At 42.3% G+C, this 55,607-nt stretch overlaps 2 protein-coding genes across 3 annotated transcripts in view; one reads left to right on the plus strand and one right to left on the minus strand.

Annotated features, from left to right (window-relative positions):
• Positions 1-7,658: 7,658 nt before the first annotated feature.
• Positions 7,659-41,669, minus strand: LMBRD2 (LMBR1 domain containing 2). Of its 2 annotated transcripts, XM_009903729.2 has the most exons (17): positions 41,449-41,669; positions 41,026-41,105; positions 38,189-38,284; positions 37,261-37,428; positions 36,121-36,331; positions 26,671-26,745; positions 26,226-26,339; positions 24,847-25,030; positions 23,835-24,016; positions 22,930-23,063; positions 22,222-22,327; positions 17,703-17,800; positions 15,885-15,988; positions 15,414-15,460; positions 12,175-12,277; positions 9,705-9,834; positions 7,659-7,785 (listed from the first exon to the last, which is right to left on the minus strand). In XM_009903729.2, the coding sequence occupies exons 1-17, from the start codon at positions 41,620-41,622 to the stop codon at positions 7,725-7,727; spliced, it is 2,067 nt and encodes a 688-aa protein (XP_009902031.1). In that variant the 5' UTR covers positions 41,623-41,669; the 3' UTR covers positions 7,659-7,724. The 2 variants fall into 2 exon arrangements, 1 of the variants encoding a protein (XP_009902031.1); XR_008463102.1 differs by lacking the exons at positions 7,659-7,785; positions 15,414-15,460 and having other exon boundaries at positions 9,718-9,834.
• Positions 41,670-47,945: 6,276 nt separating this feature from the next.
• SKP2 (S-phase kinase associated protein 2) overlaps positions 47,946-55,607 on the plus strand; it is a 9,690-nt gene continuing 2,028 nt past the window's right edge. The window contains exons 1-7 of the mRNA XM_054178251.1: positions 47,946-48,032; positions 48,867-49,129; positions 50,952-51,063; positions 51,316-51,459; positions 52,043-52,177; positions 52,489-52,587; positions 54,012-54,139. Coding sequence (XP_054034226.1) covers positions 48,025-48,032; positions 48,867-49,129; positions 50,952-51,063; positions 51,316-51,459; positions 52,043-52,177; positions 52,489-52,587; positions 54,012-54,139 — 889 coding nt within the window. The 5' untranslated portion in view covers positions 47,946-48,024. The remainder of the gene's footprint in view (positions 48,033-48,866; positions 49,130-50,951; positions 51,064-51,315; positions 51,460-52,042; positions 52,178-52,488; positions 52,588-54,011; positions 54,140-55,607) is intronic.

The raw sequence follows: 55,607 nt of genomic DNA on the forward strand, positions 1-55,607 counted from the left end.
GCTATTATAATTCACAAGAATGTCAAATATAACAGCATTATCCCCAAGAAATAACTGAAGTTGCATATTATTATTGCCTGCCAATTACAACTAAAACACACACATACACACACACACATAAGCATGCTGAGGAATACATTCCAGTGAAGTTTAATAGAAACAAAGAATACACCTGATTGGGCTCATCATGTGACTGAACTAGAAAACACCAAATATAATGCAACGTAATTAATGACAGCAATTAATGTATTAGAAAGGGATCTAGCTCGAGATGCTTTTTTGGTAGCGATACTGGATTTCTGTTAATGTAATCAAATGCTATTGGGGTGTCTTAGCTGTAGACTAGACTACTTAGTGGCACAGTCAGTGCTACAGAAATGCCATGACAGAACACATACTGCTGCAGGGGTTTTTTTCAATAATGAAGGTGCATGTATTTGTCTGTAATGGATAAACCAAGTTTCATTAAGAAGTCTCATAAAAAGATTTCCTTCATAAAGTGATCTCTATTTGTTAATGCAAATGCCCCTCAGACTGCAAGTAATGACATCAATAGTAAAAATTAGAACAAAATACCGTATTTTCACATAACATTTACAGTATCCCAAGATACATTTAATAAAATAGAAATTCTCATAATTGCAGAAAATCAAAGTAATCACATTTTTAATAGTTCATATGTAAAAAACCATTGTTATGGTTATGTTTTTAAAATAGCAAGAATAAATACTCAAAAGACAGCAGCTTTATGCCATTCCCATTAATATAGTTAATTACTATTTTACAAGTGCTTCATTGCAAAATAAAGGCAGACTATATACCATGACTTTTCCAGTAGTGTAAATTACAGTAGTATAAAGTTAGTTGTTTCTTATTATGTTACTGTACCTAAATAATAAAATGGTTGCCAAAAGTGCCACTATCAGGAAGGACTAGGAATTGTGTATCCTTTACCTTCCCTCATAGAAAGACTCCCTAATTCTTTACTACTTCACTAAGAGCTCCACTGTTCTTAAGTGCAGAGGACTTCTTTATCAATACAGGTACCAGAATATGTGTATTTTTAATGGCTGAAAATACAGAACTACAAACCCTGTCAGAGGAGCAAGTCTGACTAGAGCTTTTTGCTATCCATTCTGTTTAAGAAACCCAGCACTGATGCAGTATTAAAGTAGCTACTATTTTCACTTCCACTTTTCAATGTTTATTACATGGATTCTTTTAACTTGTTCAGGTCTTGGATGTGAAGACATTTGAACACTAGTACTTAACTTGAGCGCTCTTTTTTGGTTTTGTTTTGTTTTCCAGTTTTGGGGCTTTTTCGTGCTCACAGCTGAAGAGGAAACTGCAGAAATGGTGAAATGGAAGTATACTCCAATTGCTCAGGAATTCAGAAAGTGAAATATTAAAGAAATACATCACTGACATTCTTTAGCTACCAGTAAATACAACTAAATCCTGAAAACCTAATATGCCAGCATTCAGTTCCCAAAAGCAGAATTTGCAAAGCAGTTATATTTTAAATCATCTAAGCGAGAGCATCAAATGTGATGCCAGAATGCCATTAGCCTACAGTAGCATCACTGCACAAAAAGGCCTATGCCAGGGAATGGTAAGCTTTTGCCTTTAAAATCACAATCAAATTTCCACTGAAAATTTTATTTGCAGTCATTCCACTGATTTCTGAGGGGGAAAAACAGGCCCCAAGAAGGTTTGATCCAACTCTCTTAAGTCAGAAGGGGCTAGGTAAGGATTCAGCATTCAGAACAACATTCCTTCTGCAGTTTTCCCATCAGCATCAAATTAGATCCCATTTAAAGAGTTAAACAGAAAACTTGAACCTTATTTCATCCCAAGATTTTTATGAATAAACATTTGGGCAATTAAAGAAGATACAAATTTTAAAACCAGCAGTATCAAGACTACAATCATTAATGTGGATGGATGTCCAGTAACATACTTGTAACCCCTTACGCATAAGGCTGAATTCTGGATAATATTTCTAGGTGGACCTAAAATAAATTAAATGGGTGCTGACATAGCAGTGCTAAAGAGCAATCTGAATTTTAAAAAAGTCTCATTTTGTCAACTGATACAGCCATAAAAGATTTTGATCAAGCTTTTATAATAGACAAAATATCCCCCATAAATTGCATCAGCTTGACTACACGTGTGCATGACTGTTGTTCAGTATATTCCCCTAAGAACAAAACTGACAATTACTTCGTCTGCCAATTTATTAGTAGATTATTTCTATACAAATGGAGCATTTTTTATCCTTCATAGTAACAATTCAGTGTTTTAAAACCGGAGATCAATATATTACAAATATCACTACTGTTAGAACACGATGTACTAACTCACAGGAGGTAGTTAAGATTTCCATTAACAAGTACATCATAAAACAAAGACTACTTTAAAAAAAAATTAGTAGAATGCCTCATTCATGAAAATGTAGTAACCAGAATAACTCATTCCTAGCTGCTTCAAAAGGTAACTGTTTTTTAATCATGGAAAAGAACTTATGACAGAAACATGGTCTCTTTCTGTTTTCAACATAACTTTGCAATAAGCAGATAAGAAAACTCCTAACTGGTAAAGACTTAAGACAAACTGCAATAAAATATTTTAAATTAATAAAATTTCCAAAGATATAATGAATTTGACCACATCTTTCACCTTATGATTACATTAGAAAATTCATTCTACTAACTACAGTTTAAAAAGATATCTACACCAATGTAATTAACATGAAGCTTTTTCCACACTTTCAATAATTGGCATTTTTGAATGGCATTCAGTGAATAAACATTACTCTTTTTGTAACAGCTTATTGCAAAATACAGGCACCTTAAAACCAGACACATAATGCAACCAGGGCAGTTGGGACATGGAAAGTGTTTACCATTACCTAGTCATGCTATGCATTTCCCTTCTTTTGAAGAAGTACTATGTGATTTGAAGCTCTGCCTGAGGTGTGTGCATGTTTCAGCATTTAACTCAATTTTCTCATTACATTTCTTTTACAGTTTTTAAAAATACTAATGTGCCAAGATTTCCAGCTGTCACAATTCTAAGAATTTTCAGCAGACAGTGTAGCTTTGATAAATGTATTCTTGCTATTGCACGTAGGCTCATATGACAGCAAAACTCTAGTCCGCATTCAATTCCAACTATTTACACAATGTTAAAATAATTTCACAGAACAGTAGAGGTTGGAAGGGACCTTTGAAGATCATCTAGTCCAACTCTCCTGCTAGAGCAGGATCACCTGGAGTAAATCACAAAAGAACACATCCAAGCAGGTTTCAATGACTCAAGACAGACTCCACAACCTATCTGAGCAGCCTTGTCCAGTGCTTTACCACTCTCAAAGTGAAGAATTTTTTTGTTATGGTTGTGTGGAACCTCCTGTGTTCTAGTTCGTGTCCATGAATGGACACACTAAGAAGTGTCTGACACTCACCCTTTAGACATTTATGAGCGTTAGTGAGATGCCCCGCTCAGTCTCTTCTCTGGGCTAAACAGACCCAGCTTTCTCAGCCTTTCCTTACAAGGTAGATGCTCCAGTCACCTATCATCTTCGTGGCTCTGCTGGACTTTCTTCAGCAGTTCCACGTCCTTCTTGAACTGGGGAGCCCAGAATTGGACACAGTATTCCAGATGAGGCCTCACCAGGGCAGAGCAGAGGTAGAGGAGAACCTCCCTTGACCTGCTGGCCACAATCTTCTTAATGCATCCCTAGATACCATTGGCCTCCTAGCCACAAAGTCACATTGTTACTTCATGGGTAACTCATTTTCCACCAGGACTCCCAGATCCTTTTCCTCTGAGCTGTTCTCCAGGTCAGCTCACAACCTGTGCTGATACATGGGGTTGTTCTTGCCCAGATGCAGGACTGTACACTTGCCACTGTTGAATTTCATGAGGTTCAGGTCATGATGAATAGGCAGCACAGCCTCCTGGTGTATCAGCTGCTTGCTCCTCCCAGTTTTGTATCATCAGCAAATTCGTTCTGTCCCTTCATTCAGGTCATAGACTCTTAGGTTGAGCAGGACACAACGAGCCACAGGTCTCTCACTAGACCCTGTCCTGCTAACCATGACCCTCTAAGCTCAGTCCTTCAGCCAGCTCCCAATCCACCTCAGTGTCCCATCATTGAATACACACTTCTTTAAGCCTGGGTGTGAGGATGCTGTGGTAGACACTGTAAAAAGCCTTGCTGAAGTCAAGGTAGACTGCATCCACTGCCCTCCTCTCACGCATCTATCCAGTCATGCCCTCATAGAAGGCTATCAGATTAGTCAGACATTGGTGAATCAATGCTGACTACTCCTGGTAACTCTTTCTTTATATGCTTGAGATGGTCCCAAGAACAAACTATTTCATCAGCTTTCCAGGATGGAGGTGAGGCTAACCAGCCTGTAGTTACCTGGGTCCTCCTTGCCCTTTTTGAAGGCTGGACTGACACTGGCTTTCCTGCAGTTCCCAGGTATCTCTCGTCTTCTCCAAGACCTTTCAAAGATGATGGAGAGTGGCCTACCAGTAACTTCTGTCAGTTGTCTCAGCCCTCCTTGGTGAATCCCATTGAGGCCCATGGATTTGTGGATGTCCAGTTTATTTAATTGACCTATAACCCAATTCTCTTCAACTGAGGCAAAGATTTCCTTTCTCCTGACCTTCTAGTGCCGTATTGCACGTTATTTCTCAATTTCTCAAGTAGTTCCTTGAAAAAGCCAAAGTTAGTCCTTCTAGAGTCCAGGTTTGTGACCCTGCTTGTTGCTTTGGGCCTACTGACCTTCATCTCATGTTCACTACAGTCAAGGATGGCCCCAAGCTTCACGTCCTCAACCGGTTCCTCCCTGTTTGTCAGTACAAAGTGCAGCACAAAGTCCTCTCCTTGTTGGCTTCTCCACCACCTGTGTCAAGAACTTACTGTCAATGCACAGTAGGAGCCTCCTGGGCTGTGCATTCCTGACTGTGTGACCTTTTCAGCAAATGTCAGGGTAATTAAGCCCCCCACAAGAAACAGGGACTGAGATTGTGATGCTTCTTTCAGTTGTCTGTAGAAGGCCTCACCTTCCTCATCCTGATAAGGTAGCTATTACCTGTATTCGCCTGACTCTTCTTACCCACAAACTCTCACTTTGCTCTTCATCTGTCCCTGCACACAGCTCAATATATTCCAGTTGCTCCCTCAAGTAGAGCAACCCCAATCCTTTGGCTTGTTGGCCTGCCTTTCCTAAAAATACATAGCCATTCATGACCACATTCCAGTCATGAGACCTACCCCACCATGCCTCCATAACGGCAATTAGATCACAGCCCTTCAACTGCACACAGACCTCTAATTCCTTGTTTATCCCCCATGCTGCATGCTTTGGTGCACAGGAATTTCAGTGAGGGAGTTGAGCATGCAGTTTTCAGCCTAGAGAGGTAGGTGGATTCTGGTTCCCATCATGTCAGGTAGCTGAGGAACTTTTGTTAGTGATCTGATTGGCCAGGCTTATTCCCCAGATGGATGCAATGGACTGAGCATTGCCATTTTGGCCCTCACACCTCCAAGTTCTACAGTTTAAAGCCTGTTTAAGTTGGTCAGCTTGTTGCCAAAGAGGTCCCCTTGCCTCTAATAGGAAGTGAGTAAATCCATCTAACAGGTTTTAGTCAGGAAAAAGAAAAAATTAAAAAAAAGCCCTTGTCATAAACTCCAAACCCTTCATGACAACACTAGTCACACAGCCAGAGATTTATATGCTTGGTACACCTATTTCTGGCTTTTCCCAAGACTCCAACTGGTAAAATGCAGGAGAAAATAACTTGGCCCCTGTATTTTTCACTTCCTGCTCCACAGCACTCAGGTTACAGGCTGTGGTGTCAATCACACCCATGTGAACAAGTAACAACAGACAGCAATCCCTGCTTTTAACAAGTTGGGGCACACGCTCAGCAATATCCCGAACCTTAGGTCCTGGAGGGCAGCAGGCTTCCTGTGACTCCCTGTCAGTCTGGTAGATGGGTGCCTCAGTTACCCACTATGAGCACATGTTGTTTCTTTTTGTGATGCCCACTACACGCTGCTGGTACAGTTACTCCTTGTGGACCTTGCTCAGGGGTGTCCATAGTTGTTAATGCTTCCTATCTGTTACTGGCTGCAATGTTGGAGGATGGAGACTGTTGGAAAGCCCTGGTTTTGTAGGTTACCAGAGTCCAAGGCGGCTCATTCTTGGTGGTGCTTGTTACCAGAACATGATTCTGAAACTGTCTATCTCAGGCTTGGCTCCTCTAATACTACACAGTCTTTTAACCATTTCCTGCAATTTGGCTGCATCACATAACACATCAACCTGTGTACACCTTGTGTACATCCTGTACATCCTGTATCTGGATAGAAGCATCAGACATCTCAGGGCTGTGTGGAAGCAGTTCTCATAGTGTGAAGGTGAGTGCCCATGATTCTAGCACAGACAGTGCTTTCCTGACCTTTGGACCTACAAGCATCTTTCAGCACCCTTCCTGCATACCCCGCTGCATGAACTGCAACACAAAGCCCTGTGCCACACTCCATCTGCCTGCTCTGGGCACTGCACTCCTGGGAGGAGTTTAAATTGCCCATGGTTGCTCCTGGCAATGCCTAAATTGTGCCAGTTGCTCTCCCAAGAGCTGTTGGGCTCCAGGAACTCCTGTTCACCTCAGCCTAACACTAAACTGCAGTAGTGGCTGTTGTCACCTTTTATTATGTAGATAACATAAAATGTGGGAAAAGACAAAAATATAGCCTTTCTTGACCAACAGACTTGGCTCCAGAAGTTTATGCCAACAAATTTCTAAGAATCATAAAACATCAGGTTGGAAGGGACCTCAAAGATTATTTCTTGGCAAAAGCATGGTCTAGACAAGCTGGCCCAGCACCCTGTCCATTGCAAGGGACTCCACCACTTCCCCAGGGTGGTTACTCCAATGGATGGTTTTCTCATTGTGAAAAATTTGCCTTGTGTCTAACCAAAATCTCCCCAGGAGTAATTTGTATCCATTGCCCCTTTTCTGTTCTATGTAACTCCTTGTAAAGTGAGAGTCTCTATCTTCTTTGTAGCCATCTTCACAATCCTGGAATGTATATTTTATGATTTTATGAAGACCAGCTTGCCATTCAGTGTTGCTGCTTATACAGGGTCTGATTCAAAGACCACTAAAGCAAAAAGAATCCTTAATTTAATTTAGTAGAAAAATTATAGAAAGTGTTTACTATAGTAATTGATATAACTGCACTTTGGATGCATTAAAATGCTCTCACAGCATGTGTTGAAATACAAAAAAAATCCTCTTCCTAAACCTTAGAATGTTACAGTTCAACTTGAGCCCTAGGTACATTTATGAAGTTTACTCTCTAATAATAGTTTTCTTCTTTTGGTCATGACACAATAGCCCACACTGATGCACAACAAAATCTACAATAGAAGAAGCATATTCTTGTTGTAAGTAGTATCATAGTATCAGTCAGGGTTGGAAGGGACCACAAGGATCATCTAGTTCCAACCCCCCTGCCATGGGCAGGGACACCCCACACTAGATCAGTAAAGTTACCATACATTTCTAAAATAGTCGTTTCCTTCATATTTTTAACAAAAATTGTAATTTCTGATTCGGTGATCTATCATAATTACAGTATTTTTCCAGTAATGAGCAGGGAAGAGATTTTCACTGAATTTTCCTTAGCTTTGAGGAGTTTAGACATCATCAAATACTTGGCTTCGAGACATTGACAGGTATCTTCCACCAGGCTGGTACCTGCAGAATCAATTTTAAATATGAAAAAGTATCACAGAAAATAGAAAAATGAAGACCTAAGAAATCATGTAGGTCTCATTGCACTCCTATTCCTTAGCTCTCAGTGAATTACAGGATCTGTTTCCATGAGAATTTGCTAGGCAGTCATTAAATTAAATCTTATCTGTCCAAGAAAAACAGTGATTTAAGTACTGAGAGTCTTAAGAACTTTGTTTCCTGATGCAGTGGGAAGAACTCAGATGTGTTTGCTGAACAGAACTGCTGGGTCATTTATTAAAACAAAACAAAACAAAACAAAAAACCCAGATCCAAACTAAACCTGACTAAACAGCATACAAAAGTCTTTGGGTAATTAAGAGAACATTTCACTGGGTATTCCCAGGAGAAATATAGTAACACAAATATTGAAAACAAATGACTACGCACTTAGCGGGGGGGGTGGGGGAAATCACAACTTGTAGGTCAAATGCATTTTAAAAGCATAATAAATGCACAAATAAGTTCTACTGCAAGCACAATGTACTACTTCTCCACAGTACTTACTAAAACAGACACAAAACCATAACCTAGCGTCCCTAGTACTCACTGTTCTAGAATGCTTTAACAACTGCAGGAGCTAATTTGTTGTTTTTGTTTAACAGTTGTATTTTGTTTGGTTGGTTGGTTGGGTTTTGTTTGTTTTAAAATCAATGTTACACAAGCTATTTTTTTAAGTGTACTGAAATTATTCTTCATTTATTACCTCTATGAAACAAAATGCAGGTTGTTAAAGGTCAGCTCTGCAGCTCCAGATTTTCTTTTTAAAGAAAAGGTTCAGAATGTTCCACTCTGAAAAGTCCATCCATTTAAGTGCCAGAGGACTGCAGATACCATTACCTTGAAATATATTTGCTCCAAAAGAATTATATATCCATATTCCTGTTTTAGTATTTTGTGTTATCCCTTTCACATTGTAAAGAAGTCAACAGCTGACAAAATTCCTACCCTAGCTCCTCTTTAAACTCTAGTGCTTAAAAAGAACCAACTTTTGCAATGTGGTGACAGTAGATTAGACAAGTTAGTTGCTGATACCAGCTAATGTCACTGAACCAATCTGTAAAACCTGGCAGTGTCATTTAACAGCATTCATTTCTTGTTTCTGTACAGGCATTCGTTTTTTGTCATTACAGATAAATCAACTACAATAATTTATGTGTTTTTATTGGATTGAGTATGCTAGTTTTAGCTGAAAAATAATGTGAGTGGTAACCTTCTATGGGGAATTTAAAATAATTTGTAATTAAGTGGTCCTGTGTCATAACTACCTAGATTGAAAAAGCATAATAAAAATATATTCCTTGTTTCTTAAATATGAGCAGAACTAAGCCAGTTGTATAAAATACTCTGTTTCATCTACACAATCACAGAATTCTCTATTACAGAGCTACACTGTGGAGTCTAGGACTTTTTGTTCAATAAGTTCAGAACTAATTTACTCCAGCACTTCCAAGATCTGATCTGGGTGTATTCTTGCAACTACTAATCCTGGTATACTCAAGTGGGGCTTTTTTTGCAGCCCTTTATGATTGCTTTAATTAGGGAAATTGAGTGAGCTTTCTAAATTCTTGTAGGAAATTAGAGAAAACAGGTATATATATGCAGGTCATTCTCCATCTTTCTGCTTTGCATGCAGTATTTGTCAGATTATACCAAACACACAAAATTACACTCAAACCAAATCTTACTTCAGCATTTCTGAAAAACTGGTTTGAACCCAATTGAAACCTGAAGGTTTCTCAGTTTGAATGCCATGGGGTATGTGGAAGAAAGGAAAAGAGCTAATTCTCTTTATAAAAATATTTTTAAACCATCCGATACAGTCACATAGGTCAAAAGACATTAGCATATTTTAATTGTAAATAACACAGAACGTTCCTCACCTTCCTGAGTCCAGTTCAAGAGGGTCATCACTAATTGCGTCGGCGTTAAAATCCAAAGGTTCTGCATCCTGGAGGAGTTCTATTCTATCTCTTTCAGTCCTACCATTTGATCGGGTATACTTTGACAGTGCTGAAGAGGGAAAAGGAAGGAAAGATACTCATTTGTGCTGAACATCCTGCAGCATGTAGAGACATCAAACTTAAAACCCCAGAATAACAACTTGCTACTTACTACCTCACCCAAAAGGCAAGTGCAACAGTTAAGATTAGATTCAGTATTTAACCAAATTTAGGTATATGCTCAAAACTGTAGCATTTCATTCTAGTAACTCCACAGCAATGCAACTAGAACTTCTTTTTTTAAGGGAGCTCTCCCTTAAAAGAATCAAAGAAAACAAGTTACATGTAAACTTTACTTTCAAACAAATCAATCAGCATACAACATTTGACTGTGATTAAGCTATCTGGGGTTTTGTTGTCTTGGTTGTGAGTTTTTTTTTGGTTGGTTGGGGGTTTTTTTGTGTTTTGTTGGGTTTGTTTGTTTATGTTTGGGTTTTTATTTGGTGTGACTTGTTTTTAAAGAGGCAAATATAATGAATTAATGAAGTAATAGCTGTTTTGCAGCTCTCTCTGCCACCCTCACTATGCCAGTATCTACAGCTTGTTTTGATGTTGGAATACTACATATTCACATGGTTAACACAAATTTAATACAATTTCATCCAGTCTACCACTGAAAATCTGAGTTTCCAAATTTGTGAAGAAGAGGGGGAAATCTACCAAAGTTGTCTTGAGAGCATGTTAGAATAGAATAGAACAGAATAGAATTAACCAGGTTGGAAAAGCCCTTTGAGATCATCAAGTCCAACCCAACACCATCTAATTAACTAAACCATGGCACCAAGTGTCTCATCCAGTCTCTTCTTAAACACCTCCAATGATGGTGACTCCACCACCTGCTGGGGCAGCCCATTCAAATGGCAAATCACTCTTTCTGTGAAGAATGTCTTTCTAACATCCAGCCTAAACCTCCCCTGGTGCAGCTTGAGACTGTGTCCTCTTGTTCTGGTGCTGGTTGCCTGGGAGACCAACCTCCTCCTGGCTACAACCTCCCTTCAGGTAGTTGTAGACAGCAATAAGGTCTCCTCTGAACCTCCTCTTCTCCAGGCTAAGCAACCCCAGCTCCCTCAGCCTCTCCTCATAGGGCTTGTGCTCAAGGCCTCTCCCCAGCCTTGTTGCCCTTCTCTGGACACGTTCAAGTGTCTCAATTTCCTTCTTAAACTGAGGGGCCCAGAACTGGACACAGGACTCAAGGTGTGGCCTAACCAATGCTGAGTACAGGGGCACAATAACCTCCCTGCTCCTGCTGGCCACACGGTTCCTGATCCAGGACAGGATGCCATTGGCCTTCTTGGCTACGTGGGCACACTGCTGGCTCATTTTCAGCCTACTATCAACCAGTACCCCCAGGTCCCTTTCTGCCTGACTGCTCCCCACCTACTCTGACCCCAGCCTGTAGCACTGCATGGGGTTGTTGTGGCCAATGTGTAGAACCCAGCACTTAGATGTGTTAAATCTCATACTGTTGGATTCTGCCCATCTGTCCAGCCTGTCAAGGTCCCTCTGCAGAGCTCTCTTACCCTCGAACAGATCAACACCTGCCCTCAACCTTGGTGTCATCTGCAAATTTACTGATGATGGACTCAATGCCCTCATCCAGATCATCAATAAAGATATTAAAGAGGATGGGGCCCAGCACTGATCCCTGGGGGACACCACTAGTGCCTGGCTGCCAGCTGGATGTGGCACCATTCATCACCACTCTCTGGGCTCAGCCCTCCAGCCAGTTCTTAACCCAGCACAGAGTGCTGCTGTCCAAGCCATGGGCTGACAGCTTGGCCAGGAGTTTGCTGTAGGGGTTCAAAGAGTCCATCCACCTCTCCTTTTATCATTCTTTTCAGTTTCACTTCTTGCCAGCTTATGAGAGCACATCAAATAAATAAAAAGCATTTACAGTGTGCCAAATACTTTTCTGAAAGTTTAGAGCATCCACAAAATAGGTTTTGATAACAGACATTATTAATTAAGCATATAAGTTCTCATGTGATATGTTACTGGTTTAAAGTTTGGTGGCCATCTGATTATTCCAGTCTTAGAGATGTGATTCACAAGCAGAAGAGACAGATTTAAAAGTTCCAAGGCATATCTTAAATAAAGTCTTTGTTGACAACTTCTACTCTAGTAGAAATCTTTGTATGTCCCATAAGACCAAGTAATGAAGACTAGCCAGCATCTCCAACTAGTTAAAGTGTTAAAGATACCAACACTGTTTTCAGGTATCTTGAATGGTAAAAATGGCACAGCACATAATCTAAGACAAAAAAACTATTTGAAACTACTCACACAGCCAGTTTTCTACAGACCAGACATTGAAAACAAAACAACTATGTCCCAATTCCACAAAACTTACGCCTATTGGTATTGGTCTCTGAGAAGCTGGATTCTTTTTGGTCTGTGTGGACAACTCTGTTCCTAGTGGAATCATCTCTATTTCCATATCGTTCCTTCCATTCCTGGAAGAAAACAAAACAAAACACAAAAAAGGACCAAACACACAAGAGAAAAAAAAAAAAAAAAAGAAAAAAAAAAGGAAAAATTAGCCTATAAGGCATCAAGAAATATTCCAGATCCACAATTTAAAGTCAGTCAACCACATCAGAGTATGCAAGTAATAATTTGAAAAGGTTCCTGTTTGGTATCTTCATAAAGGAAAGTAATTTTTTTTTGTATGTTGGGTAGTTGGGGTGGGGTTTTTTTGTTCATTTTTTTGTCTGTGTTTTGCCTTTGTTTAGTTTTGTTTTAAATTCAAGATATACCCCTTCACTGAATGTCACCATAACTGTTCTTTAGAAAACAACAACTTGCAAAACACAAGCTACCTATTAAATCTGCACTCATTGTTCTCTGAACTGCTCTGAGTTGTGGTGAAAATGTTGGTATTTTTTGATTTCTACTTCCATCTAGTGGTAGAATGGAAAATTAATCAGATGCAGACAGCACACAAAGCCCCCACATTTGGACTGGCCATGTTTACTAGACTTGTCATTCTGTTCCATTCCATTTTGTTTCATATGTAAATAATTTAGCACAAAGTACAATGAAATATTAATGAATATCTCATGCTTTTGGTAGAGACAACTTAATGTTTCAATTTAATCTTTTCAAACAGTCCTAATAACTTTAGTACATTTCAAATTCACATCTAGATCCCAGACAGTCCCTTGAACTGGTATGCCCCACGTTACTATGCTAATCTGCCTTATGTTATAGTTCTAAGGTACTGAAGGATGAAACATTTAACCCTGATTCAGTAAAAGTCATCACTCTCAACAGCCCTGAAGTTTTAAGAACAGATGTGCTACAGTATAAAATGCAAACTCAAGAAACAAGTAACATCTGAAATGAAGTTTGTTGTTGCACAAAAATTACTGCTTAATGCAAGATGATTTCAGTGTATACTAAATACATCATTCCTTTGGTACTATTTTGTTTTGTACAGTAAGTTCAAGTTCTAAACTCATGTGATGGGGCAAGAGTATCAGAAGTCTATGCAATACTTGCTGCCATCTAAAATTAAAAGTATCGCTGCACTTGAAAAGTCAAGAGATTTCCATCCCAGTATTATCAGAGGAGGATAGAGGATAGAAAGGACCTTAGAGATCATGTACTCCAACCTCCAGCCCATGGCAGGGAGGTTGGAGTAGATGTGGAGCAGGAGTGTTTCAGCTAGACACTGCTGCTCAAGGCCTCACCCATCCTGGCCTTGAACAGTCCCAGGGAGAAGGCAACCACAACCTCCATGGACAGCTTATTCCAGAGTCCCACCATCCTCGTACTGAAGAGCTTCTTCCCAAGATCCAAGCTAAACCTACTCTCCCTCTGCTTAAAACCATTCCCTCTTGTCCTATTGCTATTATCTTGACTTTCTGTAGGCAATTTTTTTCCTTCTTTTATTCAGTCTTGCATGCATTTTTCATTTCATTGTGACTTCCCAGACTAAATTTCAAATGTTACGAATTAATGAAAAACTAAAGGTATAGTGGACTGAAGCTCCCTTAAATGAGGCTGCTTATTTTTTATTTGAATTGATTACCTTCATAAATTTTTCTATTTAGTATACACTCAATGTATGATTAGAATCAAATACTGTTTGTTACTCAGTGGTAACAGTATTTGTTTTGTCTTAACTGTAATTCCTTGCTGTGAGGAGACTGGGAATCAAAAAATCACCTATGCCAATAGAGCAGAGGAGTTTCCATTTCAGTGAATATGATGACAATGCAAATGAAGTTATTTCAAGCACAGTAGTATCAACATAAAGAGATTGATAATAAGCCACTTTAGATCATTCTATATCCTAGAAATCAGGACCCTTTTTAATGCTTAGAATACATAGAATACATAGAATACATAGAATAAACCAGGTTGGAAGAGACCTTCAAGATCATCGCGTCCAACCCATCAACCAATCCAACACCGCCCAAGCAACTAACCCACAGCACCAAGTACCCCGTCAAGTCTTCTCCTAAAAACCTCCAGTGATGGCGACTCCACCACCTCCCCAGGCAGCCCATTCCAATGGGCAATCACTCTTTCTGTATAGAACTTTTTTCTAACATCCAGCCTGAATCTCCCCTGGCGCAGCCTGAGACTGTGTCCTCTTGTTCTGGTACTGCTTGCCTGGGAGAAGAGACCAACATCCGTCTGTCTACAACCTCCCTTCAGGTAGTTGTAGAGAGTAATAAGGTCACCCCTGAGTCTCCTCTTCTCCAGGCTAAGCAACCCCAGCTCCCTCAGCCTCTCCTCGTAGGGCTTATGTTCCAAACCCCTCACCAACTTTGTTGCTCTTCTCTGGACTCGTTCCAGCAAGTCAACATCCTTCCTAAACTGAGGGGCCCAGAACTGGACACAGTACTCGAGGTGCGGCCTAACCAGTGCAGTGTACAGGGGCAGAATGACCTCCCTGCTCCTGCTGGCCACACTGTTCCTGATGCAGGCCAGGATGCCATTGGCCCTCTTAGCTGCCTGGGCACACTGCAGGCTCATGTTCAGTCTACCGTCGACCAGCACCCCCAGGTCCCTCTCAGCCTGACTGCTCTCCAGCCACTCTGACCCCAGCCTGTAGCTCTGCATGGGGTTGCTGTGGCCAATGTGCAGAACCCGGCACTTGGATGTGTTCAATCTCATGCCGTTGGACTCTGCCCATCTGCCCAGCCTGTCGAGGTCCCTCTGCAGAGCCTCTCTACCCTCCAGCAGATCAACTCCTGCGCCCAGCTTGGTGTCGTCAGCAAATTTACTGATGATGGACTCGATGCCCTCATCCAGATCATCAATAAAGATGTTAAAGAGCAAGGGGCCCAGTACTGATCCCTGGGGCACACCACTGGTGACTGGCTGCCAGCTGGATGTGGCACCACCTATTTAGCATATACTGTTCTTACAGCACACTGAGTAAATCAATGACCAAGTAGTATGACCAATACTTGAAAATTTTTCCAGCAAGACTGTTCTGCAAGACTAAACTGATTCCATCAACAATTTCGAACTTGTTTGTGAAACAGATGAGTAAGGGTGAATTAAATAGCAATGACAAATCCTGTATCACAGTGGAGTGTAATAATATTATAATTAGGTAAAACAATCTCATACCCTTCTTCTGTTTTCACCTTCTTCTTGCCTCTGTCGATTTCTTTTCTCTATAATAATTAAAAAAAAAAAAAGTTATCAGAGCTCCATACAGGAAAAATCATTACCAATATTTTTTTTCTCCCCACTAAAATAATTCATCATGTTCATATCTTGGGTCAAGGAATAATATCTGGGTACCAGATGGCAAAGGAATCCCTCTTAGAAATAGTTGGAAAAAATATGACATTACAAAGAAACTTGAGCATTATGAATCAAAATCTTGGTGAAGTGAGGCATAAAATATGAACCAAATAGTTTGTGTCCATATGTGCTATTTCACTTAAAATAGAATATTGCAGCAGTAGACTGCCTCAGTACAGTTTTTAAAATATTGATATGCTATATACCTTTTTGTGTGCCATATTTCAAGACAAGTTTAATGCAACAACATATGATATGCTGTAGACAACTATGATAGAGGACTTAATTTACCTCTTCTGATTAGCTCTTTTCCTTCATCAATCAAATCAGAGGTCATTTCACTATCCCCCATGAACTGCTGGAATCCCAAAAGATTCAAACAACGTGTTCCTAAACTGGTAAAAAACAGAACAAGAAGCAATTTCCTTCGTTAATTTGCAACATATAGTTTAGCTACATTGCAACATAAAACGTAGAACAAGTTACTCAGAAACTTATGGACAAGCCAAAAAGCATATAGAAGAAAAGGCAGACTATTATACTAGTTGAGAATATTCAGAACAGTGACATGTTCCTATATTCAACTGAAATTGATGTTATAATCCTATTTGAACAGAGAGATAAAGTTTATATCCTGCAAGTAGTGAAAATTATTTAAGACAAAACAAGTCCATGAAATATTAGAGGATTTGTATCTATGGTATCTCATTGACTCTTCTTTGCCAGAAGACAGCTGCTATAAAAATTCTATTATGATTCCTCTGGTTTTGAAACAGTAATAACATGGAAAAGCCACCTTCATCTAAGATTTCACTCAAGAGAAATTTGTGGCATATTCATATGCTGTTGGGACGCTGGCTGCCATTTTTGATATCCATTAGGCAGCAGTCAGTTATTATGATTACTCCATGTATGTTAAGCTAGTCCTGGAATGAGACAACATGAAACCACTTTCACCTTCTTAACTTCGCACCAGAGAACACAACTGCTTTTTTCATTACTGTTGTCCTTCTTCCAGGCAGGAGCATCTCTATGTTGAGAGTCAGCTTCATTGTATGTTTGCACTGAAAAGTATTTTTCTTACACTATCAGAACTTAACAACTGCTGAATTCAGCAAGGGAGACAACTTTCCTTGAAAGATTTTGATTAAGCATTTAGTTTTGCATGTATCTGAATTACCAAAGGGTATTAAAGTTCATGCAAAGCAACTTCAGTTTCTGTCCTTTAGTTTCTTTTCTTCCTTTTCACTGCTGTGTTCCAGACTCAGGCTTACCATGGACAAGAAGTCACAAACTGTTTTCCTGTTTTCTTGTCCTAGTTTTTGGGGTTTGGGGATTTTTTTTTTGCCTATACCACCAATTCTTTTTCACCTAACCTACAGGTAAGCAGGGAAAACCTAGGACTGTACATTTGGTGACTTACTGCTTATGAATACACAAAGGGTCTTAACAAGCATGAAAGGCATTTAACTACATTCTATATGACTCAGAACATACACATTGCTTCTGACTGAAAGGTAATGCAAAATTTAAGAAGTGAATTTAAATACAGCCAAGTTAAGGTCAGACCAAAAGTAGTGGTCAAACCCATACATTTTGGCATGTAAGTAAGTATAAAGCAAGCCATACAATAGTGTTTTCTGCAATTACTCTTCCAACCTCCAATGCATTGTGGCTTAGGGAAACAAGATCAAATGATTTAACCATCAGTTTTCAAATTAAACCCTGGTTTGTTATAAGCCTGTCAGAAAGTACATTACCTGTAATTTCTGATAATGCTTCTTAATTTATTAGAAAACACCTTCTTCACAGCAATCTCAAAAGCAGAATTTAAATGGTTATTAGGCTCCAAATTTTGAATACATAAGATCCCAAGATCTAGGAATTAACTTAATGTGGGAACCCCCCCCCCAACTCAGTTATGAATTAATACTACTAATATTTTTTAAATACACGTTTAAATTTCACATCTATAAATAGCAATTTATTGCTTTAGTTATTGCAATTGTATGAATTTGTCTCAACTCGATTCCTGGAACAGGAGAAGTGAATCTCTTCCCAACTAGTATTACTAAGAAGCACGGAAAATCTGTCTTACAAGTCACTTACCTGAAGTATGTGGCAATACAGAGAATGACAACAAGCATCGGGTAATAGATGTAGAATCCATCAGCAATGAAGGACAGCACTCTCATGGATCCCATTATCTGGAAAAAAATTGGCAAGGTCTGATCAGATACATTCTACACCTGTCTGTAAAGATTGTGGCCATCAACCTGTTTTCAGTCCACAACACAAGAACGTGCAGTTGTTTGCAGTTAATGAAACAGATTTCATACAGGCAGTTGACTGACAACAACCGCATACAAAGGACGCTTCTAGCAGGGCACGCACTTTTAGGCTTCCTAGACAACGGATCTTCTTATCTAAACCAGAGCTAATCTGAATCATGTGGATCTATTCTGAATGATGCTTCTGGACAACACTGAGAATCTACTTGCTAACAACAAAGATGTGAGCTGTAACTCATCCTACAGTAACTGAGTGTACAGCAAAGACACAGGTTTTCAGTGACAAGTTGGAACCACAGAATTACAGTATTGTTCTGGTTAGAAAAGACTTTAAAGGTCATTGAGTCCAACCACCAATCTAACACCAAAATGGCCAATAAACCATATTCTGAAGTGCCATACCACAGGATCACAGATTGTTAGGGTTGGGAAGAGACCTCTAGAGATAACAAGACCAAGCACCCCTATCAAAGCAGGATCGACAAAGGCACACCACACAGAATCACAGAACTGTCAGGGTTAGAAGGGACCTCAAGAATCATCTAGTTCCAACCCCACTGCCAAGGGCAGAGACACCTTCCATTACATCAGGCTGCCCAGAGCCACATCCAGCCTGGCCTTAAAAACCTCCAGGGATGAAGCTTCCACTCCCTCTCTGGGCAACTTCTTACAGTGTCTCACCACCCTTATGGTGAACAACTTCTTCCTGACATCCAATCTATATCTCCCCTCTTCTAACTTGGATCCATTCCCTCTAGTCCTGTCACTACCCAACACCCTTAAAAGTCCCTCAACAGCTTTCTTGTAGGCCCCCTTCAGATACTGGAAGGACACAGTAAGGCCTCCTCAGAGCCTTTTATCCTCCAAACTGAACAACCCCAACTCTTGCAGCCTGTTCTCACAGGAGAGGTGCTCCAGCCCTCTGATCATCCTTGTGGCCCTTTTCTCTACATGGTCCAGCACATCAATATCCTTCTCATAATAGGAACTCCAGAACTGGACACAGCAATTCAGGTGGGGTCTCCTGAGAGCAGAGTAGAGGAGAAGAATGACCTCTCTTGACCTGCTGGCCACACTTAGAATAGAATAGAATAAACTGGGTTGGAAGAGACCTTCAAGATCATCACGTCCAATCCCTCAACCAATCCAACCCACCTAAACAACTAACCCACGGCACCAAGCACCCCATCAAGTCTCTTCCTGAAAACCTCCAATGACGACGACTCCACCACCTCCCCAGGCAGCCCATTCCAATGGGCAATCACTCTCTCTGTATAGAACTTCCTCCTCACAGCCAACCTAAGCCTCCCCTGGCACAGCCTGAGACTGTGTCCTCTTGTTCTGGTACTGGCTGCCTGGGAGAAGAGACCAACATCTGTCTGTCTACAACCTCTCTTCAGGTAGTTGTAGAGAGTAATAAGGTCACCCCTGAGTCTCCTCTTCTCCAGGCTAAGCAACCCCAGCTCCCTCAGTCTCTCCTCGTAGGGCTTGTGTTCCAAACCCCTCACCAACTTCGTTGCCCTTCTCTGGACTCGTTCCTTTTCTTCAGGGCTGTTCTCAAGCCAATGTCTGCCCAGCCTATAGTAGTGCCTGGGACTGCCCCAACCCAAGATGCAGGACCTTGCACTTGGTCTTGTTGAACCTCATGAGGCTGTCATGGGGCCACCTCTCCAGCCTGCCAAGGTCCCTCAGGATGGCCTCCCTTGCTTCCACATCTGCTGCACCACACAACTCGGTGGTGTCAGCAAACCTGCTGAGGGTGCACTCAATGCCACTGTCCACACTGCCAACAAAGATGTTAAACAAAACTGGTCCCAGTACTGATTCCTGAGGGACTCCACTTGTCACCGGCCTCCACCTGGACATGGACCCATTGACAGCCACTTTGGGTGCAGCAATCAAGCCAGCTCTTTATCTACCCACAAGTCACAGTATCACAGTCTAACTAAGGTTGGAAGAGACCCCAAGGATCATCAAGTCCAACCTGTCCCAACAGACCTCACAACTAGACCATGGCACCAAGTGCCACCTCCAATCTCCCCTTGAACACCTCCAGGGACAGTGACTCCACCACCTCCCTGGGCAGCCCATTCCAATGACAAATGACTCGCTCAGTGAAGAACTTCTTCCTCACTTCGAGTCTAAACCTCCCCTGGTGCAGCCTGAGACTGTGTCCCCTTGTTCTGGTGTTGGTTGCCTGAGAGAAGAGACCAACCCCTTCCTGTCTATAACCACCTTTCAGGTAGTTGTAGAGGGCAATGAGGTCACCTCTGATCCTTCTCTTCTCCAGGCTAAACAATCCCAGCTCCCTCAGCCTCTCCTCATAGGGCTTGTGCTCAAGGCCTCTCCCCAGCCTTGTTGCCCTTCTCTGGACACATTCAAGTGTTTCAATGTCCTTCCTAAACTGAGGGGCCCAGAACTGGACACAGTACTCAAGGTGTGGCCTAACCAATGCGGAGTACAGGGGCACAATGACTTCCCTGCTCCTGCTGGCCACACTATTCCTAATACAGGCCAGGATGCCATTGGCCTTCTTGGCTACCTGGGCACACTGCTGGCTCATGTTTAGGCGGGTGTCAATCAGCACCCCCAGGTCCCTCTCTGTTTGGCAGCTCTCCAGCCACTCTGACCCCAGCCTGTAGCTCTGCATGGGGTTGCCGTGGACAAAGTGCAGCACCCGGCACTTGGACTTGTTAAATGCCATCCCATTGGACTCTGTCCATCTGTCCAGTCGGTCGAGGTCCCTCTGCAAGGTCCATCCATCAAATCCGTATTTACCAGCATGGAGACCAGGATGGCATGGGGGACAGTGTCAAAGGTTTTGCTCAGGTCCAGACAAATGGCGTTGCCTGCTCTCCCCTTGTCTATTAATAATGTGACCTTGTCAGAGAAAGCCACCAGGTTCTTCAGGCACAATGCCCTTGGTCAAGCCATGATGATTGTGCCAAATCACCTCTTCATTATTCTTCTGCCTCAGCAGTGCCTCCAGAAGGATCTGCTCCACAATCTTACCAGGTACAGAGGAGAGACTGACCGGCCCATAGTTCCCTGGATCATCTTTCTTTTCCTTTCTGGAAATGGGTGTAATGTTTCCCCTTTCCCAGTCAGTGGAGACCTCCCCAGACTGCCATGACTTTTGGAATATAATAGAGGCAGTTTAGGAACCCCATCCACCAGTTCCCTCAGCACCAATGGGTGTATCCTATCAGGTCCCATGGACTTGAACAGTCTCAAGTTCTTCAGATGGTCATGAACATGATCTTCACTCACAATGGGCAGTTCCTTCTTACAGCCCCTATCATTATCTTCTGTCACTCTGAGTGTGGCTGGAGCCCTTGCCAGTGAAAACTGAGGTAAAGAAGTCACTGAGATCCTCAGCCTTCTCCACATCACTTGTCACCAGTCCTCCCATTTCTTTTCTGAGGGGAGCTACACCTTCCCTAGTCTTCCTTTTGCCATTAATGTCCCTGTAGAAACTCTCACTGTTCCACTTGATCTCCCTGGCTAATTTAATTCTAACTGAGCTTCAGCTTTTCTAACCAGGTCTCCTGCTGCTTGGACAGCTTCCTTATTCACCCCACATTCTAGCTGACCTTTCCTCCACTCCTTGTACAATTTCTTTTTGTGTGACAGTGTGCCCAGGAGCTCCTTGCTCATCCAGGCAGGTCTCCTAACATTCTTTCTTGCCTTCCTCTTTGTTGGTATACTTTGCCCCTTGGCACAGATAAGGTGATCCTTGAACACTGACCAGATGTCCTGGGCCCCTATTCCCTCTAAGGCTTTGTCCCACAATACTTTGACTAGCAGATCCCTGAAGTGATCACAGCCTGCAGGCCTAAAGTCCAGGGTCATAAACTTGGAACACATCCTCCTAGGTGCTCTGAGGATCTTAAATTCTAGCGCATCATGGTCAGTGCAGCCAAGGCTGTCCCTGAGCCTCATATTGGTCACCAGCCCTTCCCTGTTAGTGAGAACAAGGTCCTGCATAGCAGCTTTTCTTGTTGGTTCCTCCAGCATTTGGAGGAGGAAATTGTCATCTATGCATTCCATGAACATCCTGGAGAGCTGGCGTCTGGCCGTGTTGTCCCTCCAGCAGATGTCAGGGTGATTGAAATGCCCCATGAGGACCAGGGCCTGTGAACATGAAGCCACTTCTATTTGCCTCTGGAGGGCCTTATCTGCTCGGTTCTGCTGGTCAGGTGGCCTGTAACAGACTCCTACAGTAACACCACCTTCTCCTCTCTTCCCTCTGAATCTTATAATAAGTAGTATTTTAAAATATTTTGCCTATACTCCAAAACATTCAGATGGCTCAAACCCACATTTTATTTACTTACAGATGTATAAGCAGTCGGCTGAGTGTTTTTGTGGGAGATTGTTGCATCCATATGGGTCAAGCCTAAAAAGTTCAAGCATAATGGTGGAGTAAGACGACAAAATAACCTGCAGAAATGCAAGAGGAAATAGTATTAAAAACACCTTATTGCACAAACAATATAAAGAAATTGGAAAAACATAGATTAATTAAGTTTGGACAGGGCTTCTAAAATCAAGTCCAACCATCAACCCAACACTACCACCACCACTAAACCATGTCTGAAGTCACCAAGCAGTCTGTTCCAATGCTTGGCCCCTCTTTCAGTAAAAAAAGAAAAAATTCATATATTCAGTCTATACCTCCCCCTGTGCAACTTCAGGCTGTTTCCTCTTGTTCTATCACTGGGTACCTGGCAGGAGAGACCAGCACTCACATCACTACTACCTCCTTTCATGAAGTTGTAGAGAGGAATAGAGCCTCCCCTCAGCCTCTTCTTCTCCAAATTAAGCAACCACAATTCCTTCTGACACTCCTCAAAAGATTCTTTTTCCAGACCCCTCTCCAATAGCTACTTAAGAGATCAACACTAGCTACTTAAGAGAATAATGATATACAGCTTGTTATGATTTACAGCCATACAATTATAAATAATATAAACGAAAGTTTCATGGACATTTTCAACCAAGTATTTGACAGAAGATCTGCAAAATACATGCAACATACTTACATGCCACTGAAAAGGAGACTATATGCATCTGTCTGATGATGTGAAGCTAAGTAATAATAGTTAAATACACGGATCCTGAAGACAGTGGAGTAAACACAGATACTCAGGAAAAAGATGGTAAGAAAACAGGCCATCTGGGAAAAAAAAAACCAATGTAAAATCTGTTTAAATGTAGAAGTCTGCTAAAGGCTTTCATGCATTCAGCACGTAGTTTGCACATGTAATAGGTTGATTACAGTCTGATTTCTCACTTTGAGATAAGAGAGGAACATCAGCTCTGACTAGCGTTTTAGGAGTTTGACCTATGTAAATTGAGCATGATATCTGAAGCATTCTGTTCTTCATATAAGCTAACACAACTGACCTTGAGAACATTTATTCTTCCTGCTATGTATATGAAGTCGCTGTAATTTCCCTAATAATAACTGATTCATTCGAGATTTCTTCCCACAAAAAGTGATAAAAGCAAGTGTTTGCAATTCAACCTATTTTGTTAGTCTGCTTGGAATTTTTCAGCTTTGTTTCTTTGCTGACAAACTTGCCATGCTTATGCTAGTGAAACCTGCAACTATATTTCTGATGAGCAGCAGATTACTGTTTAGGATAGAGGTCACACACATGGCTGATTAGATACAAAGTCTAAGCACTTAAACTCGAAAATGATGTTTCACAAATTACTCAACACACGACATTTATCTCAACTGGGTCACATCTTCAACCTACACTTGAGAGCTGTATGAACTGGCAAAAGGAAGACTACCTTCAGAGAAAAAAAAGTTTGGTTTTCTGTATTTCGGAGACCTTCTGAAAGTTGACAGACTTAGAGACTTATTTTTAAATTACTATGTTCTACTATTATAGCAACAATCTATCTCAGAAGATTTAAATGATTATCACAAACTTACCTCTATGTATATATAATTATATGTCTTTTCTGCCAGCTGTATGAAAACTGCAAATAGTGATAAAACTGGTTTTGTACTGAAAAACGTGCACTCTGACCACACAACAATGACAGAGAATGTGGCCAAAACAACTGCAAGCACCCTGTAAAACCATGGTCGTAGAAGACATTCCCAGTACCATTCTGGAAGAAACAAAACACACACATCCAGAATGGGTTAATGAAAATAACACAGAAACTGAACTCCCTTACAAAGACTGACAGACTTCTTGCATGCATGCCCTTAAAATCAAGACTGGAATTTGTAGGGGTCACACCCTTAATTTCAGGGGTTTCTCCAATGCCTAGGGGTCTGGGTCAGTCCTAAAGAATCATATGTACAAATGGAGAACACAGGGTGGGACATGGGAGGCAAGTTTTGCAAACAGATTGGGAACTCTTCACTTTTGACCTTGGTACCTATGGGTGATCTACTTTATTGTTCATCTGTTACTCTCTCAGAAACAAAACTGAAGATGTCAAATTATATTGTTCCAACCTGGAAATAATTCATTGCAAGTGCACAACAACCTAAAACATGATTAGGAGAAGATGCTTTCTAAAAAGATGCACAATCAGCTGCATCTCCTAAGGTTTGGTATGTGACAGACATGAGCCTTTTCTGCTTTACTTTACTGGAAGAGCAGAGCCACCTCAATATCCCAGAAGTGTAGCCATGGTAGCCATGATCCAATCATTTAATGCTACTATCTTTTCCTCTTCTAAGGCTTCACAGTCTGCTATTGAAATATGCAACTGCTGCTAAATGTGTTTTAAAAATTAGTAAAAATTAGGCTTATGGTGAAGAGCACAAATCAGTCCCTTATAGCTATTCTGTATATGAATTCCTTGAGATGCACACCTGCTTCTTTCTACTGTGTCTGAACTTTTAACATAATAGAACAACCAGTTGTTCTTACAAAACGGTACCACTTACGCCTTTACGTGTCCAAAACCTGCATGAGAGCACTCACCAACAGTTGGCGTGTAGAAATACTGAACGATTTTATTCTCTGGCTCTCGGGAACGAAAGGTATGAACAAACTGTCGAGTTGCACTGGTTTCATTTTTTGCCACATCTTCTAGGTAAAAGGCTTGCTCTAAAAGAATTTCCCACTGCACCTGTGTTCGACGATGTCTCTGCACTGAATAGATCACCTACAATAAATTCAGGACGTTATGGTTACACAGTATCTCTTCCAAGACACCAGAGAAAAGCCTTGCCTTGCAAAATCCTTCAAAACCGTCTACACTTCAGAATTTGAATTTGAATGAATTCTGTATACTCATAAAAGCAGGCAGTTAGTTCTCCAAATATATGAGGACTATGACGATTCCTGAGTTTTGCAGGAAATGCCCTACTCATCACAAAATGATAGGGCTTGGAAGGGACTGCTGAAGATCACCAACCCCCCTCTGCTACATCAGGATCACCTAGAGTAAACCACACAGGAACATGTACAGACAGACTTTGAATGCCCCCTGATGGAGTCTCAACAATCTCTCTAGGCAGCCTGTTCCAGCAATTTCCCACACTTAGTTTATGTGGAATCTCCTGTGTTCCAGTTGTGTCCACTGCCCCTTGTCCAGTCACTGGATGTGACTGAGAAGTCTGGCTCCATCCTCCTGACACTTGCCATCACCATCTATCTGTAGCAGTAACAGCCTACTTCTTCCAATGTACTACTTTATTTTTGCACCCGAATATCAAGAGTTTATTACCATTTAGTTTTTAGTATGTACTCTCAATCAGTCATTACAAGTCTTACACTGTCAAGATGTAACACAAGAACAATACTTTTACACATCCAGAAACATCACAGTATCACAGTCTAACTAAGGTTGGAAGAGACCCCAGGGATCATCAAGTCCAACCTGTCCCAACAGACTTCACGACTAGACCATGGCACCAAGTGCCACGTCCAATCTCCCCTTGAACACCTCCAGGGATGGTGACTCCACCACCTCCTTGGGCAGCACATTCCAATGATGAACGACTCGCTCAGTGAACAACTTTTTCCTCACCTCGAGTCTAAACCTCCCCTGGCGCAGCTTGAGACTGTGTCCCCTTGTTCTGGTGCTGGTTGCCTGGGAGAAGAGACCAACCCCTTCCTGTCCACAACCACCTTTCAGGTAGTTGTAGAGGGCAATGAGGTCACCCCTGAGGGTGACATGATCTAAATGTCATCTGGGATATTAAATTTCTGTTTTAATTCACTGAGAATCGTTTCTGTTCAGTAGCAATCCTAAACCCCACTATGCTCATCAATTCAGATAAAGTGCAAGATCTCTGACTAGCATTTTTTCTCATTATATTAGCGTAAGTGAAGCATTTTCTTGTTTACCAATATACCTGCTTGTGAAGTTTGACCAAACTTTTTTCACTTGGATAACTGTTTTGTCTTTCATCAAAATCTTCATAATCATCCATGTTCCTACCCATTCTTTCCTGGTACTCAGTAGGGCACTGGAAAGAAAATGAAAAATTAGCTGGAAGACAAAGGATTAGCAAGTGCTCTTTGTTACTTATTTGTAAATGTTTGGGGCATTTCATGCAACTGAAAAGCTGACTAATGATAGATTTTTCTGTTTCTAAAATACTACATATATCACAATAGAGTAGATGGTTACATAGAGAAAGAATTCCACAAAGACTCAAAATTTGGTAGAGACTCACAGGATGTCAATCCAAGATTTTAAGTCAAGGGGAAAAGAAAATAACATCCAAGCGTTCAGTAGGTGTAGGAAGTACCTCCTGCCAATTAAACAATTATGACTGAAGATAAGTAATAGATTACCTTCTTCAGTATTGTATCAACACATTTTCGCAATGGGTGGTTATACTTGATACTCTCACTTACTTTTCGAACTTCCTGTTGAGGAAAACAGATAAAACAACATTGTTTCATTATGTTAAAAAGACTTCAAAAAAATTTACAGGGTCAGGTAAGAGCTCCAACTGTCCCAATGAAAAAGATAACTCTAAGAGCTTAAAATCAGCAGACCTACCTAAAAGCCACAGTTTTACTAGACATCAAATGCAAGATACCCTTTAATTATATATAAAGAAAATGTATGCTGTTTATTTTTTTAAAACCCCATGATGTTAGCATGCAAACACATCTCAGTGTGTGGAGAACTGGTTTCTATACACAAATTATGGTAAATACTTTCTTGGTTCAGCTGTAGGTAAAGATGAGGAGTTTCTATCCTACCTCATTTAATTCCCTTTTTTTACTTCAAGCGGCTCGATGAATCACAGCATCACAGAATCACCAAGGTTGGAAGAGACCTCAAAGATCATAGAGTCCAACCTGTAACCACAGACCTCATGACTAGACCATGGCACCAAGTGCCACGTCCAATCCTCTCTTGAACACCTCCAGGGATGGTGACTCTACCACCTCCCTGGGCAGCACATTCCAATGGTGAACGGCTCTCTCTGTAAAGAACTTTCTCCTCACCTCGAGCCTAAACTTCCCCTGGCGCAGCTTGAGACTGTGTCCCCTTGTTCTGGTGTTGGTTGCCTGGGAGAAGAGAACAACCCCTTCCTGGCTACAACCACCTTTCAGGTAGTTGTAGAGAGCAATGTGGTCACCCCTGAGCCTCCTCTTGTCCAGGCTAAACAATTCCAGCTCCCTCAGCCTCTCCTCATAGGGCTTGTGCTCAAGGCCTCTCACCAGCCTTGTTGCCCTTCTCTGGACACATTCAAGAGTCTCAATGTCCTTCTTAAACTGAGGGGCCCAGAACTGGACACAGTACTCAAGGTGTGGCCTAACCAATGCAGAGTACAGGGGCACAATGACTTCCCTGCTCCTGCTGGCCACACTATTCCTAATGCAGGCCAGGATGCCATTGGCCTTCTTGGCCACCTGAGCACACTGCTGGCTCATGTTTAGATGGCTGTCAATCAGCACCCCCAGGTCTCTCTCTGGCAGCTCTCCAGCCACTCTGACCCCAGCCTGTAGTTCTGCATGGAGTTGCTGTGGCCAAAGTGCAACACCTGTCACTTGGATTTGTTAAATGCCATGCCATTGGACTCTGCCCATCTGTCCAGTTGGTCGAGGTCCCTCTGCAGAGCCCTTCCACCCTCTAACTGACTAACATCTGCTCCCAACTTGGTGTCAACTGCAAATTTGCTGATGACTGACTCAACCCCCTCATCCAGATCATCAAAGAAGATGTTAAAGAGGATGGGGCCCAGCACTGATCCCTGGGGCACACCACTAGTGCCTGGCTGCCAGCTGGATGTGGCACCATTCACCACCACTCTCTGGGCTCGGCCCTCCAGCCAGTTCCTAACCCAGCACAGAGTGCTGCTGTCCAAGCCACGAGCTGACAGCCTAGACAGCAGTTTAATGTGGGGAACAGTGTCAAAGGCCTTGCTGAAGTCCAGGTAGACCACATCCACAGGCCTCCCCACGTCCACCAGACGGGTCACCTGATCACAGAAGGAGCCAGCCATGATGGCTGGACCTGAGCCCTTGGCCATCCTTCAGGTGTGCAGTTATTGCTGCCAAGATGATCTGCTCCATCACTTTCCCTGGCACTGAGGTCAGGCTGACTGGCCTGGAGTTTCCAGGTTTCTCCATCCAACCCTTGTTGTGGATGGGGACCACACTGGCCAGTTTCCAGTCATCTGGGACCTCTCCAGTGGGAGGGGAGTAGAGTAGAGTAGAGTAGAGTAGGTTGGAAGAGACCTTCGAGATCATCATGTCCAACCTATCATCCAACACTACCCAATCAACTAAACCATGCAACCAAGCATCCTGTCAAGCCTCGCCCTGAACACCCCCAGCGACGGTGACCCCACCACCTCCTCAGGCAGCCCATTCCAGTGGGCAATCACTCTCTCTGTGTAAAACTTCCTCCTAACCTCTAGCCTAAACCTCCCCTGACGCAGCCTGAGACTGTGCCTTCTTGTTCTGGTACTGGTTGCCTGGGAGAAGAGACTACCCTTCAGGTAGTTGTAGAGAGCAATAAGGTCACCCCTGAGTCTCCTCCTCTCCAGGCTAAGCAACCCCAGCTCCCTCATGATGATGGAGAGCGGCTTGGCCAGCTCATCTGCCAGCTCTCTCAGCACCCTAGGATGGATCCCATGCAGTCCCATGGACTTGTGAGTGTCCAAGTGGCTCAGCAGGTCCCGAACTAATTCCTCATGGATTTCCAGGGCATCACACTGCTCCCCGACCCTACTGCCCAGCTCAGGAGGCCACTCGTCCTGAACTCCTGCCTTGCTGTTAAACATTGAGGCAAAGAAGGTGTTCAGGACCTCAGCCTTTGCCTCGTCTTCAGTCACAGTGTTCCCCTCCAGGTCCAATAAGGAGTGGAGGTTCTTCTTGCCCTTCTTTTTAGTGTTAATATATTTGTAAAAATGCTTTTTATTGTCTTTGACAGAGGTGTTCAGCTTCAGTTCCAACTGGGCCTTTGCCTCTCTAATTTTTTTCCTACATAATCTAATAGCTTCCTTAAACATACCTCGAGAAGCCTTCCCCTCCTTCCAAAGGTGATACAGCCTCTTTTTTCCCCTTAACTCCTCCAGGAGCTGCTTGCTCACCCAGGCCGGTCGCCTTCCCCGCCGGCTCATCTTTCGGCACATGGGAACTGCCAGTTCCTGTGCCTTCAAGAGCTCCTGTTTGAAGTAGGTCCAACCCTCCTGGACTCCTCAGTTCTTGAGGGCTGATACCCAGGGAACTTTACAAGTACGTTTCTTAAACAGGCTGAAGTTTGCCCCCCGGAAGTCCAAGGTGAAGGTTCTGTTGGTGCTCCTCCCTATCTCCCTGCATATTGAAAACTTCACTATCTCGTGGTCACTGCACCCTAGGCAGCCTCCCACCATCACATCTCCCACCAGCCCTTCTCTATTGGAGAACAGCAGGTCAAGCAGAGCCTGACCCCTGGTAGGCTCACTTAACAGCTGCATCAGGAAGCAGTCCTCCATTCGCTCCAGGAATCTTCTGGACCGCCTCCACTCTGCTGAATTAAGTTCCCAGCAGATATCTGGCAGCTTGAAGTCACCCACAAGGACAAGATCTGATGATCTTGAGACAGCCTCCAGTTGCTTATAGACTAATTCGTCAGCCTCCTCATCCTGGTTGGGTGGTCTATAACAGACTCCAACCAGGATGGCAGTTTTGTTAGGCTGCTCTCTGATTTTAACCCACAGGCTCTCAATCCCTTCATTTTCCACCTCAAGTTCTGTGGCAGAGAGTGACTCCCTAATATACAGAGCCACCTCTCCTCCTCTTCTCCCTCACCTGTCCCTCCTAAAGAGCCTGTAACCCCCCAGTGTAGCACTCCAATCGTGTGTGTTGTCCCACCATGTTTCTGAGATGGCAACTGTATCATAGCCACTCTGGTGGACCAGGACTTCCTGCTCCTCTTGCTTATTGCCCAGGCTGCGTGCATTGGTGTACACGCGCTTCAGCTGGGCTCTCGACCTCTCAATTGACCCTACCTTGTGCCCTACTCTTTCCTCTGCAGAGGGACTGATATCCTCACCCACCCCCTTCAGACCTAGTTTAAAGCCCTCTTAACGAGCCCTGCCAACTCTAGTGCTAGGACTCTTACCCTTTCTAGATAATTACATCCCATCAGGACCCAGCAGGTCGGGTGCAGTAAAAGTTGCCCCATGATCGAAGAAACCAAAATCCTGCTGCTGGCACCATCCCCTGAGCCAATTGTTGATGGTATGGGTTCTCCTGTTCCTCTCGGTGTACTCCCCTGCCACTGAGGGAACTGAGCAGAACACCACTTGAGCTCCTGCCCCATCAATTGTCCAAGGGCCTTGAACTCCTTTTTAATCGCCATAGTGCCCTTCTTGTCAATCTCATCACTCCCAGCCTGTATCACCAGCAGAGGGTAATAGTCAGAGGGATGGATTAACTTTGGGAGTCTCCTTGCAATGTCCCTAATCCGCACCCCGGGTAGGGAGCAGACCTCCCTGTGGGATGGCTTGGGATGACATATGGGTCCCTCAGTACCCCCCAGGAGAGAGTCCCCAACAACTATAACCCTTCTCCTTTTCTTTGTGGAGCTGGTCGTTATAGCTGGTGGGGACTGCTTGGCCTTAGGCTCCTCTCTGGATGGCTGCTCCTTGGCCCTCTCATCCCCACCGCCCTCATCCTGCTGGGCCTCATACTTATTATGCAAGGGCAGCAGAAGAGGAGGAGAGGGCCAGGATGGGTTTCTCTTGCCATCCCTGGCAGGGACCTGTATCCATCCCTCTCCGTTTCCAGGGACCCTTCCCTCAGCATGGGAGGAGACCTTCAGAGCCTTCTCCCACAAATCTAACTCCCTTTCACTTTCCCTTATTTACCTCAGCCTAGATACCTCCTCCTTCAGCTTTCATCCTTCAGCTCGGCCACTTCATCCATCAGCACTTCCAAGTCCTTTTCTTCAGGGCTGTTCTCAAGCCAATGTCTGCCCAGCCTATAGTAGTGCCTGGGACTGCCCCAACCCAAGATGCAGGACCTTGCACTTGGTCTTGTTGAACCTCATGAGGCTGTCATGGGGCCACCTCTCCAGCCTGCCAAGGTCCCTCAGGATGGCCTCCCTTCCTTCCACATCTGCTGCACCACACAACTCGGTGGTGTCAGCAAACCTGCTGAGGGTGCACTCAATGCCACTGTCCACACTGCCAACAAAGATGTTAAACAAAACTGGTCCCAGTACTGATTCCTGAGGGACTCCACTTGTCACCGGCCTCCACCTGGACATGGACCCATTGACAGCCACTTTGGGTGCAGCAATCAAGCCAGCTCTTTATCCACCCACAAGTCCATCCATCAAATCCATATTTACCAGCTTGGAGACCAGGATGGCATGGGGGACAGTGTCAAAGGTTTTGCTCAGGTCCAGACAAATGGCGTTGCCTGCTCTCCCCTTGTCTATTAATAATGTGACCCTGCCGGAGAAAGCCACCAGGTTCTTCAGGCACAATGCCCTTGGTGAAGCCATGATGATTGTGCCAAATCACCTCTTCATTATTCTTCTGCCTCAGCAGTGCCTCCAGAAGGATCTGCTCCACAATCTTACCAGGTACAGAGGTGAGACTGACCAGCCCATAATTCCCTGGATCATCCTTCTTTCCCTTTTTGGAAATGGGAGTAATGCTTCCCCTTTCCCAGTCAGTGGAGACCTCCCCAGACTGCCATGACTTTTGGAATATAAGAGAGAGCAGTTTAGCGACCTCATCCACCAGTTCCCTCAGCACCAATGGGTGTATCCTATCGGGTCCCATGGACTTGAACAGTCTCAAGTTCTTCAGATGGTCATGAACATGATCTTCACTCACAATGGGCAGTTCCTTCTTCCAGCCCTTGCCATTATCTTCTGTGACTCCAGGGGTGCAGCTGGAGCCCTTGCCAGTGAAAACTGAGGTAAAGCAATCACTGAGATCCTCAGCCTTCTCCACACCTTGGCCTACACCTTCCCTAGTCTTCTTTTTATCATTGATTTACCTTATTAATTTAAATCTAACTGAGCTTTAGCTTTTCAAACCAGGTCTAGTTGGACAGCTTCCTTATACATTCCACACTCCAGCTGGCCTTTCTTCCACTCCTTGTACAGTTGCTTTTTGTGTGACAGTGTGTCCAGGGGCTCCTGAGTGCAGACAAGGTGATCCTTGAATGCTGATCAGCTGTTCTGGATCCCACTTCCCTCGAGGGCTTTGTCCCACAATATTTTGGTCAGCAGATCCCTGACGCAACTAAAGTCTGCATGCCTAAAGTCCAGGGCTGTAAGCTTAAAATACATCCTTAGTTTCTCTGAGGATCTTAAATTTCTGCATATCATGGTCAGGGCAGCCAAGATGCTACCTAACAGCTATCTGTGTACATTGTGTCAGAAGTGGCTGTAGCAGTTTATCAGTCTTGGTGAGAACTAGATTTTATTCTTGATCCTACTGGCGATTCAGACATGACCTTTTGACACTTTTTTTATTGTTGTTAAAAAGAGCACTTTAAAAATAAATAAATGTGTGTAAGTTCTAAAGTCTGGAGGACAGAAATAATTGCAAGGGTTAAGAAATCTTCTCAAATAGGATGATTAGGCAGACAGAAGAATTGTATTTGTTTAGTGAGGCAAGACAGCCTAAAAGGATATAGACAGTCCTTCAAACTATAGAACGCTGTTTTAAGATGCCTGTCAGTAGTACTGAGTCCCCTCTTGATCTGATTGGAACGTGGGAAAGAATTTCCAGTATGTATTTGGCTTATAAAAAACAAACACAATCTTGCAAGAATGTCCATAAGGGTCAATCCTAACCTCCATATTTGAAACAGAAAACCAACTATAAAAAAGTAAACCAACCAAGCTCCCCCCACCCCCAAAAAAGTAAGTATCATCTAGTACTACAGACTCCTGTGTCTTCAGAATCTCTGATAAAGGAAGAAAATTAAAGCCTAAACTCAGCTAGAAGGTGAGAAATATTCTGTGATTTGACACACCAGAAAATGACATTTCCAATCTGGTATTCATAAGAATTTAAAAATATTTAAATACACTTCAGGATTCCTGAAGTGATAATGGCTGAAAAGAAAATATTGTCCACAATTCTAACTTACAGTTCAACTGCTTCCAGATGGAAGGTAAAAAAGCCGGGGCGGGGAGACAATTAAATACATAGACTACATAGAATAAACCAGGTTGGAAGAGACCTTCAAGATCATCGCGTCCAACCCATGACATGAAATATGAAACATCAAACCTTGAAACAAGATTTTATCATGCATTAGCATTACCATATATTTCATGTTGTGTACAATGTAACCTCAAGCTTTTATTCACTGCCTTAAAGGACAAGATCGTCTTTTCAGGAATGCTTGCTGCCTCCCCGCTGCCTGAATTTGGGCTGTCACCAGAAGACTCAGAAGTTTAATACAACCTTCAAACTACTACACATTTATGCTCTTTCACATGGTTAACTAGACATGTCACAACAAAGACTGAGGTCAATGAAAACAGATTTTATAGCCCTGGGAACAGTGATAAAAAAATTCAGCAGCTCAAGTAGTTTTCTGTCGTAACAATATGGTGAGATTTTTGAAGAAACAGGTGAGCACGTTATATCAATTCCTGGTGCCAGACCTAGTGCCTCTGCCAAAACTCAGGGATTTTGGAAAAGCCTTTGAGGCACAAGGTATATTGTGGAAGAAACCAACAATGACCACCTGGTCCAACTGCCTAAGCACTTCAGGTCTGACCAAAAGTTAAAGCATGTTAGGGGCACTGTCCAAATACCTCTTAAAACAGTGACAGGTATCGGACATCAACCACTTCTCTGGAAGCCAGTTACAGCATTTAACTGCCTTCCGCATAAAGAAAAGCTTCTTAATATCTAGTCTAAAAGTCCCCCACTGCAGCTTTGAACCATGCCCACACATCCTATCACTGGATACCAGGGAGATACCTCACTCTTCCGACATTTGGACAATGTTCTTACTTTGCTTTGACTTTTAGTCAGTCCTAAAGTGGTAAGGCAGTTGACTAGATGACAGGCATATGTCCCCTCCAATTGATATATTCCATTCTATTCTAAGTGCTATCCTGGTAAACAAAGCTTTTGTTGCTTACCTTATAGTAAGTTGTGTAGTTATGTCACAGTTAGGTTTTGTTGGGTTTTTTTGTTTTAGCAATTTCTTCAAAATGCTATTACAGATGAATGAAGAGTCTACTATTATTTTATGCTGACATATCACAGAAGTTACCACTCTGTCCTACAATTCTTCACAACTATTATTTCCAAGCCATGGTACCAGAGCAGTAGAACAGGGTATAGCTAGATATTCAATGAGTTGCCTTTACATTCTATTCTTAAACTACATTAAAGCCCACTGTTCACTCACAAACAGTGTCTCAAAAGACTGTCTTTTTAAAAGGCACACTGCACAGTCCCACAAGTCCAACCTGGAACCTCTTAGAATACATAGAATACACAGAATAAACCAGGTTGGAAGAGACCTTCAAGATCACCGCATCCAACCCATCAACCAATCAAACACCACCCAAACAACTAACCCACAGCACCAAGCACCCCATCAAGTCTCCTCCTGAAAACCTCCAGTGATGGCGACTCCACCACCTCCCCAGGCAGCCCATTCCAATGGGCAATCACTCTTTCTGTATAGAACTTTTTCCTAACATCTAGCCTGAACCTCCCCTGGCGCAGCCTGAGACTGTGTCCTCTTGTTCTGGCACTGCTTGCCTGGGAGAAGAGACCAACATCCGTCTGTCTACAACCTCCCTTCAGGTAGTTGTAGAGAGTAATAAGGTCACCCCTGAGTCTCCTCTTCTCCAGGCTAAGCAACTGTAGCTCCCTCAGCCTCTCCTCGTAGGGCTTGTGTTCCAAACCCCTCACCAACTTTGTTGCTCTTCTCTGGACTCGTTCCAGCAAGTCAACATCCTTCCTAAACTGAGGGGCCCAGAACTGGACACAGTACTCAAGGTGCGGCCTAACCAGTGCAGTGTACAGGGGCAGAATGACCTCCCTGCTCCTGCTGGCCACACTGTTCCTGATGGAGGCCAGGATGCCATTGGCCCTCTTAGCTGCCTGGGCACACTGCAGGCTCATGTTCAGTCTACCATCAACCAGCACCCCCAGGTCCCTCTCAGCCTGACTGTTCTCTAGCCACTCTGACCCCAGCTTGCAACTCTGCATGGGGTTGCTGTGGCCAATGTGCAGAACCCAGCACTTGGATGTGTTAAATCTCATGCCGTTGGACTCTGCCCATCTGCCCAGCCTGTCGAGGTCCCTCTGCAGAGCCTCTCTACCCTCCAGCAGATCAACTCCTGCCCCCAGCTTGGTGTCGTCAGCAAATTTACTGATGATGGACTCGATGTCCTCGTCCAGATCATCAATAAAGATTCCAGAAACATACTGGGAGCATAGTATAAAAGCAGACATACACAGTTCGCAAGAACACCAGTGGAACATCTGTACATTATATTTTCAAGTTCACTCAGGAATGCTTTTCATTAGTGAACAATATTACTCAATAGGTGTCCCTAAAAGAATAAAGTCGAACAATAATGGCTATCAAGTTCCCAAGTCTTCACATCATGGATTACCTTGCTTCTGATTTTTACACAAAATGAAGTATCAAGAGGGATGGTTTTCTTAACTTATTGATATTTCATAGTAAGTTTACACTACGTATGTTTTTTTGCTACAAGAGTCCAACATCAAGAAATTCAAAGAGGATTAACAGCAGCCTTCACTTGTTTCAGAGCAAATGCTAGTTACTTACCTCCATAATATCCTCTAAGTTCTCCTCTGCATCTGCTTTTTCAGTCATGAGTTTGGCAGCTTTGAAATAGGTCTTCATGAGTAGGTAGCCCCTCTTTGCCCCATTCCAGTGAGAACGGGGAATTTCCACCAAACCATAACCCAAAAGCAACACAAGAAGAAACAGACCCCAAGTGTTTGCAGCAGCTATCCCAATAGTCTGAAGCTGGTTCCTGAGGAAAAAACCAAAACCAACAAACATAAAAACACCAAACAAACAAAAAACCCACAATAACAAGAAAAAAAGAAAATAAACATAATCAATCACTAGAAGGAAAAAAATAAGCAACATCCTCCTTCCTCACCCACAAGAAAGCAACCTTGAAGTATCTATGCACCAATATGGCTTTCAAGTTCACAGGAACAGATAGTATCATTTGTAACTGCTGCCTAGGGCCAAATTGCTATCTGGCTGTCTTTAAAGCTGCCATGACTTTTCTGTATCTCCCATGCTTCTGCCCTCTCTGGAGGAAAGACAAAAATGTTTGTTTTCAAAGGAGAGGAAGATGTTTCTTTAAAAAACATGAATTTAGAAAACTTATTGAAATTGAGGCCAAAACACCATAATGGCAGTCATTTTAAGAAACAGCTTGAGGATTTTTAGTCAGATGTGGAAACTGAAAGCAGTTAGGCATTACATGACAGTGTTCACTACTGTACCTAGTATGGAAAAACCATTAGAAATATTATAAGCACCTATTACTTTAACTCACCTTATTGCCTTTAAATATAAACTACAGTAGAAAGAACACAGGAACTACTGACAGACATTTTGAACAATGGTATTCTGAAAACACTGAAAAAGTTTCAGCGCTGTCTTTGCAAATGCATTTGTAGGGAGGAAAAAAACCCACTGCACATACAACAGCACTCTTCCCTTGTACAAATCAAAAATCAGAAAACCAGAAGATACAAAATGTCTGTAATATATATAGAAAGTTTTGTTTATATATATAACGAAACATGCCTAGTGAACCCAGATCAACCTAACTGATTTTTTCGTTTGTTTTTTTTTTTACAAAAAGACCCATTTCATCAATGGAAGAGATTACCCACGACAATTACTAACAACTCATGCAAGTGCTTACAACGTTATTCTTACCATTGTAAATTGAAGTTTGGGTTTACAGCCACATATATTAAAAATGCTCCAAAAATCAGCAAGTAAGTGCCATAATAGATTGCATTCTCAATCAATGCAGTTTTAATCTTTCCAGTAATGGAGAACCCTCCTGACCTAGCATATGACTGCATGAAAGGTAGTAGAATCCTAGGAGGAAAGCAAACAAACCCAAACCAAATCAGACAACAAAAACAACTAAAAAAACCCAACCAAACCAAAGCCGAACAAGTAGTTTAGCAGTGACAGAGGTGTTCAAGCTAAATACTCCCAAACTTCTAACAAATTACCTAGTTGTATGTTTTTACTCTAGATGTACTGGTCTGATGACAAACCTTAGATGAGCTACACAAATGCAATGCAGCTAGCTTTACCATGAAAAATCAGTGTTAATTGAGAACTCATTACCAACACTGATATCCTTGACTGAGCTGCAAAAGTATGATTGGAAACTGTGTATGAATCTGCACATGAATCTAACCTAAAAGCACAGACAAGCTGCTTGCTGTAGCTATATCTGCACTTTATATAGTATATCCAATAAAATCAAATAATTTACAATATTACTCAAAAAATACCCAACTTACTCATGGAATTATTTTGGTCTCTGGTTGCCTAAAGCTTTATTCCCCAGACAATCTAACCATAAACACCTCTGTGTGTCAATTGCTCAATTACAACTACCACAGTGTAGCCAAAATCAAATGGCTACCACCTGAAGAGGAACAGAAAAAGAAGTATGGTCAATACAGTAATTATTTGTTGGCAGTGAAATTTCTCTAATATGATTAGATAGATCTGTGCAACAGTGATATATGTGATTAAAGAGTATACTATGACTTTTAAGACGTTGCACTTAGAAATCATACCTAAATGATAGTCTTTTGTTATGTTCTTTTGCCTTACTTACCATGTTAAAAACTGAGATGTCCAATATACAACACGCCAGAAAATTGGCATAATTCCATTAGGAATATAACTCCATGGTTTGAAACACTTCTGCTTGCTGGAATGATGTAAAGTAGCTTATTGTTAGTAGTATGGCCAAGAGTAGGAAACATTTTCATAAATTCCCCTATTTAAAAAGGTCTTTGAAAATACCACAGAAGTAACACCTCACTATTTGAGCATGCAGTCAACCATCAGCCATCTCAAGAAAAAAAAAGAAACACAAAATCAATCACTATTTCAAAAATTCTATCATTCTCCTCACTGCAGGTAACATATCTGGACAAGACAGTTTTCTCAGAGGAAGAAAACATTAGACCAAAGAGAAATAAGCAAACAGGCAATTTAAGGTTACAGGTTACGGTGGGAGTAGGGCAGGAAGTACTTTCTGCACACAAAGAAAATACACTTCTATATCACAGGATCACAGGATGTTAGGGGTTGGAAGGGATCTCAGAGATCAAGTCCAACTTCCCTGCCAGCGCAGGACCATAAAATCTAACACAGGTCACACAGGAATCATCCAGATGGGTCTTGAAAGTCTCCAGTGAAGGAGACTCCACAACCTCTTTGGGAAGCCTGTTCCAGAGCTCTGTGACCCTCACAGTGAGGAAGTTCCTCTTCACGTTGAAGCAGAACCTCCTGTGTTGTAGTTTATATCCATTACCCCTTGTCCTATCACAGGGTGCAACAGAGAAAAGCCTGGCCTCTCCCTCTTGACACCCAGCCCTGAGATATTTATAAACATTTATTAAATCCCCTCTCAGTCTTCTCTTCTCCAGAATAAAAAGCTCCAGATCTCTTAGCCTCCCCTCACAGGGCATGTGCTCCAGTCCTTTAATCATCTCCATAGCCCTCTGTTGGACTCTCTCTCTCCCTCTTTAACTGGGGAGCCCAAAACTAGATGAAATATTCCAGGTGAGGTCTCAACACGGCAGAGTAGAGGGGAAGGAGAGCCTCCATCAACCTGCAGGACACACTCCTCTTAATGCACCCCAGGATCACATTGGCCTTCTTGGCCCCAAGGGCACATTGCTGACCCATGGATAATGTGTTGTCCACTAGGACTCCCAGGTCCTTCTCCACAGGGCTGCTCTCCAGCAGATCACCACCCAGCCTGTACTGGTGCAGTTTATTATTCCTTCCCAGATGCAGGACTCTGCACTTATCCTTGTTGAACCTCATTAGTTTCCTCTCTGCCCAGCTCTCCAATCTGTCCAGGTCTCACTGAATGGCTGCACAGCCTTCAGGTGTATCAGCCAAGCCTCCCAGTTGGGTATCATCAGCAAACCTGCTGAGCAGACACTCTGTCTGTTCCCTCATCAACATCATTGAAGATGATGTCGAACAGGACCAGACCCAGCACCTATTCAACTTTACTTAGTGCTGCAGGTTTTCAAAAAATATCTAGAGATTTTATCACTTAGCTCTACTAGCCACAGCACTTAGTGGTAACAATAGCGCACTACTTGCTTCTTTTCTTTTTCTCCCAGCTAGAGTTAGTCAGCCTTATATAAACATTGGTTTATTGAGCCAGTACTTTTCTGACAGGTAGTGTTTGCTTCAGAAGAAAGAAGACCAGAAAAGGAAAAGTCCATCCACACTAAGACACTTTGTTTTCTTTCCCTACATTGTCTGAGTAATGAAGCAATGGTGAGTCAAAGGGCAATATGCTCAATTTAATGGGAGTATCTATTGAGAAATAATTGGCATTTTCCAGGGTCAAACTAGTTAAGCTGGAGTTTTTATGTACATAGCCTAAGTATTTCCCAAATTATCAAATTACCACAGTATGACAGGAAGTGTGATGAAGGGTTTCAAAGTTTTCAGATCTCAGTTGCACCAACACTTTTAGCTGCTTGCTACTAAAGTTGCTTCTTATTTCATATACTCAAGTCATATACTACAGTACAACATCCATCAGCATGCTCTGAAGCTACAGGCAAATTCAAAGGGTACTAATGTTTCCAAATGGTGTATTTACTCAACTATGTTTAACATACACTGAGTGGTGTTAAATAAAGGGTACAAGGTTATATCAATAAGTCTGGTAATCTACTATTATGCCATGGATATACAATCCCCAGATAGCATCTGCTTTAGGGCAACAAACCTGGCAATACTTTGCATGGACATAACTGACATCTTGAGTGATCTGATCATCTTACAGATAAGTACACTGCACACATCTACAAGATGTGGCAACAGGCAAAGAAAGCTAAAGAAAGAGCAGCCAGGGAAGGAGTTCACATTAATCTACATTCACCACGTTACAGGGACTACTTCCTGCCAGAAGACTGTGAGCAGGCTACCATTACTCTGGTAAAATACTGAAAGTTTCAGGTAACTCCAACTACCAGACATGTGCAATTATAATAACCAGTTAGACATACTGCTTACATATAGGACAAGCCTACTAATTTAATTTACAAGGTAAAAAAAATCATATTTTCAGGTTGAAAATCATTAAGATTGCGAAGATGAGCATTTATTAAGGCCTCTCCTCCCAGGCTGCTTGAAAAACTTGGTTGCATCATTTCAGCAATGAAATAGAAGAAATCTGGCATGATTTGTTTTTTAAAGGAATCTTCAGGTAATCAGTAGGAATACTGGTTACTACTAGCATAAGTGAATACACTTCTCCCTCACCTTCCTGTATGCTTACAATCGTCAAGTGCTGTATCACACAAGTAAGACTTAGTAGTCTTAAAAACGGTACACACCTACCATTCAAAAAAATAAAATCATGAAATATTTCTTTAAAAACAGTGTAATGAATAAAAAAATTATAGCTTGTACCTTGGAGCAAGTGTAACGTAAGAGCCATTACTTTCTGCAGGGCTGGAGTTAACAGCAAGCTTGCACCGATTATAAATAGTCTAAAAGACAATTAATTTTACATCAGTGACCAAAAAATGTATAACATTTATTTTAAAACAGTAGTCCGTTTAAAACTGAACTCCAGTTTTAAATGCAATCTGCACTACATCTAAAAAAGTCCAAGTGCATTGCCTAAAGAGATCTAAAGAAATGTTACAAACAATGACATTTTGAAACAGGTGAAATAGATTTAACTTATGAGCTGAACAAAAACCAAAATTCATTGTAAACACAGGTCCTGCCATTCCAAAAGGCAACAAGTGTTTAGACTAAAAAGATACTACTGCAGAAGTTATGATTTTTAAGAACATGCAACTAAGTAGAATCTTGCAAACTTCTTACCGTGCTGACATCCAGAGGCAGTATAAACACAATAAGAAAGCAGAGATACCATGCTAATAATGTTGCTATGATCACCAGCCTATGCTGTTTCTTGAAGTCTCCATATCGATGAAGTAGGAATAAGGCCAGAAAAAAGACAAATACTATCTCAAGGCCCAGTGCTGCACCACTCATTATTGACGTTCACTCCAACCACAGCACAGTTCACTTAAGAAAGGAGATTAGAACTGCAATACAAAAGGATATCCAATTACATTTAAATCTCTGGAAGAGACTCAAAAAAGTTAATACACTTTTGAAAACATATTAGCAGACTATTTTAATTTCCCATTGCACAAACTTGGACCACATCAAGAACAAGACTTGTAACAAGGTTCTCTAAAATCCATTCAAATTTCATCATTTCTAGCATCATATTAGAACTACTCCTCTTCACCTTCTTGATATACAACAGATCTAGAAGTCAAAACTGTATCCTCAAATAAGAGCCCAGGATAAATTTCAGAAGAAAATCAATTCTGCCCATGCCTGCATCCCCACCACCACCTCCTTCCCCCTCCCCCTCCCCCCCCCCCCCCCCCCCCAAAGAAATGAACTAATGTGGACAATTAGTTAAGTGCTTAAATGGTTTTGGAAAGCTAAGCAGCAACTTTTCATAAATGGACTGTACCTTAACTATACATATTCTATATTCTTTATGCCCTGTTACTCTGAGTACAAATACAGCAAAGCTTAGTCTACCTGTGATGTAGCTCTTCAGGGTTTGAAATGTCATTTAATGAAGAGGCAATATGCTAGCTAATTCACCTCCCTCCTTCTGTTCTTCAAAGAAATAAGTCTCAGTTAATTTCTTATTAGCCTTGCCATGACACATTTTTGTTTTGCTCATCTTTCTGGGTTTAGTTACTCTAGGCTTCAGTCAGGAGTGCGAGAAATATCTAGAAAGTTCATATACCTTCATATAGGCACTTCACTGACTTAAAAAAAAGTCTGTAACTCTGCCCGTACTATATTTTGGCTAAATGATTTGCAAATCATTTATCCAAGATATCTTAGCTATTTTGCAAACATTTATTCTAAGCATGGACTTATCTAATCTATTGTACCATTCCCATTTCTTCAGAGAATTATTTTTTTATTTATAGTAGTAGGGCAGCAAATGCCACCAAAAAAAAAGGTAATAAAAAGAAAACTATGTATCAAACTCATTAAGGCAGTGCAATCTGACGTAATTTGGATGCCCATTATAGCCACACCTTATGCTGTATTAACAAACAAGAAGTTAAAATAATTATACAACATACCTTCCATTAGTGTCACACACATGATTTTTTTACTACATTTATATCTAAGTAACTGTTACTGAAACAGAAAGTGAAAAGTTTTCGTGCAGGATGCTACACACAGCTGCTACCAACCTTCCCAAAAGACTACAAAAACGTACTGAATATACTCCAGTAGAAAGGGAATTGTCTTGTCACAATGCAATTCACTTAAGACAACAGTAACTTTGCAGCGATCAAAGTAAAGAACTTCCTGTTCTTAGCCTCAAAATACAAAACTAAAGGCCAGATTTTTACCAGATTGCAACTGATCACAATCAAGAGAAGTTTTGAAGCAATAAACACACGTTTCCAGAATTACAGATCAAAATTTTCAGTTAGAAACCACCTATAACTAGCTCTCCACACAAACAAAAAACCACAAGGTGATAAATGTAATGCTTGAGAGCAGCTCCTGTGAACTAAACCCTCCTAATAGTACAGCCATACTTTGGACTTGTGCTACTAAAATTGCACCTATCAGACCTTAAAATACACTACTGCAGGCTACAAAGCTATAATGCCATGCATTTGTGTGGCAAACAGCCCTCATCTCTGATTCTGGTTGTTAGCTCTAAGAAAGGTAAGTTCTTACTCACAATTTTCTTACTTTGTTGTATTTGCACAGGCTTCACACTGTTAGCATGCAGCTTCCTAGTATGAGCTGGCTGAAGTTCCTGAACATCTTAAGAATGTTTCCCTGAGGTCCATGAAACACTTTGGAAGAGTTCTCTTGTACTGCATGACCCTCAATTGCTTAGAAGATGCTCCTATTAAGCAATGACAACCTGAAAGGAAGAGTATCTATTGGCATACTCAGTTTCTGAAGAGTAAGGCAGCTACAGATGAATGCTGAAACACCAGAACTGGAAGTGCAACTTAACCAAGAAATTAAAAGAACGTACAAGTAGAGGCTTTTGTTTCAGACATACAAAATCATTAATTCTGTGAATTTCAAAATTCTGGTAATAAATCCTCTAGAGTGGGAACCCAGCTACTAACTCTTTGTAAACGGAATAAAGGGCTAAGTTCACACTTAATTCCCTTGAAGAATCCCTATTATCAAGGGTATTCAATTACCTTGCCAGCCTCAAGACTAAACCACACTCATGACTATCTGCATTACAAATTAACTACTCAGCCTGGTTTAGAAATACTCAAATTACTAAATAAAACAGCAAAGAATGAAAAACCCATAGCTCCTTTGAACTTTTATATAGCACCAAGTATAACAACTAATACACTCCTATATAAAATACTAAAAAGCAAAAAGAGTACATATAGCATATCTGTGAAGAAAGGGCCATGGTTTCATAAAGTAGGCTCAAATACCTGTTTAATCAGAAATCCCACATCAGACTGCATAACAGTCTTTTCATTCTTCACAGGAAAGCATTTTACTAGCAGATTGTTCATTTTGGAAATTACGTGACTACCACATCGACCCTTCATAGTCTGCAGATTTCTTCCTGTCATCCATGACACCCTCCAGCTTACCCACATCCTTCTACAAAGATCTAGAACCCACACAGTATCACAGATAATACCTGAGAAAGCCTGAACTCAGTGTAAACATGGCTTCACATTTTACTGAATGCACACACAGAAGTATAATTTGCATGATGTTCACTTCACATAGTATGTTATTGCACCCTCTAAATTCTTTCCCTCTAAGATACACAACATTGTTTGCTACCCTGTATTTGTGAATCTGTGCTTCTACTTAAGCACAGACACAAAACTACTACTCATTTGTATCCTTCCTCTCCCACAGGCTTCTGAATCTTCAGGGCATTTTGACTTACACTACCACAGTCTGGGAGGCTCTTCCTCAGCAAAAACATCCTGAGTAAAAGACACTCAAAAGTCCTATTAAAGACCTAATCTAACAATTCAACAATTTGTTCTTGAAAAGCTGATGCTGTCTTTTACAAAGCTGTTCTATGACAGATACTTACAAGTAGCTTTGGTTCAAAAATTTATTTGCAGGAATTAAAATTTAAAAAAGTGGACTACTTTGCCAATCCGTAGTTTTCCCTATCCTTCAAAAATTAGTAATAAAGACAGTCACCTTGCTTCTGGTTCTCTTATCTTTGTTATTTCAGCAATTTTTAGACTACTGCATCCTATATATGCTGTTCCTGAAGTATTCTCAAAGAGCATCAGAGTTGGAAAAGTTACATTTCTAGAAATCTTCAGTTAGAACACTTGAGGAACCAAGCAAATGGAGTTTTCCTTACCTTACTCTGTACTTTAAATACCATAATTACATCTGGGAACAAAAAAAATCAAGGAAGTTAGCAAACTATGAAAGGTTTCTGCTTGAGAATACTCTGCTAGTTTCTAGAGTTTCTTCCAGCACATTTCACTCAGCAAAAGAAAAATAGTATGCCACAACACCCGTGCCAGCTTTCTGAAGCCTGCCCTACTCTGCAGAGCTATGCTGTTAAGAATCCTGTAGTAAGACTTCACTTTATGGACATGATTAAACCTTTTGGACTGACAGAACTGCACCACAGTAAACGCCCTTATCACTTCATCTAAACAACAAGCTGGGCTAACTTCACATTTTAGAAATCTTAAGAGAAAAACAAGAGGTCAAGCAATAACAATAAATGCTGCAGTCATTTTTTTATATCCAAGTCTGCTAAATGTGTTGTTGGGGTCTGGGTTTTTTTATTTGGTTGGGGGGATGAAGGAGGTAGTGGGGTTTGTGTTTGTTTGGGGTTTTTTGCCACTTCCTTATTACACACTGACCATTGCAGCTTGGGGAATAATAAGTATTTATAAGCAGGCGACAGAAAGATGAAGACCTGCTTGCTCTCAGCACTACGATAAAACTACCTACAGAAAGAAAATAGCTATGAACTGCCTGAGAAAACTGACCAGAGAATTTATCTGATTGCACCATTTGAGAGAAATAACCTTTGAGATGAATTAATAAATTCATATAGCTTTTTTTTTTTTTTGTGAGAAACAGCATCAGTCTGATTAATATTTTATTAGTACTAGTAATTTCAAGAAAGATTCTAAATTGATTCAGCATTTCATTGCTTGCGTATCAATATTTAAGAAAAAAAGTTTTATATCTGCTTGGGGTAGGACAAATAACAACATACTGCGTTGACCCCATGCAAAACAGCAGCATTTTCCAATGTGGTGCAAGACAGGTCCTCCACAGAGCACTAACCAAAAGACCAAGGTACACAAATGTTTTCCTGTTCACAAGCAAGCAAGGACCACCAGTACCAAACCATAAGAAGTTTCTTTGCTTTACATGGCACTATCCTGTCCTCTAATAAAGGATATTCAAGTACCATAGAGGCTGATGCTTTCATAGGGATTAGGAGAATACTCTGGAAATAACATACCAAAGAAAACAATTTGCTTCAAAAACTAAAATAGAATCAAATACAAAAGTTGTATGATTGCAATATGAATCTAAAAGAAGAACAGAAATTGAGACCTGAGCTTCCAGACAATTGCACTCACACAGAACAGGTGTCAGTTAGGCAGTTGGTCACTGCGTTAGAGCAAACTGGGACTATTTGGTAACTCAAAAGTTTGTTTATAAATCATTTGATTTGATCCCTTTCAGCAAATTCATCTTTCAACTTCCCATGCACTAACAGAGAAAATGAAAAAAAGGATGCACAAAAAATAAAGGGCCTTCTGAACAGGTTAAATATTCTTCATCTTATTTTAAACCTAAAAATCCCAAACAAACAAAACCAAAAAACCACCTTTGAGTATACACTTAAATAACCTTTATACAACTGTTTCATCGTCTACTTCAAACTGGAAACGGTTAACAGAAACCATTTTCTATGATCATATGAATACAAATCCCAGCCACATCATTGTATCCAACTTCATAATTGTCTACAATTTGGTATGCATTCCATTACTACCTTCAATTTTACAGGTATCTCTCTCCATCATTACACAGTAAATAGCACTGACAAACAAGTGGCTGACTAACAGAGTTGTAGGTGTGTTCATCACAGAAACAAACCCTGGCAGAAGTCTGAAACATGGTGAGAAAGAGATTACCGATTTTAAACTAGCATACTTAGGAATAGGACCAGAACAGACTGGCAGTTCCTCAATTTCAGGCCTTCACAATACATTTTCCAAAACGCACACTCAAACCTTTCCCAGTAAAGGGAAAGGTCTAAATCTGATACGGGCACTGCACATGAGAACAGCTATAAAGGTGATGGTTGTACATCCGGTGGCCTTTAAGGCACACACAATCAAAGCTTAAAGACGCTCAACAAATATTAAAATACATGTGTTATACATGCGTACTTAATGACTCCTGAAAAAAACAAAACAACACACAACAAAAAAACAAAAACCAAACCCACAACCAAACAAACCAATAAAAAGTTGCTAATAACAGAAAAAAAACCCAAAGACACGGATTCCTCCCGTACCATTCGCCCCACCCGGTCTCCCCACGGACACTGCTCTCCTCCTATCCCATTCTCTCCACTTACAGTCGATAGTAGCCCAGGGTCTTCTCGCTTTCGACTCGAGCAACCCATCCCTCTTGGAGCGCCCTGAGGGGGCAGAAGGACGCAGCTGCACCTACCCCTTCCGCGGCGCCGAGCCTGGTCCGTCCCGGCCCTGCACAGGTCCCCACCCGCGCCCCACCATGACTCGGCGATGCGGTACACCCGGCTGCCCCGGCAACTCCCCTCAGACCCAACACTCTCACCCGCCCCAAGGCCCGCACCCCGGCCTGCCGGTACCCTGGGCCGTGTCGCTCCCTCACCGCAGCCGGAGTCCCTTTGCCTAGCAGTCAGTCTCTCGTGGGGCACCACCACCTTCCATCCTCGCTGCCGCCGACCTCCACACTATGGCTCAGACTGACACGCAAAAAGTGGCCGCTACGCCCGGCTCCTTCCGTGTCAGACAGACTAGAGCCACAGCCGTCACGGACATTTGCCCTCTCCAACCACCCGCCGTCCCAAGCGGCGATGGTATCGTCATCGCCCCCACCCAACAGGCGGGCGCAAGGTACTGTGGGTACGGCCCCTCCACCCTGAGGTGCAGGATGGGGGAAAGGGGTGTGGCCTGCGGCTCGCGAACTACGACTCCCGATAGGCTTTCCTGGTGGCGTCGCTCAGCTTCCGGTCGGCTAGCGATGCCTCGCGCGCGCGGCGGGACCGTACGGTGCTGGAGAGTGCGGTGCGCGTGGCTGCCTGGCGGTGCGCGGAGCTCCTTCTGAGTCGCCTGCTCCGTCGCTATGCACAGGTACAGGAGCGGGAAAGGAGCACTTGCCGCCCAAAATGCCGTCCTCGCTGGTGGGGTAGGAGAGAGCCGCGTGGTGCGTGGGGTTCCACTCTGCACGGGGATGGAGAGATACGCGTGGGAACCCCGGCAATCGGACCCCGTGAAGCATCCACGAGTTTTTGAGCTGCCCGGAATGTTCGGGGTGGGGGAGGTGTGTGGGTCCCTGACGTGCGTGCGGCCAGTAGCGGGGTACAGTGTGCGTGGGGCGCAGGGTTCCAGGGCTGCGTCTCTTCCGCCGCACGGCGAGTGGCAGCCGGCGCTGGAAGCCTCCCCTTCGCGCGGGCCCGCAGGCTGAGGTACGCGGCTGGCGCCCAAAGGTCTCTTCGCCGCCGCAGCTCCCCCACGCCACCTCCGGCGTTCCCGCCCTCCCGCCCGGTCCACGCCGGCAGGCTGAATACGGCCCGCCGGCTTTTCTCGGTTGCGCTCGCGTCCCCGGAGGCATTGGGTTTGCGTGACAACGTTTTGGTACCGGGTCGCGGGGGTAAAGGAGAGGCCGATCTGTGGCATAATACCTCCGTCGACCTCTCCGACCAGTCCTTCCGTTCGCCCCCTCACTCCATCCGGGAATGGTGTGCGCTTAGTCACCGGCAGGTTGTTGGCATGAAGCCTGCCAGACCGAGCCCAGGGCTCCGCTGTGGCCGCTGTTTATACTTCCAGTGCCTGTAGACCCAACACCCTGCGTGGGGGTGTGAACTGCATGTGATGGTGAAATGCTTTTGTACAAGCAGCTCCATCTTGTGTTTGGCATCCATCTGGCGGTACCTTCAGAGCCTGTGCGTTTTACTGTGTCTGCAGAAAACATCTCCAGGAGATCCCATCCTCCAGCAGCAATGTTTCAACCAGCTTCACCTGGGACTGGGACTCCAGCAAGACCTCGGAGTTTCTCTCTGGCATGGGAGTGTCTGTCCTTAAGAAGGACAAAATGGGCAATGAAAACACACCACAGGACCTACTAGTGTCATCCTCCTGTCCTCCTCAGAAACGGCAGAAGGTGAAGGAGAGAGAAAAGGATTTTGTCATTGTGCGCCGGCCTCGGCTGCTCCGAGAGGTGGAGTCAGGTACTGTCACCATGGTCCAAGTTTTGTTAGGGATGGACTGAACATCATGAGCTGTTAGTATTTTTTGTGGTATTTTTGTTTTGTTGGTTTGTTTGGTTGGTTTGGTTTTTTTTCCTCTATACCAGCAGAATGTCACATATAGATCTGGTGGCTTTCATGCTTCATCTGTTAAGTCCTGGTTTACATAGGTCTTTAAACAGAGGTGGTGTGTCTGGCACCAGAACTGTGGCATATATAAGCCATGTTTGGCTCCTGCCTAGCTCTTCCAGCCTGTGTCCATGTCCTGGGTGTTTGTGCTGCATGTCCTTCTATTCGGGCAGTTAATGTGTCTAAAAGAAAGGGGGGAAGAGAGAGATAGATTTAGATCCCCATCTACAGTTCCAGCAACTTCTTGCCTGGTCCATTTTTCAGGTGTTTGGTGGTGGGTGCACACCTGTCAGTGAGTCCAAGGCCTTTTTACTCCCTGCCAAAAGGGGCATTGCTTTGTGGCTTCTGATATATGCCCTAATTTGCATAGGAAGCACTGGAAGCCCATGCCTACATATGTGCACAGGCTCCAAGGGGGAAGGGCAGCATGGACAGTTTCTACCAGTTAAGTTGAAGGTTTTGGAGACCTTGTGTTCTACTACCCATTGCACAGTATGCAGCGAACTTCCTTATCTCAGTGGAACATGGGCAAACTTGGCAAGGCCGTCTATCCTCTGATGTCTTCCAAACCCTCCTGAGCTGGCATATTGTGTTTCTTGTCTTGCTACAAAGTACATACTTGTCCTAACTGCAAGGCTACTCCCTCATACAGAGTTTGAGACATAATTCATCCAGATCAGTCTGAAAGCATCTAAGTTACTTGGTCCTTGAGACCAAAGAGACCCAGATCCACATCATTTGCAGCGCAGGCTGAGGTATGCCAGAGGGGCAGCATCTCTGCTTCTTTTGAAGATGATCAAGGAATCTTGCCAGAGAGTTACAGGGAAGGTGCAGCAGAGGGTGTAAGACTCCTGGACTGGAAAGGCACTGGCAGGGAAAGAGAAAAGCTGTAACCTGAAGACCTGGGGCACTTGAAGAAGGGGTTACAATATGCTGGGTTTATTTCTCATTGTGCAGAAACAATGAAATGCAAAATAAAGAAATGCCTCTGGACACTAGGCTGTCATATGAAAGGTGGGAAAGCCCTCAGACAACCCTGCTTTTAAATAAGACAGAATGCTGTGTCATAGACAGCTGTTCTTTAGCTTCACCACCCAGAAATTTCCATGTGAATGGCAACACCTGGAGCCCTGTATGTACTCATGAGAAGTTGAGATCACATTCTTTCAGACACTTCTTAGGTGGTGGTAGTAGTTAGTGAGCATGTTTTAAGGAGCAGTTTGCAGTACTTGCTTATGTCTGTGTACCATGCAAAAGCACAGCTCCCCTTGGGCTCCCTTCTGGGAGCCTGGCATACATAGGAAGGATGGGCATTCCAGCACGGGGGTAAAAAGAGGCCCATACAAGCCTTAGAATATAAAGGAAGTAACTGAAATGGTCTTGTTTGTGCAGTGACTGTGTGAGTAAAGATTGTTGTAATGTTTTCACAGACATGGTTTTTCCATAGCTTCAGTATGTATGATATGATGTTAGGTAAAGCTTTCCATTTGACAATCACACCTAGATTAAGACAGTAAAATTGTCTTCCTAAAATGAAGAGCTGAAAGAGTATTGATATTTGCATAGCCTAGGGGAAAACTAGAGGTGCTTTTTACAGCCAAGCCAAAAAAGGCACCTGATCAGCAGGTGAAAATGAACTAGTTTTAACTTGAACATGTTTGCCCTTTCCCTGAAGGTATTTCCTGGGATGCGCTTCCAGATGAGTTGCTTTTGGCAATCTTTGCATACTTGCCCCTAAGTGACTTGCTAAAAGTTTCCCTGATTTGCAAGAGATGGCATCGTCTTTCGTAAGTATTCGCATCATTTAGTGCTAAGAAAGCTTCTGCGTCTGTAGACTGTTAAATGATCTGGTTCTCATCTTATGCAGAATACAGCTTGCACAGTATGTGGGTTTTATGTTTGTGTAATCAAAGGATGACTCACTCATTTTAACCTTAGTATATTCTATTAAATATCTTCCCCTCCTCTCAGTCTTTTGTGACGCTGAAAACTTTGTGGTTGTATTCATAGTCCTGACCCTTCCTAACTCTGTGCCTTAGGTTTGATGAATCTCTGTGGCAGACTCTTGATCTGACTGGTAGAAACTTGCTGCCAGGAGTGATTGGACAGTTGCTGCCTGCCGGTGTTACTGTTTTCCGCTGCCCACGATCTTGCATTGGAAATCCATTGTTTAAAACCAGCAAGTAAGCCTTTCTCTGCATGTTCTGGATCCTGAAACCACATTTCAAATACTCTCTGTTTCTCTGTGTATTTCTGCTTTTAGGGTCTTCCTCATCATTAGCATTTGGGCTGCCTCACAGTGTGGAAGAGCAGACAATGGTTAGGCACACGTTGAGATATGAGGAGCTGTGTTCACCTGCAGTTATTTAAAACCTAACTAACGTGATTTTTGAAAGTAGCAAGCACCACTATCCGCTTGCAGTTTATATCTTTTAGAACCAACAGTTGTCAGCATCTCCAGTATTTTTATATGGGAAGCTCAGAATATAACTTCCAACAGGATTTTAATGTCAGCTTTTCAGATGTTGACAGCTCCTGTAAGTGCCTTGAAGATAACTGTTCTGCAGTTCTGGCTGGTGGCTCAGCAGTAGGCTCAGTGAATTGAGTAGCATGTCCAATATGCAGCCAAATGCAACAGCACAATTGTTACCTGCAAACTTTGCCAAGTCTTATTGTATGGGATATATTTATGGCATGGGAATTTGTGGAAAAGGTTTTCATGCAGTTTTAGTAACCTGCCTTTCTCTTTCTTTTTTTTTTTTTCAGACCTCTCAGAGTTCAACATATGGATTTGTCAAACTGCACAGTGTCTGTTGCAGATCTCCAGAGTATTCTATGTCAGTGTGAAAGGCTGCAGAACCTCAGCTTGGAAGGACTAGTGCTTTCTGATGACATCATCAAGTGAGTGACACCTTTGGGAACGTTCCATAAATACCTACTGTTTAGTGCTATCATTTTGTGCAAATTAGCAAAAGAATACAGCTGAAAGTTGTTCATTGTGGGAATCTTTTGAAGGGACCAGTTTCAGGAACCTAACAGAGCTTGCTGGCAGGCTAGATGAGCTGCCTCTTTCCTCTTGATCCTCCAAGAAATGAGGTGAGGGAGGAAATACCAGAGTCTATCTTGGTGGCGTGACATGGAGTCTATTTTAAGGCGTCTCAGCATCTCTCCCACATTTAAATTTAACCAGTTCTCTTTTTTCTTGTCTACAGGAGCATTGCTAAGAATTCCAATTTGGTACGACTGAATCTCTGTGGGTGCTCAGGGTTTTCTGCAGAAGCCTTGGAGCTGATGTTGAGCAGCTGTTCTATGTAAGACAAAAACCGTTTTTGCTGTTCCTTTTTAATATTGAACTTTTCTCTAGTGTCTTTTTTTATTAGCCTGTTTCTGTACCTAAATGGTTGATTATTATCTGAACAGTCAAATAGTTTCCTTCCATCAGACTGTTTTCTTCTTTAATAGCAAAGATGTACTTCTGTAGAGTTTCATGAGTTTTCTTAATCGTATTTAGAGGAGGTCTTGTTGGTGAGCAAACTCCATTTATGCTCTTTTATTTATCATGTAACTTTGATTTTTGTAATGGAAGTGGTATGTGACATTCACAGAGTGAATGCATGTGTTTTGAAACTGAGAAGTACACTCTCAGTACACCTTTGCAATCAGCATAGGGCTTGAATAGCAGAAAATACTGTGCCTTTTCATCTACAGTAAAATAATCTTTCAGTAACCTTCTGCTTCATTAGGCATGATATTCAGATTGACAGCTCCAGTGATTAAACCATCTGGTGGCAGGAAGTCACTGAACCTGAGCCCCAATCAATCGGGGATTTATATTCTGATCTTTTCTGCTGACTTCCTGCCTTATTCCTACTTAATCTCTCCTTCTGCAAAAACATGTTTTTTATCAAACTGCATGCTAGTGGACAGACAGAATCTTAATCTTTCTGTGCCTCTCATGGGTATATAATGATTTCTGTTGCTTGGTGTGATTGCTTGGATTGTGAGCTCTTTAGAAAATACCAGTCTGTACAGTACATAGTCAATAACAGATGCCAAACTTGAGCCTAGGAATATTAGTGGAAATTTAACATTTTTCACTTACATAGAGACCTCCAACTAAGTGCTCTAGTTGTTCTTTGGGCTCTGGTTAGGTATACAAAACCTGTACACAAAATACTTTGCCTCAGTCATGTATGGTGATTGGCCTATGTGTAAAGAGCTACGGTCATAGCATGCTCAGTGCTTACACAAAACTATGAAGTATTCTATGCTAATGATGATTAATTGGTTATCTGACCAATGATAATAATGGATACTGCTTTTTCACCTCAACATGAACATCTGTCCAGTAGTAACAGATTCAGGTCACAAACACTGAAACAAGATGAAGAGAGTCCCTGTGGTAGTCCCCAGAGAGAACCATTTCACTTCCTAAGATGCTTGTGAATTTTTCGAGTTGAAAGTGGCCTTGGGAAGTCACTTTTAACTCCTTGCCTGGAGCAGGTCTAAGTTCAATGTGGATCTGGAAAACATCCAAAGACACATTCCACAGCCTTGCTGGGCAGCTTGCTACAGTGCTTAATATTGTGGCTGTGAAGTTTGTAGTCATGAATATATGCCTGCTATGTTGGTAGTACTATATTGCCAATCTTTTGCATTAAAAGTACCAATTGTAGCAGACATCAGAACTGAAGCTCTTTCAGTCATTCGTGCAAACAACTTTGTTTGTGTCTAGGTTGGAGGAGCTGAACTTGTCCTGGTGTGATTTCACAGCCACCCATGTCAAAGCAGCAGTCAATCATGTAACTTCAAAAGTAACCCAATTAAATTTAAGTGGATACAGACAGAATCTACAAATACCAGGTAAACAACAGCATGTCAGACTTTTTTTCCTGCCATGGGATAAAGCAGCAGCCTTTGTATTTTATTCTGGTTGGTACCACCTCATTGGTGTATAGAAAAATTGTGCACTAACACTGATTCCAGCTCTTTATAGCTTGTTGGCAGACAACCTTTCTCATGTCTCATTCAGCTGTGAGAGGAGATGATTTGTCTTCTGAATTTAAAAACAGTAAGGTGAAAGCTCTTTTCACGTTCAGTTGAAAGGTATACCCCTTACTTCTGAACTAAGTTCTGGAAACAGCATACACTGGATCCCATGTTCCGCTGTGAATTATCATTCCAAATACTGTCCTTAGAGCATTCTTAAGACTTTTGCTATTGTGGCTGCTGAAGGAATCTTCCAAAAGAGAATAGTCGTAGTAATTACTTGAGTTTGAGCCTGACATGATGTCCTGCAGATACTAGGTAATTTGGAAGGCAAATAATCTCAGTAATCAACATTATCTACTTGCCAGTAGTTTCAGGGGGAAGACTTGCTTAATGTTGCCAGGGTGACAAAAAAATGCATGGAAGGGGAGAGAGCACAAGAAGGGGGACAAGAGCATAGATAAAGGGTGAAACGGCCTTGGTGGTAAAGAGAAATTAGTTTTTCTCAAGGAAATGTGATGATAGGTCACTGGCTGACAAGCAGGTGGATGACATAAGGACAGTGGCCTCTCTCTTTTTCCTGTTTGTGTGTCACACTGACCTTGGCATGCATCCCTTTTGGGCAAACACACTTTTTCTGTTAGCTGAAAACCCAGAAAGAGACATGCTACATAATCTCCTAATCAGGAATTTATACCTTCCATTGATCTGACCATTAAGAGAATATGTGGAGCTCTGCTCTGTTTGCAAACACTTTCTATGAATGATTTTACTCATTCTAATGGAATTTATAAGGCATAAGATTTTAATAGTTCACAAATACTTCAGGTATTGTTTTCTTTAGGTTTTGCACATGAATGCTGAAATACCTGAATTCTCTGCTGATAAGCACCTTGTTAATAACAGCAGCCTAAGCCAAAGGTGATTCTGTGCTATTTTCAGTCAATAAAAAGACAGTCTCAAGAATTTGTACTCTAAATCAGAAAAACAATAAACTTTCTATCATGAGAAGGGAACTTTCCATGGGTAAAAGCAGAAATGATGAAAGAACCTGATGCTCTGTAAGTGTGGCAAATCTTTGGTATTCTGTCATTACATTTAAGAATTTCACACATTTCACCTTTCCTGTGCCTTGTTATGTTTCTACAGCAATACCATTTGATTTATTCTCTTGCTAACTTGCTGGTGCACCTGACTTTTAGTGACATTTCTTTGGACTGAATGGATGTATTTTGCTGAGGTGCCCTGCTAAGGTATCTTGACAGACAGACTATATATGCTGCAAGTCTTCTTAACAAGAAGTTGTTTCTGTTACGGGATTCCAGCAGAGAAGATAGAAACA

This window comes from Dryobates pubescens, chromosome Z (assembly GCF_014839835.1).
Source record: "Dryobates pubescens isolate bDryPub1 chromosome Z, bDryPub1.pri, whole genome shotgun sequence".
Classification (NCBI taxonomy): domain Eukaryota; kingdom Metazoa; phylum Chordata; class Aves; order Piciformes; family Picidae; genus Dryobates; species Dryobates pubescens.

Excerpts from the sequence above, each read along its gene's own strand:
- LMBRD2 (XM_009903729.2), bottom strand. The coding sequence starts at position 41,622 with ATGAGTGGTGCAGCACTGGGCCTTGAGATAGTATTTGTCTTTTTTCTG. Across the intron at positions 17,801-22,221 it reads AGCCGACTGCTTATACATCT|ATAATGGGATCCATGAGAGT; the intron begins GTAAGTAAATAA and ends ATTTTTTTCCAG. Across the intron at positions 15,461-15,884 it reads AAAAGAGCTAATCAGAAGAG|AGAAAAGAAATCGACAGAGG; the intron begins GTAAATTAAGTC and ends TAATTATTATAG.